Source organism: Cibotium barometz, chromosome 54, assembly GCF_041138505.1.
Source record: "Cibotium barometz isolate CiBa-2024 chromosome 54, ASM4113850v1, whole genome shotgun sequence".
NCBI classification, from domain to species: Eukaryota; Viridiplantae; Streptophyta; class Polypodiopsida; order Cyatheales; family Cibotiaceae; genus Cibotium; species Cibotium barometz.
The window spans coordinates 39,921,530-39,993,618 of NC_141099.1; the positions used below are offsets into that span (position 1 = coordinate 39,921,530).

A 72,089-nucleotide genomic window follows, 5' to 3' on the forward strand; every position below is an offset into this window, starting at 1 on the left:
TCAAGCTACCTTGTCGAGTACTCCATCTACTACACCCTCGACACCCTCTACTCAATAAGCTTTGTGTCAATGTATGCTTTCATAAGTTTTCATGTGGTTTTTGGGTGTCAACAAAGCGAGCGCTCAGAACACATATTCTCAGATCTAGGATAATATACTTAGGATTTAGGCACAAGATTAAGTACACGAGACCTAGAGGCTTATCAGAAGGATTCAAGTCCACTTGGAGGCATTTCCGGTCATGAGCGCTCGTCCACAAGCGAGTGGCCACACATTTTGTTTGTAGACGCCGTTCTGCCCATCTCATTGATTTGGTACTGTAGCCATAGAGTTCCCATTACTTAGGCTTGTGTTTGCTCTTGTTTGCTAGCTTAGAATCCACTCAATTTACACATGTGCTCATGGGTGCTCACAACCCTGCACAACTTATTTAGTGGACGTCCTCTTGTTAGTTAGCGTAGATCCCGTGAGACTCTTCTTACTCTGTGGTAGTCGATTGACACCCGCACTATTGCCTCCATGCACTAGCCGAGTCAGCTACATCCTCTGTAGACATTATGTTTAGGAGTTCTTGCTAGGCTACCATGTCCGTCTCGCGAGGCGACCCGCAAACACCAGGGTAAAGCACAAGGGTCAATATTTGACCAATTGAAGGATTCACAAGGACATCATGTTTCATCAACAAAGCAAACATCACTACAAGGGATCGGGCTCATACCCGCGCTCCTAGCCGCTAAAAATGACGTGGAAAAAAAGTAACGAGCCCGTGTATCAGCGCGTGTATCATCGCGGCCAGAGACATGCGTGTAAAAGCGTGTGTATAGAAGCAGTCAGACGCGCTGATACGAGGGTGTATACACGCATTTTGTCAGTTTAGCTGCGCTTAGATGCGCTAATACGAGGGTGTATACACGCGTTTTGTCAGTTTAGCTGCGCTTATACACGCGCATTTCATAGAGTATCCGCGTATATAAACACGACTTTTGCAGAGTTGAAGCGTCTATACACGCGAACAGAGAGCAAAAAAAAAATCCAGAGAGTGCTATTTGGTACCTGAATGCTGTTCCAGCATTCCAGCACCCAATAGCACTCTCTGGATTTTTTTTTTGGGTGCATTGCACCATCCACGAGGAAGATTTAAGACAAGAACGACATGAATGCATACATTGTCAATACACGATTCAAGACAGACATGAATGCAATACTATCAATTCACGATTCAATATTACTATCAAAATTTTATGTGTACACATATATACAAGGGAGTCCATATGTCGAAGTAGCCCATGGCTTCAGTTACAAAAATATATATACAACCACATCCTCAATATGGAATGTGATACTATAAGTCTGAGTACTACTCAGACCCACATGATGACTCGCTGCTCCCTCCATGATCAGATGAGCTCACATCGGTCGGAATGTCCGATGAGTAGTGCTCACGTCCACCCTCTGCAGTGGCGGCGGGTGGATCATCTCAGTGGTGGCAGGATCATCAGCAGGTGCAGCAGCAGCAGGATCATCAGCAGGTGCAGCAGCAGCTTGTGCCTGTTCAAGTAATATATAGTATATAAGTATATATATATGTAATTTAATAAACCAAAATCATTCATTTAGAGTTTTCAAGTACCTGTTGATCGTATGGTCTCATGGCCATCTCAAACTGCGCGTCCGTAATACGTCCCTCGGCTCTGAAGAGGGCCCACGTGTCACGTCTGCTATGCCGGTGAGCATACCCAGTATCGTGGGCTGTGGGCTTCCTCCCCATAACCCGTCGCTGTATCATAATCAACACAATTTGTAAGATTAAAACAATCATAGAATCATGGGCTGTGGGCTTCCACATGCTCTTCATGCCACCCTCTGCTCGTTTCTTTGCCTCCTTCCACTCGCGTTTGTGCACAGTGTAGGTTTCTCGGCAGGACAGCCACCCACAGCTACATTTAGCCCATCATCGTACGCGAGTTTCTTAAGGTGAGATCTTTTATTACTTAAGATATCCCTTATTCGCGTCCTTCCCCATACATCCGAGAATGTCGCATGTGGGGGATTCGGGTACCGACTATGTACAACATCTATCACCTCCCCAACTAATCGGCTATTTTGATCTTTGAATCTAATAAAACAATTTCTATACAAGTTTGAAACTACCCTACGCATGTACTCCATTACCTCTTTCCCCCTCGCATCCATCACTACCCCGCCCCTATCCGTCACATCATAGCAGATCACTCCGTCCACCTCTCTCACCTCCTCCTCATCCTTTGGAAGGATGGAGGAATGATCTTAAAACACTTCGCAACATTGTGCAGAAGCTGAAAAGCAGTGATGGATATCTTTCTAAAGAAAATGTGAAACTCAATCGTAGTGTGCGACTAGCAATTATCCGAGAGCTGTTGAAAATCTTAAGGCCCTTCGTTTCGCGCAAAGCGAGGATGGCAGAGCTTCATATAAGAACTTGCTTTCACTGGTTTCATCAACCTTCGTCCAACTGAGTGACGCAAGGATTATCTTGGAATGTGTAGGCCCATTGCTACATCTGTTTTTCAGTGAGGACCTTCAGCATGGCCAGTGCCTCGTGTGCGCTCGCAACAACGGGGTGAGAAGAAGAGTTCTCGTATGGCACATTCTCAAGCACCAAGTGAAGTTCTATTGACCGCTCACAAGTTGGTCAAGGCTGGTGACCCTGAGTTGGACTCGTATGAGCTTTTATTAGTGTGGCAGATAGTTTGTGAAGGTAGATACACGTAGTCATGGTTTCAAGATCTGATATAATTACAGCCCCAATTTTGAGTCGGAGTGGAAGCAGGTCTCAGCAATACAGATCTGGACTTCAACTAACAAGAATCTTTTGATTGGTGGCCATGGTCACTTGCATGGCAACGCCAGGTCTGGATCTCAGGTGGACTTTAGCTTACATGATCTTTCATTTTGTGACAGTGCTCACTTAGAAAAGAATCTTCTGATCTGTGATCGTGATCATTTATAGCCTACAAGGCGCAGCCAGGTAGGAGGTTTTGCACACACATTTACACACTCTCGCATGCACACATGCACACATACGCTCCTGCATACGCACCGACACCAACCCACACACAGAGACATGCATCGACACCCACACACACATGCACACATGCACACACAAACAGGCCGACAGGCAGCAAACACCAAGCAAGACGGGAAAGGCACACAGACAGGTCCGCAGGCAACAAACACAAGCATGAGATGGCAGGCTGCCTTGTGAAAAAACAAATCTCTCTAAAATTCACTTTGTCTGTGTATGTTGGCTATGTACTTTTTTTGTTGTTGTTTTGATGCCTTTCTTGTCAGGCCTTGCATTATCATATCATGCAACTGTCCTGTATTTTAGTTGGCACATTTTGTGGTTAGCACTGCACATTCACGTCTTGGAAATTACTCACAAAAGGTTGTACTGATTAGTGTCAGCAAAGTAAACAGCCATACGTTAGGGCTGAGACTTGGTTTACCAATGTGTCGTTGCAAGTGGTTTCAGAGGTGGATATATAGTTTGTGCATGCATGTAATGTACGTCTTGGTATCCTATCTACAGAATTCTCCAATCATGTGTTAAATGAGCAAACCAATGCTCGTGGTTTTAGAGGTGGATAAATTGTGTACAATTATTATGCCTATATTCCCTGTAGCTCAAGTACTCTAGTAAGGTTATGTCCTCCAAACACATGCTTTCCCTGGCCATGTTGGGGAGACTTTTGCACAATAGAATCAGCTTAATGGCTATACATGCATTCATCATGAGTCATAATGTCTCCATTATCACAAAATATCTCCATGTTTTTTAACATCTTATAAACACATTGACAATGTTAAGCTTTTACGGGTTATTAGCGTTACTGAGTAATCAATTGACTTTTATGGTCACAACTCACTTTACTAATGAGGGTGAGTGTATCTCAATTAGTGCTTATGTATCTCAACGAGGGTTTTTATATATAATATCAATCAAAGCACTTTTACTATTTCATACAAATAGGTTTAGTATGTAATGGCCTTTTCAGAAGTATACCATGTCCAACACTCCCTCTGAGTAGAACAAACAAAAAATGCCTTTTTATGCAAGTACGGACTAATATAGAACCTTACATGAATTGTGTTCTTCATTTTTTTTTCTTGTCTCGATTATACTTTTTACTAATCAAGTCATTGAACCATGCAATAGAGATGCCTATTGTATATTGGTCAATGATATGGATCTTACCACGTTCTGCACTTTTCTTTTGCCAAAGTAAAATATGAGTGCATCGAATGAACACATGACCTTCCTAACCAGGCTGAATTAGAGTTGAGTTTACTCATCAAAGGTGTACGCCTAAGTTTTCTCATCAAAGGGGTATGCCTATGTGGTGGGAATGGTCATTAGAAATGCATGTAAGATGGAAATTGAACATGGTTGTATGAGATACATCTACAAGCTTTACACCATCTAAATAGGGGAATCACTACATTTAAGTGTAGTGCGATCTCGCAGGTCTTGTGGTGTGCCACTCCTATGCAATAATGTAATTGCATTTCAGCACTTTCATAAAGCTTAGATTGATCTTAAAAGACTGTTTAGACTCTACATACAAGAAAAATAATGTTCTTGACGTGTATGGATAGAGGGTGTTTGAGTAACAAGTGGAGTTGGAGAAGGGCATAGAGGTGGCTTACCCTTGATTCTTCTTTTTCAACATGATGGTATCGAAAAGGTGGTCATTTTATGTTGTTAGGGGGTGTGTTTGCCACAAAATAGGCTTCCAGACACAATAACAAAGAAAGAGTTACAACCGCTCGGCATTAGTGAGCTTTGTATTCTTGAAGTTCAAGCATGCAATCAACATCTTGTGAATTGTGGCTGTCATCATGCATGTAACATCCGAGGAAAACTCCCTATCGAGATCATCAATCAGAGAGGAACAATTGTGTGTGGGATTCCCCTACTCTAGTTTGATAGATGTTACCTCGGATGGGTGCCATTTGACACATGTGCCATTGCCTCCACGCCTTAGTCGGGTTACTACGTTCTCCATAGACATTATGTCTTGGAGTTCTCGCTAGCTACACATGTCCATCATGGTGATCCGCAAAAATTGGCACCATTGCCGGGGAGTACAAGCCCGTCACTCGCACACGCGTCTGTAGTTTGTCCAGGACTTCCCGAGACGCTTGCACCTTGTGTTTTTAGAATCCGAGTTGTCGGTAGGTGTTGGGAGCCAACCGTGCATCCAATAGGATAAGTAGATTGTGTCTGATGTTTGTTATATGGTTTTTCTCATATGAGTGATGTCTGTGATATGCATTTTAGCTTAAATTGGACCTTTTTTCTATCTGTTTTTCCGCACTTTGTTTTTCTCTTTAGGAGTAGTTTTAGTTTAAGAATTTTTGCATCTTGAGTGCCACATCTCACTTGAATCTGGAATTTGCACTTGCATCTAGCATTCGAAGCTAAGTTGGAGTCCACATTTTGCCCACACACACACTATTCTCACTCACTTGCATCCCGTGCACACATACACACTCTTAGGTACATTTCGGACATTACATTACATACACATTTCATTTTCACTCACGTACATACATTTAGGATCACATTTTTGCATCCCATACTCTTACACGAGCACGTAGACACGTTCCGGGAAGTTACAGGCACACACATGCCTTCTAGATTTGCATTTGCACATTCTGTGCACACCCTGAAATATCCACACTTTGTATCCACTTTGCATTTGCACACACCTCTTCATTTGCATCAGATTTACACTAGTGTTAGTTGCATTTGCACGTAATTTCTACTTTGTTGCATTCGATATGCACGTTCGCATTTTTGTGCATCCTCTACATCGTATACCCTATCCTCCGTAGATACACCCACACACATACCTACATCTACGCACACACATATTAACACACACACACTCCACAATATCTTGCATACATACACTCATACTCACATGTCTAAATACATACATATGCATTTGCATAAGCGCGCACACATATTTACACACACTCACACACACACACACCCCTCTCACTTCTAGCACATACACCTTTACACACACACACACACACACACACACCCCCCCCCCCCCCCCTAATCTTGGCGGAGCAGATCGCTCCCTAGCCGGAGTGGAGCAAATTGCCAAACCAAGAAGGCACAGCACGTAGGCTTGAAGCCATCCGGAACGGCACATGAGGCTTGAGGCCATGTGGAACGGCACATGAGGTTTAAAGCATGGCACGGAATGCCGGTGCTAAAAGCAAGGCACGGTGGCTAAAAGGTAAATAGCATTGAACGTGGAGCAACTGGAACGTGGAGGCCTGAGCAGGAGCAGTTGGAGTGGAGCGACCGGGGTGTCCTCAAGAAGACACGTAAGAAGACACATTATACGAACTATGTGCCCAAAATATTGAGAGTTTTTTCTGCTATTGTAGGCCACTCCATCATGTAATCTATTGCACGTTGCTCTGCATAAGAAGGTGAGTTGCTTGATTGGATATTTTGAAGGTATTTAGGAGCTCTTTGTGTTCATGCTTTTTGACAGTTGCATTCCTCCTCGTGCATACTTCGCAATATGCTCATAGCTCGACCATAATTCAGTTTTGCGAATTGAGCCACAAGAACGAGATGGTTGTGTGGAGTTGGGAGCTGGAGATTAGGGGAGTGCCCAATATGGAGAGTACCTAACTTAGAGCCAGCATCCATGCTGGAGGGCCATCAGTTCCCTCTCTCTCAGCTCTTCTCTCCCTCTCTCATTCTCTTCTCTCTCGCCTTCCATAATGAGTGCATGGAACACCGGAAAGCACGGAACAGCCGGAGCGCATGGAACGCTACGGAACGGAAAAAAGTAGTAGGCCAAAATGGAACGGGGTGTCTAGGTTATGGAGCGGAACGGCAGGGAGACACAAAATGCAAGGCCTGACACGGGACACTAGGGTATTGAACAGAATGTGGTGGCCTAGAAGCACAGAGCACTGGCACGGAACGTCGACTATAGTCTGAGCATAATGTTGGTAAATTACTAAAGTCTTTAAGGCTTTTTTTTTTAAAAAAAAATTTGGGAGAAAGAGGAACTTTTAAATTATTGAAAGAAAAGATTACAGATGACTCTGAGGTAGATCCAGAGATAAACCCTTACAAAAATCCACCCAGAAGGTGGAGATGAGACATAGTCACCTATCTATGGCTGAGAAGACTAAAGGAGCTAGTGGCAAGCACAGAACAGAGTTGTTTACTGGCTCTGTGACCCCGAGGCAAGGTGCGGCTTCTTTGGGGATAAGAACAAGAGGAAAAGACCTCTTTTTAGCATAGCTTTCCCAACAACTTTGCCCTTTTAGGGACATAAGGTTGTTATCCCTTAGCTTGTAAATAATGAAAAAAAGACTTTTGTATGAGGGGGGGAGCCCTCAAGACCTCTGAGCATAGCGTCTCTTAGGGGGTTTTTGAACTGAAGTTAAATTCTTCTCCAAGTTTGCCATCTTAGATGTTTAACTTGTATTAGCTCTGCAGGTTCTATTGCTTCGCAGCTTTCCTTCTTTATCTCTTTGATTAGAGCATGCTGTACACAAAGGAGAAGATGTGATCGTTGTTGTTCCCCTAAAAAAGGACAGCTTTCTATGCTTACAGATGTGCCAGAGCATTAGACCTCTAACAGCATGCCAGACGGTAGGACCCAATCCCTTGCACTCTCCTAAAAGAATCTCCTTCCAAGAGAAAGGTTGGTTGTGTAAAGCTTTACACCCTTCTTGAAGCACTTGGATGAACGGTTTGTTAGAAGGGCATTCAAAGAAAAGATGTCCTAGGGATTCTTCTTTTGCTCTGTATCTTGGGCATAGACCGTCTCCAATCCTGAGCTTCAGAGCCCTTTCCCCTGTCCATACCGCCTTATGTAGGATCATCCATAGTAGGTATGTATGTTTGGCAGAGACTGTATAGGCCCAACAAGTTAAGAATCTGTATTTCCATTGCTTAAAGTTCTAGTTTAGAGATAATTTTTTGTTGAGAGAAGCAACCAACCAAGAATTACTACTGTTTAGGTTAGGGACTGGAAGTAGATTTATCCCATCTGTACGCCTTAGCCAGGCACAAAAGACCTTGAAAAGGGAGCTTTATAGGAGGGGAAGTAATGAAGCTTGCTCTGTGGCTCAGTAGTTCCGCGCAGGATAGTGAGCATCCGAATTTATCCTGTATCTGTGCGTTGGTCAGCCAACTCATATCTGCCTTGATGTCGCCCCAGACTCTAGCTCCCTTCTTAAAGAGCTTATGTGCTTTGAAGTCCTGCCTTCTATCTAGGGGAGGAGCTAGGTGGCCAAACCAAATGGAGTCTATAGAGGCGATTAAGCGGCCCCATTTGGTATGCTCTGAGTATAAGAATTTGCCTTTGTATTCCATCCAATTGGACCACATTCGGCAAACTAGGGGGGATCCCTTGGGCTTTACCTGTATTTTGGAGAAGATGATTTTTTGTAGATTAAAATCTGTCCAAGCCCTCAACCCCAAGAGGTTAAACTTGTTGGTATTTCTTCTTATGAGGCATGCCCAGTAATCATCAGAGGAGATACTTCTAGCTATCCATTTTGCAGCCAGAGGACCTCTAGATTTAGAAGGCCTAGTCCCCCTTGACCCTTGGGCAGCATGCATGTGCGAAGCGCTACTTTAGCGATTCTTTTGGCCTGCGTGTTTCCACCCCAAAGGAAGCAACTTGCCATAGACATTAGGGAATTGAGCTGGGTTTTGGAGCGCTTCCAACAGGCTAAGAAAAAAAACGGCTGAGGGCAAAAGATAGTGGTTAAGTATGAAGGCCCTGGCGGAGAGGGTGGGCTCTGAGCATCCATAGACATTAGGGAATTGAGCTGGGTTTTGGAGCGCTTCCAACTGGCTAAGAAAAAAAACGGCTGAGGGCAAAAGATAGTGGTTAAGTATGAAGGCCCTGGCGGAGAGGGTGGGCTCTGAGCATCCATAGATGGTGCCACAATTTTTGCCTGCATCTTGCTATCATGGCTTTGGCTTTGGTGATTTCTGGAGATCATTTGGGAGGAGTGGAGAAGATGTTGGAGAAGACTTTTTCCATTGGAGACTTTGCAAACTCCCCTTGTGTGTCCTTTAACATTGGGAGAAAATCTCTCTACTTCTTCTTCTTAAGAGCATTGAAGATTTCCTTGTTGGGCTTATCCACCTTTCCTGCCCAGAATTTTCTGGTCCATAAGAGAATCTCCTTAGCCTCTATGAGCTCTTCCCTTCTCAATCTATCAATAAGATCCACCAGAACATCAAGGGAGCTATTGGGATCCCTCCCAACCTCCAGAATCTTCTGCTTGAGTTGCATCCTTTTTTGAGCCTGATATGATTCACCTATTTTTTGTAGCCTCTAAGGAGATCCTGTGTCTCTTGTACCGCTTTTCCCCAAGCTTGGGCGGGGGATATGCTAGGGGAGAAGTTCTTCTTGAAGATAGCCCTGATCCTGCTTCTAGCACACTTGAGGGTAAATAAGAAGGGATCAAAATGTGGCCATTCAGATTTATAATCTGTTGTACCTTTTCCCAGAGATAACAATAAAGGCAGGTAGTTGGAGAGGAGCAAGGAAGGGTCCTTCTTGCAAACCAGATGGGTGAAGTCGTCCCTCGTGTCGGCAAACATATAGAATCTATCAGGATGGGCTGCTCTGTGAAAGGACCCCTTGTGTTTGTTGTTCCAAGTCAATCCTGTGGTACTTGAGATATCCACTACACCCTTCTCCTCATTGAGATATCCACTAGACACATCTCCTCATTGAGTGTTTCCCAAGCTACTTTCTCACTGCCTGAGATGACCCTGCCCATGAATTTATTTCTATCTTGTGCAATGGTCACCATGTTAAAGTTGTCAGAATATGCAGCGGAGATGATGACCAAATCTGGGAACACGAGCAAAAACGCAGGCAGAAAAAACAGCACAAAAAAAGAGAGATGTAGGCGTGTAACTCTGCTCTGATATACACAAGAAGATCCCGAATATGATACAAATGAGGTATGGGGGCTGAGGACCTATATATACTCCCCTAGAGGGCAGTCGGCCAGCATAAGAGAAGCCCACGACTGATAAAAGAAGTCCACGACTGCATAAATGCAGTCGGCCAGCTATCTGGTGCCAAAACCTGATCAAAACCAGTCGGCCAGCAGTAAGAGTGCCCACGACTGATAAACATCCAGTCGGCCAGCATTGTACTGCTCCTGGCACCCTCTGGCAGCCCTCCCAAGCCTCAGAAAAATGGGAAAAAAATAGGGGAAAAATACGGAGAGTGGGGAAAAATGGGAAAACACCTCATAAGGGCGGGCACACCCACAACAAAGGCCCTGGTGTATAAATCTAGACAGGAGATGACTTCTAACACCCCCTCTCAGCTCCTGGCTGTGTAACCAACCACTGGGCGCTGGGGTGCCGCGTGAGCAAATCCTGAGAGCGACTTCGTGAAGAGGTCCACCGTACTGTCCTCCGTCGAACAGAACTCCAGCAAGATGTCATCAGCAACAATCTGTTCACGAACAAAGTGCCTCTGGATGACCAAGGGTTCCTCCAGTGGAAGCCCAAACCTGCAATGTAACCTCCTCATGCTCCGTAAAACTGCTCCTCGGGCATAAGTAGATCTCCTCGTGTCCGGATCTCCTCCCCAAACCGAGTCACTCCAACCGTGGAGTCGGACTCCATCCAACAATCCCCCTCCTGTGTACAAGAGTCCATGATCCTTCGCATGCCGCAGAAACCACAGGAAACGCGATCCTGCCTCCCAAAGAGACATCTGCAACCAAGAGCTCAACTGCCTCATCAGGAAGCTCCCGTCCAATCCGGTGTCCATCAACCAGATCAATGAACCATACAGCTTCTGAGTCACAGAGACAGCACACTGCTCACAAGGATCAACACCTGTTTACGGTGCACAAGCAAGTCCTGGAAACCTTATGAAACCTGTCAACCACCCCCTCTGAATCCGGAACCACAAAGCCTGGAGAAACCACCTCCTTCTGCAAGTAAGCACCTGCTACCTGCCTGGCTTTCCGAAAGGTCCCCGTGGAAAGAACATCCTCAACTACTGGAAGTTCTATGTCCCGAACACTACGAGACATCAGAGCATAAGTGACCTGTTCAGCTTCCTCTGACTCACGAACACAAGAACTACCAACCTCAGTACTGGAAAGTTCCTGCCAACTGCTGCCATCTACTGGCAAGCTATCCACCATCTGGTCTCGGAAAGCCCGCACCTGCAGCGTATCCACACCTGAGTAGCTATTACCACACTGCCACTCATCACAATCTTGAGGACCTGGGAGAGAGAGTGCTGAAAGCCTGTAGACTCCATTCTCCACTCCACCTTCCCAAACCACTTGGCCTGTTGCTTTGTCCCGGAGAGCAACAAAATGCTCATCAAACTCCACCCGTACGCCAGTCTTGCAAACCTGATGCACTGACAACAGATGAAAACCAAGTGCCGGAACATACAACACCTGGGAGGAATGCTTCCCCCCTCTGCCATCGGGAACTATCTCCATCCTGCCCTCACTGTGAACTGGGATAGTGGACGTATCCCCAGTAAGAATATGTCCAGAAAACCTGCAGAGATCCTGTAGACCGGAACGGGAAGGAGTCATGTGCCTGGAAGCACCACTATCGAGAATCCACTCCCGAGTATCCGTTGCGGAGAATCCTCCAATCTCCTCCCTGCTTGAAGAAAATGAAGCATCGGTGTCCATCACCTCCAGGTGCACAAAAGCCGGAGTCTTCATGATTGCTGAGGAGTCTTCACCCTTCTCGGTCTTCCGCTTGGGACACTGCCTCCAGTAGTGGCCTTTCTCGCCACAATCATTACAGGTCCTCTCTGCCTTTAGCTTCTCGCGGTCAGCGTCGGACAGCTTCTCAGAAGACTTCTCCGATGAAGCCTTCCCCTTGCCCGAGTTACGGCCTTTCGACCGTTGGCCAGTAAAGGCCTCCGAACCTCCACCCTGAGGAGGGTTCGTGAATCGTTCCTCCTGGTCCAGGACCATGGGCACAAGCTCCTCCCACGTGATGGTGCTGAGCCTGCCACTGGTAATCAAAGAGGAGTAAAATGCCGAGTACGAAGAGGGCAAATGTGACAGCAACGTGATGGCCATGTCCTCTGACGATATCTCCTTCCCAGCCTGAAGAACTTCCTGCTGAAGAGCCTGCAGCTTGTTAATATGCTCCCGCATCGTCGACGACTTTGCAGGGCTCATAACCTGCATCTGTACTTCCAAGGAAATCCTCTTCATGGGCGATACCCTGTTATAAAGTGAGGCCAAATGCTGCCATATACCTCTGGCCAGCGTCATGTGCTTGACATGATTGATTACCTGCGGTGTGCAGTTGAGGAAAATAAACGAACGGACCCTGGCGTTGACGCGATCCCACATCTGCGTCTGGGCCTCCCGGTCCTTTCGGATTGACGGTAACTCCCCTTCCTCTACTTCCGGCCGTGGAACACCAACAACGACGAAATCGGCGAGATCGTAGGACTCCAGAACGGATTCCATCATCACCTTCCATATGCCGTAGTTGCTCCCGTCCAACTGACGGTCCACCGGAAACGTGGGGAGTGTCGGGATCTTCACATGTCTCTCGGCCATCTCAAACAGATCTGCCATAGCGGGGATGTACTCTGAAAAGGGTGGGTGGGTGGGTGGGAACAAAGAAGAACTGATACCTGCAAGTGGCTGTCCAGCGAATCAGCCCGCCTTCCTCTTGCTTCTCCTCTTCCCGAACAGTCCAGAACAGTCCACCAATCAGCCACAAAACAGCCCCCCTCTTGCTCACACAAATCCCAAGACCTATCTAGAGCCTAGGCTCTGATACCATGTCAGAATATGCAGCGGAGATGATGACCAAATCTGGGAACACAAGAGCAAAAACGCAGGCAGAAAAAACAGCACAAAAAAAGAGAGATGTAGGCGTGTAACTCTGCTCTGATATACACAAGAAGATCCCGAATATGATACAAATGAGGTATGGGGGCTGAGGACCTATATATACTCCCCTAGAGGGCAGTCGGCCAGCATAAGAGAAGCCCACGACTGATAAAAGAAGTCCACGACTGCATAAATGTAGTCGGCCAGCTATCTGGTGCCAAAACCTGATCAAAACCAGTCGGCCAGTAGTAAGAGTGCCCACGACTGATAAACATCCAGTCGGCCAGCACTGTACTGCTCCTGGCACCCTCTGGCAGCCCTCCCAAGCCTCAGAAAAATGGGAAAAAAATAGGGGAAAAATACGGAGAGTGGGGAAAAATGGGAAAACACCTCATAAGGGCGGGCACACCCACAACAAAGGCCCTGGTGTATAAATCTAGACAGGAGATGACTTCTAACAAAAGTCACCCATCATTAGGATGGGTCCCTCGAGTTTGGCAAGCGATTCCCAAGGCTTTATATTTTTAAGGGGGGGTCCTCTCCCCTCTCTCTCTCTCCAAAAGGTCAAGAACACCCATCTCTTTCTCGCTCTCTTCTCCCTCCTCCAGGCACAGAACGGGCCACTCATACGGCATTTCACAATCACGTTGGCACTACAAGTACAGCCAAGATGCACGGAACAAGTGCCCATTAACAGCATAGCACACTCCCAGTGGCACGGGTGAACATGACACGGACGTAGCCATAGGCACGACACGGGGTCATAGGTAGAGACGACATGGCACGGGTGCATTGAAGACTCTTTAAATTTAAGGGGAGGGGTGTGTGAGAGTGGCAGCGGAAGAGTTTGCGTTAGTGAGAGAAGGAGAGTGTGAAACTCAACAATGGAGAAACGCACTAGAGTTAGTGCTTTATATTACAGTACTTAATAATATGGATACACTCATCAAGTGATATGATTAACTGATGAGTACACAGTGAGGCAGAGGGGTCCTTTATATACTTTCCACATGCCAGGGTCGGCCTATGCATGAGGCATGGCGAACTGGTTATTAGACCATGGTGTGTGTGGGGTGCCCATACCATGGGCGCCCAAGGCTTGGGCGGCGCTCGGGCCATATAGGTGTCACGTAGGCTGTAACGCCTGTGATCGACGGGGCAGACCGGATGGCTAGACGGGGCTTTAGCGTGAACGCCTCGGCCGGAGCGCCAAGGACATGGCCATCCGGGGTTCAGTGGGAGAGGATGCCCATGCGGACTCATGGGCGGCCAAGATAGTGTGGACGGCAGGCCACACACTATATAGCCTGGGGGATGAGGGGCAATCCTCATTCTTCCTGTGTGGCTGGGTGGTGAGCCAGAGGCCGTCCCCTCGTACAAGGAAGGGTCCTTCTTGCAAACCAGATGGGTGAAGTCGTCCCTCGTGTCGGCAAACATATAGAATCTATCAGGATGGGCTGCTCTGTGAAAGGATCCCTTGTGTTTGTTGTTCCAAGTCAATCCCGTGGTACTTGAGATATCCACTACACCCGGGATCCAAGTGACCAATGTAAACATGCATATCTCGTCCTGGATCCATGTCAAATGCATCATCATGCTCTGATGTCCACTCTGACATCAGCATGTCAAGAAATGATTGCACTACCGATGCATCATCGGCATCCAAATTAGTCATCTCCGCCATCACAAATGATGACTCGCCCTATGCATCCATAGAGCTAACCTGCTCTACATGTCCATCAATAGACATATCATGCACTGGCTCCTCTGTCACGTCCTGTGACTGCCCCAGTGGTGCATCCATAGAGCAAGCACTGTTCTCAACATGTCCCACACTGGACAAACAATGCACCTCTGTCTGCACATGTAACAATGGTAGAACTGTAGAATGAATATCAAATGCCAACGCATCCTGGAAGGAGACTGTCCTCGTCTCAGCCTCTCTGCATGGTAATGGAGTCACACAGACTCTTACCATCTCGAGAATACGCAAAATACAAAGGGAACTCTGAGCCAGACCTGGCACCTCTCGCTATCACAAGCGAAGCCCTATGTATCTTCCAGGAATGCTCTGTATGCGTAATCACATAACCCTCATCTCGCAACTGTGTTGTAGACACCAAGCACTGCGTCATACTCAGCACATGTCTCACGTCACGAAGCACCAAAGATCCACCATGGGCAAATACTAGGTGTATATCACCAATACCTGCTACATCACCACCCAAACTGTCCACGTCGGCACAACCATGTCTCACAGCTGAATATGTGCTAAACCAATCCCTATGCGGGATAGCATGAAACAAGGCATCCATATCCAACCAGAATCTCTGAAACAATGTGCAAGGACTAGTAGTGACTGCATAAGAGGTATCACGCACAACCTGTGCTTTAGAAGCATCTGCCATGTGCGAATCTCAAAGCTGTCGCTTCTTCTGCTGTCTAATCTGACGGAAACAATGCTGTCTGATGTGGCCACGTCTGCCACAATGCCAACAGACAACACCTCTATGAGAATGAGTACGAGACCTACCTCTCACACGAGGCATCTCAACCACAGCCATATCTGTACATGTAAGCTCATCTGTACCATCAAGCCTGGCAACATCATGGTGGGCACACTCCAAAGCCATGACTGTGCACAAACAAATGGACAAGACTGAGCACTAGTGCGGAATCCTCAACGCACTCTAGTAAATAGCAACACTGCTCGAGTACAGTAAACTCTCCTCGAGAGTAGGGTGGCTGTCAAGTCTCCCACCTGAACAAAATACGTCCAAAGTGTAAGAGAATCGATGCGAAACATGCAATCCAACAATGCAAGATACTCAACAAATGATCCACACACGGATCATAAAACTAGTACCGTGCTAGCTCAACAAAGCATCCAACGCACACAAATTTTGGTAAAAATCCTGTAGAGTCTCCCCTGTATCTGAAAGAACCCCCACTTCGTCTACAATGACGAACAAGATGCAAACGTGCATCCAACTATGCTCAAGTGGCACCAAACAAAGATCACACACTTTGTTTACATGTGCAATAGGCGACCACGCATCCAACGATACTCACACAGTATACACAAGCCTATCCGGCTTTCAAAGTATACACGGCAACCTAGCTCAAGCACGAGCTATCCAAGGCACAAACGAGCATCAACAAGGCATCCAACAAGAGGCATAAACTGGGCATACAATCGGCTCAAATCAATCCAGAATTCAACAATGCATTCGGACAAAGCATACAAGGCATCCAGAAATAAGGCGCAAAAGAGGGCATCCAACCACTGTGCAAATAAGGATCAAACACCTCTCATGGTGGCATACAATGATGCAAGCTCACGATACGCATCAAGAAGCATGAATGCACATCGAGCTGGAGCACAAATCAGCCAGGACATACAAGTGCCCAATTTGGGCAATCACAAATGCCTCAACAGGCATCCAAGCACCACATTTGCAACGTCTGACTATCTTGCAGCCACGTCTGCCTTGCACCTGCCCTACTTCCGTTATGGCTACGCCCTTAAGACTTGCATCTGTGCTAGACGTAGCTAATCTTGCAAACGTAGCGCTGCTAGCACAATAGCAAAGGTATTATACCTCAGGGTTGACTCTCTGCCAAGCACACACACCTCACTTAGGTGTCAACAACAGCAGTTTGTTGACCTTAACTGTAGTGATATCAGCGTTTGTAGCCGCTTTGACCTTGAGCTATGCAACATTAGTTGCACTATACTACCCACGCTTGTGATGGACCTACACCTGCCTAGTCAAAGCTGCACTTGGGGCTGCCTCGCCACACACACAGCACATGGTTTCCGACCTGCTCCCAGCTTGATCAATGCTGCAACACCTGCAGCCTTGGCACGTCAACAGCTCACAGATGCCCCGCATCAAGAGCAACACAAAGCGGTGGACAGCAGCCTGAGCACTGGCGACCACTTGACGACCTGATGCCTGCACATATACTTACTGACCTTGTCCACTATAGCTGACACCTGCGTTACCTGGTAAGCTCTTGCTGCCACGGCTGCCCACCTGCCACGTGACCAACCCACACCTGCCTGGCGACCTTGGCACAAGCAGCACACTGCCGGCTTTATCCAACGAGATTTGCGCTTGGACCTGACTGTGCAGCACCTGCACTTAATGTGGTCGGCCCTGCAAACACACCCAATTGCACCTTATCCTGCGCTGCCAGCTTCACAGGCCACACAACCCAAGGGCTGACCTGCTGGGCAGCAGCGGCCCAATAGCCAAGAAGCCGTACGATTGACCTTCAGGCTTTGGCAACAGCTTTTGGGTTGGCAATGCGCAAACAAGACCTGTGACCTTGACCTACGGTTAAGACCTGCACCGCTGACCCTGAGCTCTGACACATCAGCACACCTCCTCGTTGGACTTGCTTGCTGGCCTTGACTGATCTTCCCAGACCTGCGCCAACCAGCAGTTTGAGAACCAAAGCTGTCGACTGCCTCTGTCTATCTGCAAGTACCCTACAGGCTGCACTCGACTAGCTACTGGTTGCGACCTTGCAACCAGCAATGCCTCTCACCTGTGCTAGCAAAAGGCACAAGAATAACTCACACCTACACCGCAAGCAGCCCACACACAGTAGCCAAAAGCTACTCACAAGCTGCACCAACACAAGCAGCCACACCTGTAGCTCTACAGGACAACAAAGCTCCTCAAATCTGTCGCCAGATCTCTCCTTGAACACCAAGCTCAACACCGAGCTTCCTCCATAGATTTTCTCCTCCTTGCCAAGCTCTTCCGTGCCGAGAAGACTGCTCCAAGCAAGCTCCTCAAGCTTCCATGGCCGGAAGCTTCTCTCACGACGATGGCGGCGATGACCGGCTCCGCACACCCGCAAGCGCGCGCGCGCTCACACGTAGCTCACCGGGCTCTGATACCAATTGAAGGGAGCGAGGCGGAGCACACACTTGAGAGAGAGAGAGAGAGAGAGAGAGAGAGAGAGAGAGAGAGAGAGAAATGAAATGTTATATTAACGTCTTCAAAAGGCCAAAGTGACCTATGAGACCAAAGTTACAACCATGTGACATCTGATACACTGTCTGGAAAAGAAAAGAAAGAAGTATCTAGCCCCACAATACATCAGTAGGGGGGGCATTTGGAAGCAGCAACTAGGGAGAGTGGGAAGCTAATGCTACTAGTCAAAATGGGTACACGAGTACATGGATAGAGAGAGAGCGAGAGAGAGAGACACGCGATGTGGTGGGGAGGATGGAGCTTCTGTTATGTGAGCACTCCCCTTATTCACTATAAGTAAAGAATAAGGTGTACACATTAACCAAAAATTCAAAATGCCCGAAACGGGTCCTAAATGCTGTCTTCGCAACATCTTCTGCTTTAATTCTAACCTGATGATACCCTGATCTCAGGTCTACCTTTGTAAGGTATCTCGATCCATAGAGTTGATCAAACAACTCATCCATGCGTGGCATCGGATACTTGTTCTTAATCGTTATCTGATTAAGAGCCCTATAGTCTATGCACATCCGCATAGATCCGTCTTTCTTCTTTACCAGAAGAATAGGCGATGCCCACGGACTTGAACCGAATAAAGCCTTTGTTCAAATATTTCGGCGATTGTTTTTCCACCTTTTTTTTTTCCGAGAAAAGATCCTTTCATTAGTTATAAAAAATGCCCGTTGGGCTACAAAAACCCTCTCCTGCTCATAAGAAGGCAGAGCAGAGATCCAATCAAGGCAGCTAGAGAGACTCTCCCTAGGTGCAAAAAAGTACAAATATCAGTACAAAGAAACGAGAGGCTATATCATACAATAGGAAGGGGGGAAAAGCCAAACAGGTGGCCTGTAATGCCAGCGGGGGGTACCCGCGTATAGGGTATAGAAGGGGCCGCTGCGCCAAGTGGTGTGAAAGGCCTGGCGCCGCATCCGAGTCGCCCTGGTGGATGCGGTCATACTGTCCTCGCAGGGTGTGGATCAACTCCTACCAAATCCCCCGAACAGTCTCTGCTGGTGGCTCCAGTCTCCCCTCAAAGGCCCTGAAACACCGGGCTCTCCAGGTGAACCAGATGGTGAGGCTACTGAGGAGCTCCCATCGTAGATCCCTCTCCTGTGTCCAGCCGGCGGACGAGAAATCCGGTGAAGGAGAGGCTGGCCCTTAATGAATCTGATGGCCTGGCTGTCCTGCTCCGTCTCGTATCCCAGAGCAGGCCCTGACGAAGTCGACCAAGCAGCGGCACCCCACGTATACATGTCCTCTGGAGAGAGGGGGGCCAAAATGCGCAGCATCCGCAGCCAAATCTACTGCGCCTGTGGTGGACAGTCCCATAGGCAGTGTCTCTGTGTCTCCAAAGGGTGGCCGCATCGGACGCAGGCCGCCGGAAGACCACTGTAGACAAGCCAGGTGCCAACTGCAGAGCCCCTGTGGGCAACCAGCCACTGGAAGGTCGAGATTCTGCGTGCCTGTCGACTAGCCTAGAGCCTGGTCCAAAAATCCTCCAAGAACTCCTGTGAGAGTCCCTGTAGCCGCCAATGCTCTGATGCAGCTGGAGAGACCATCCTCTTCGCAGTCAAAATGTCTCCCCAACCGAACAGTGTACTGGAAAAAGGTGATCTCTGTGGCCTCGGGGGATGCATAAGGATCATGCCACTCGTACTGGCCAGGGTCCCACTGGAGGCGGGCCAAGGGGCGCGCAGCATATGTCCATATGCACCAATCGGAGTCCACATCTGCAGGGTCTGGATCAATATGCCACTTCCGGGAAGCGGCGGCCACTACTTGGATCCTCTGAAAGATGCACTCTGCAACCAAAGGCGACTCCGCCTCCACTCTCTGAAGTTTGCCCTCATCCTGGATCTCATAGTAGAGGCATCTACCATCCTCAGTGCAAGCTCTGACAGCAATCAGGATCTCCAACTGTGTAAAGGCTCCCATCCACCGTGGGGCCGCTGGCTCGAGAGGCGTGAACCACTCCTCAGTGAGTGCCTCCTGAATGTCATCCCTCATAATCAACCCCCCTCTGAAATGACTCAGCCTCTCCACCTGGATCTCCTCTGGGAGACTGTAGAAGGCTGCCAGTCTCCAAAACTGCGTGCTGGGCCTGCCGCCAATGGTCCCCAGGCTAGACGAGACCGAGAACCCAGCATATGACCCTGCTCTGTGCGTACCGCTGGGCTCCAGATGAGCGGCTGTCTGGCCCACTCCTCATCACAAGTAGGAGGTCTCTGAGAAAGCCCCGGTCTCAGCAGCTCCCAAGCTCGCAGGATGCTCAAGGCAAATCTGTCCTCCCATCCTCTACTGAGGCCTGTCCTCCTCATCTCTATGAAGATCCATCGTATCTCTGGTGCCCAAGTGCCCCGTGCTGGGAGAGCCCTAGCTTGCAGCTGCTGAAAAAGAAGCTCCTTCCAAGGCTCAGCGCCGCCTGGAAGCAACCCCCGAACAATAAGCTTCCCCAATAAGGCTCTACTCTGATCAACTGGATCTATAATGCCCAAGCCCCCCTGGGCCAGCGGAAGAGTAATAACTGCCCAAGCAACCTTAGCCCAGGCTGGCTGACCATCCCGCCCAGACCAAAGAAAGTTCCTGATCAGCCTCTGTACCTGGCTGATGCAAGAGCTTGAGAAGATCCAGCAAGACGTGTGTACCACATGGTCGCTAAAAGCACCTGATTTGTCACTACCACCCTCCAAGCCAAGGATAGCCGAGCTGTACTCCAATACAAAAGCTTCTTCCGAATGCTCAGAAGAAGCGGGGCGATCTGCTGCTCAGGTGACAAATCTAGTCCAATCTGGCATCCCAAATACCGCACTGTTGTGCCAGGAGGAATCCATCTAAAACCCGGGTCTGGGCTCCATGCCGGAGTGGGAGCGCTATTGATCCAAAAGGCCACTGTCTTGCGCCAATTGATCAATGCTTCCGAAGCTGCACCAAAAACCTGTTGCGACTGCTCTGCCCTCTGAAGATTGGCCTCCTGGCCATGCAAAAACAATCCCGTGTCATCAGCAAACTCAGAATCGAGTAGGTCCTCACCCCGGACTGGGAGCTGGAGTCCTCTCAAACCAACCTCCTCTGCCGTCAGATACATGCTCATAGCCTCAGCAAAGAAGAGAAAAAGAAACGGGGCGAGAGGACACCCCTGACGGACTGATCTGGTCAACTCAAAACTCGGCCCCCGTCCTCCTGCCATCAGCACCTGGCTACGAGCTGTGGAGTATAGAGCCGCCACTCCTCGAATCCAAACTGGCTCAAAGCCCAGGCGAAGCATAGTGCCCTCTAAGAAACCCCAATCGACTCTATCGTATGCCTTCTCAAAATCGAGAAGCATCACGACCAGGTCCTCACCGAGAAATCTAGCTCGAGTCGTCGCCTCCCAGAAGGTGACAATGTTGTCAAGGATACTGCGCTCCTTGACGAATCCTGTTTGGGTAGCATGAATCAACTCCTCAAGGAAGGACTGGATCCTCAAACTCAAGGCCTTTGCTAAGACCTTGTAGACAGTATTGAGGATCGTAATAGGTCTCCAATGCCGAATATCATCTGACACTCCCTCCCCCTTGGGGATAAGAAAGATCAAGCCCTTTGAAAAGCTCTGTGGCATCGCCCCAGTGTCCAAAACATACTGAAAGCCCCTGCGGAGGCCTGGCCCCAAAAGATCCCAATAGCGCATAAAAAAGGCAGGCGTCAATCCGTCCTCCCCAGGGCAACTATGGAACGGAAGGACCCTCAAAGCCTCAACAAGCTCATCCTCTGAAAGAGGCCCACCCAGAACTGTGCGCATACGATCTGTGACCCTCCTCTGCACATGGGCCCACACAGTTTGTCTGCAAGCATCACGTGCCTCCGTGGCTGGCTCCGCTGAAAGCAGGTCTCTATAGAACTCAGTGGCAATGGCTCTGATCTCCCCGGGCTCAGTGGCTAACGATCCGTCCTGCCTCCTGAGCTGGCGTACTCCTGCTCGAGCATGGCGGGGTCCAGTAATCTCAAAGAACTCCCCACTCACTCTATCACCAAGCTGCGTCCACTGAGAGGCTTGGTGATGATAGTAGAACTCAAGTCTCTGCTCCTCTGCCTCTCTAACCTCCTGACGCCACCCACTCACATGTAGGCTGCTGCTCCTGAAGGCGCTGCAGCGAAGCAAGGCTACGTCTCAAACGACGCTCCTGCTCTCGTGTCTCTCCCAGCCGTGTCAAGGCTACAGCGTGCAAAAAAGAGCTGAGTTTGATGAGTCCCTGGGCACACTGGCCTGCTGCATCCACAGGTCAGAGCTCTGGCTATCATGCCATATCCTCTCAATGTCCTCAGAAAGACTGGGATGTGTAAGTATCCTCTCTGGGATCCTCAACTGCAAGCTGGTCTCCCGTGTCCTCTCCTCAAGTGTCAAAATAACTGGCGCATGGTCTAAAAAAGAGGTGCCAGCGAGAATGCCAATGGAGCCCCCACGCTCCCCGAACCTGTCGCCCACATAGAAGCGATCAATCCGTGATAGATTAGTCCCTCCCTGCCGGCGATCCGACCGAGAAAAACTAAGACTGTCCTGAGAGCGGGAGAAAGCCTCATGCTGCCATGCATTGGTGATCCGCAGTGTCATGCAAAAACGCTCCCAAGCTGCAAGCTCCGTGCCGTGCACTGTAACATGACTGCCTCCCACCCTATCGACCTTGGCCGACTGCTCTCATAGGGGCATATAAATAGGCCCCATGCCCCCACCACTTCCTCATTCAGTTTTCTGCGGCATCTTGTGTATAGAGAAGAGTTTACACACCTATCTCTCTGTGTTTCTTGTGCTGTCTATTTTCTGCAGTCTACTTGCTCTTGTCTACCCAAGTTTGGTTATCATTTCCGCTGCATATTCTGACATGGTATCAAAGCCCTAGGCTCGTGATAGATCTTGGGAGTTTTTTTGAGCAAGAGGGGGATTGTTAGGTTGCTGATTGGTGGACTGTTTTGGACTGTTCGGGAAGAGAAGGTGCAAGAGAAAGGCGGGCCTAAGGGGCTGGACAGCCACTTGCAGGTTTTACAGATTTTTTTTCCCACCCACCCACCCTTTCAGGTTACTCCCCGCGATGGCAGATTTACTAGAGATGGCTGAGAAGCACGTGAAGATTCCGACTCTCCCCACGTTCCCTGTGGATCGTCAGTTGGACAGGTCCAATTACGGCATCTGGAAGGTCATGATGGAGTCGGTGCTAGAGTCATATGACCTTGCTGATTTTATCATCATCGGGGTTCCACGGCCGGAAGCAGAGGAAGGGGAGTTATTGTCGACAAGGAAGGACCAAGAGGCACAGGCACACATGTGGGATCGTGTCAACGCCAGGGTCCGGTCATTTATTTTCCTCAACTACACACCACAAGTGATCAATCATGTGAAGCACATGACGCTGGCAAGAGGCATATGGGAGCACTTGGCTTCTTTGTATAACAGGGTATCACCCATGAAACGGATCAGGCCCTTTAGCAGGAAGTCCTACAAGCTAGGAAAGAGATATCATCTGAAGATATGGCCATCACTTTGCTGTCCCACTTGCCTGCTCAGTATTCTGCTTTCTATTCCTCGTTGATTACGAGTGGTAGGCTCAGCACCATTACCTGGGAGGAGCTTGTGCCAATGGTCTTGGACCAGGAGGAACGTTTCACGAACCCTCCTCACAGCGGAGGTTCGGAGGCCTTAACTGGCCGACGGTCGAAAGGCCGGAATAACAACAAGGGCAAAGGGAAGGCTTCACCGGAGAAGTCTTCTGAAAAGAAGCCTGATTCAGAACGAGAGAAGCTGAAGGCCGAAAGATCTTGTAATGATTGTGGCGAGAAAGGCCACTACTGGAGGAAGTGTCCTAAGCGGACAGGGAAGAGTGCTGATTCATCAGCCTCAGCTGCAAAGACTCCGTCATTTGTGCACTTAGAGATGGTGGACTCCGATGTTTCATCATCTTCAAGCGAGGAGGCAGTTGGCTTCACCGCGAAGAAGGATACCCGGGAATAGATTCTTGACAGTGGTGCTTCCAGGCACATGACTCCATCCCGTGACTTCTTTCTGGATCTAAAACGGCAGTCAGGTCGCATCTTTATTGGTGATAATTCCACTATTCCGGAGATTATTCCGGACGCCAAGGGGGGCAAGCATGCTTCCCGTGTTCTTTATGTCCCTGCTCTGGGTTTTCATCTTCTGTCAGTGCATGAAGTATGCAAGACTGGCTTTCGGGTGGAATTTGAGGAGCATTCAGTTGCTCTAAGGGACCGTGAGACTGGCCAGGTTGTTTGGGAAGGCGGTGTGGAGAATGGTATCTACAAGCTCTCTGCACTCTCCTCATTGACAGGTTCTCAGGTCGGAGATTTGTGGCACTTTCGTTTTGGCCACTTAAATGTGGATGCATTGAGGCGAGCTTTCCGAGACCAGATGGTGGTTGGCTTGCCAGATGTTGGTAGTAGGCAAGGGCGCTGCAGTTCTTGCATACGTGGTAAGCAGCACAGGGAATCCTTTCCGAAGCAGGCTTCCAGGCGGGCTTCGAAATCACTGGAGTTGATTCACACTGACTTGTGTGGACCTTAGCAGACACCATCTTTGGGAGGATCTCTTTACTTTATGCTGCTTGTTGATGATTGTACCAAATTCACGTGGGTCTACTTTCTTTCCCAGAAGGACCAGGCTTTTGCTCGGTTCAAGGATTGGCACGTGATGGTGGAGAAAGAGTTTGGATTTCAGGTCAAGACTCTCAGGGCTGATAAAGGAGGTGAATTCTCCTCGACTGTATTTCTCAGATTTTGTGCAGATCATGGCATCAAAAGGGAAATGGCCAATACTGGATCGCCTTCGGAGAATGGAATTGTCCAACGTAAGAACAGGACTGTGGTGGAGATGGCGAGGACCATGTTGGAGCATCGTGATCTTCCTCGTCCACTTTGGGGAGAGGCTGTGGCAACGGCTGTCCATACCCTCATCCGATCTCCGACGACTTCAGTACCCCATATGACTCCATTTGAGGCATACTTTGGCAGAAAACCTGATGTCTCGCACTTCCGTGTCTTTGGGAGTGACGCGTATGTACATATTCCGAAGAAGCAGAGGGGGAAGCTTGACTCCAAGTCCCGCAAGCTTGTATTTGTGGGGTATAACTCTCTTTCCAAGGGATACAGGTTGTATGATCCAGACAGGAACGAGATTGTTGTCAACCGGGATGTGGTCTTTGACGAGCATGTTCCAGTATCCATTGTCGAGGAGCTGTCACTTCTTGGAGATCCAGAGGAGTCTGATGATGATTCCCAGTCTATCATTCCAGTTGATCAGCCTCAGTCTTCACAAGAGGTTGAGCCCAATAGCTGGAGTAGAGCCCCCGCGAGCACAGGAGGCTCCACGATCTGTTCGAGTACTTAGGTGGTGGTTAGGCACCCTTCGGGAGTCGGGTGACACGGAGCTACCCTCCGAGTGGACCACAGAGGACGGCCCTCGAAGATCACATAGAGTCCGAGATAAAAGCAACACTGCGGAGCTTCTTCAAGTGAACTATGCTTTGATGTCTCGTATCATGCGGGACAAAGAGCCCACTTCCGTAAAGGAAGCCCTTTCACAAGATACTTGGAGGAAAGCCATGCAGGTGGAACTTGATGCCATCGAGAAGAACCACACTTGGGAGTTGGTACCGAGGTCGTCGAAGCGGTCAGTCATTGGTGTCAAATGGGTCTTTAAGACCAAAGATGCGTCTGATGGGTCGGTGGACAAACACAAAGCCAGACTTGTGGCTAAAGTTTATGCTCAGCGGCCAGGCATCGAGAAAGAGAAAGCCTGATGGGGGTATCCTTAGGGGCGGGCGAGGGGGTTGCAGAAGAGTCCCTCTGAGGTGGGGCGGGAGGAACCTCCATCAGTGTCTGAAGCTTAGTCGAAGGCGAAGCGAATGCGGAGAATCCTGCAAGAACCGAGCTGCTCAAAAGGCGGGGAGGGGCGGAGGGGGAAAGGCGGAAGACAGAGAAACAGAGGGGGGCGGAAAAAACCACAAAAAGGAGGGGGAGGGGCGTAAGGCGGCGAAAGGCCAGGGGGGGCGGAGGAAACGCGAAAAGGGCGTGGGGGGGAGAGGGCGGAGGCAGGCGGAGGGGGCGGGTCGCTGAGGAAGAGGAAAAGCAGGGGGCGCGAAGGAGACGGAGCAGGGGGCAGCGGGCGCGAAAGAGCAGGCAGCACAGGGAGCGCGAGAAGACCAGGCGGGGGGGGGGGGGGGGGGGGACGCGAGGGCGGAGAGGACGGGGCAGGCGATGGTAGCAGACGTGAGGGCGGGGAGGGGGGTGTGCGTGCAAGCAGCAGCGCGAGCAGGGGGGAGCGAAAGCTTTAGCGAGCGTGCACAATTGTTTTTCCACCTCCTGAGCCTGGGAGTGCCTTAATCTATAAGCAGGTTTGCTTATAGGTTTTGATCGTGGCATAACTTCGATGCCATGGTCTACATCCACGGGTTTGTACTTTGCCCTTGGCAAAGCATTCTTTTATTTTGTCATCACTGGCTCTTGTGAACGTGTCACTGCCAGTACAACCATTGGTGGACTGTCTTCCTTTAGAATAGGCTCAATATGGACCATGTTAATTGCCAGAGTGTGAGAAGTAGACCCCTCAGCCTGATTTTGTTGTAAGTCCCCTTGATGGTGCTTCCAAACTGGACATTCAGACTTAGGGTGACCTGGGGCTTTACAATAGTAATAGTGAAAATTGCCTTGGGTAATTCTCCGGATCTGTCGCGCTCATAGGGATGATACGATGGTGCATTAGCATTTTCCGTATCGACCGGCGCAACTTGGTGGACGAAAAAACTAGGTTGCTCTGGATCTGCATCTTGAGAGAGAGAAGTTGACGAACAAGGCTTGAAGTGCTTTAGCAATGAATAGATGAGAATTACAATGGGTGGGCATGGGTATTTATACCCTCACAATGGAAATGGCCGACTCATGTAGCATAAATTAAATAATAACTTATGCCCTTTGTTAAGACTCGTTCCCACATGAGATACTACTTTTAACACCCTCTCTGTAGCTCATAGAGGGCATAGATGAAGAAACCAAGTCGATGCAGATGCAACCATGGACACCTCAGTACTGGCCGGATACCGAATACACCTCGGAAAATGCACCAAACAACCTGTCTCCTCAAGGAATGCCATCTTGAGCTTCAGCTGCCACATAGAATAATGAATTGCAGACAACTCCACATCCATGATCCCCCATTCGTTGAACTGCGAACACATCACGTTCAAAAAATCCTCTGAACCTTGAACTGTCGACACACGACGCCCAAAATTCTGCTACACAATGAATTAGGAACTCATCCCGTCCATAGTCTGCTACCAATGAACTGTGAACACATCACGTCCATAGATTATCAAGCTTGTTCCTTGCCAGATGCCTGTGCTTTGAATGCCGACACACGATTCCAATGCACCTGATGGGAGCTTAGGTTAGTCCCCCTCTCTCGCTCATGTGCTTCTCTCTGGCTGAAGCATGAGGGGAAACCACGCTTTATGACTAGAAGGCCGGAGGCCGAGCCGTGGTGGCTTGTGCCGCCACCTTGGCTTGGTTAGTGAGTCACTGGCCGAGTCACTGGTACTGCTATTATCCTGCCCTTGGTCTTTCTTGGAAGTGTCCTTGCTCTTCTTAGAGTTCTTGTCAGTTGATTTGCAATCCCTTGACAAATGACCTCTCTTGCCACATTTGAAACAGCGACTCTTCCCTTTCTTCGTTACCTGTGAGGTAAGTGCTTGACTTGAATTTGAAACACACACTTTACCTTTGGTGTTTAAGATTGCTTCTTCCTCGATAAGAAATGAGCTGAGCTCATCAAATTCCAGCTTGTTCTTTGTGACCTGAAGCCGCAATGCTTGGGAGATAACATCATAATCTTCTGGTAACTTAACGAGGACCAATGCAGCTAATTGAGTACTCGTGAGTGAACTATTCACTTGCGATACGCCTCTGTTCGGCTTAGAAGCTTTCTGCTCTTTGACTAGCAAAACGTTTGATTTTTCTGGAAATACCATCCTCGCTTGCGCGTGTATGATGCGCTAGCCCGGATGAGGGATGGTAATGGCAGAAGGGGTTACAACGACGTGAATGTCCCTTATTGGACAGCCCCCCAAGCACAGGTTCAGTATCTGCACCGTGAATGAGGGTATGCCATCTGGCATTGGGCCAATCTCCCCTTGCACTATGGCTATGTCCTCCATGCTGCATCCTTCGTCCCCTATGCGCTCCACCTTGTCTCTTGCTGCTGCTACTGCTGCAGGAGGTAGCACTTCCCCTGCACCACTGTAATTCCAGGCGACCAATAGTTTCCTGCTAGAACTCCCAGGTCTTCTTCTCACTACAGTACGAACGATGTAGCGACCATGGCGATCAGGATAAACCAATGCAAATGATAGTCGTGCATTAGTCAACCTTGCTTCTGGTGCCACTTCCTTAGCCAGCCGCCTTGTTGCAGCCGCCAACACCTTCGCTATTGTGCTCTGCCACCTGGAAAAAAAAACGCTGAAACGTTGCCGCCCTTTGAGGCCTTGTGTCACCTTCGAAGCATGTAGCATAGACACGCGAGCTGCCCTCTGTCTCTCTTTGCCACCTGCAAGAAACGCGAGTTCTTTGCCGCCTGCAGGAAATGCAAGCTTGCTGCTTTGCTGCTTCTTCTTCTCCTTTGGTGTTCGTGTAGCCGAGGATCAAGAGCCTATGGCTCTGATACCATGTCAAAGTGTGTAGTATAGCGGAAGCTTGAACACACGTAGAGAGAGAGAGAAGTTGACGAACAAGGCTTGAAGTGTTTTAGCAATGAATAGATGAGAATTACAATGGGTGGGCATGGGTATTTATACCCCCACAATGGAAATGGCTGACTCATGTAGCATAAATTAAATAATAACTTATGCCCTTTGTTAAGACTCGTTCCCACATGAGATACTACTTTTAACAGTAACAAGCATATACCTCTGCTATCTGGCCTCTGCGGACCGCTGTGCACAGCTCCATGGAGGAAATAAGTGGTGTGAGCGGGGACAGTACGGTCGCCCTGCAGGGCAATGACTCTACCTCCATGCTCAAAACGTAGCGTATTATGTAGGTAACTCCGAGCTAGACTAGGGCCCAAGCCATACAGCCACTCCCTGCCTAGATATACGTCTGCTCTGGCTAAGTGCATGACCTGAAAGTCAAGCGGAGCCTCATAGTCCTGCATAGATAATGGGACCCCCAATACTACGGTATTCCATACCGTTTTGTCATACCCGTTGGCTAGGCCAACAGTGACACACTGTCACCTCTCTGAACTCTGCGGAGCTGAGAGGGAGTCTCTGCACTGTATGCAACTGCCTAGAGGATTTACCATCTCTTTTGGGCTCGTTGCCGCTCGTGCTGGCTTTAAGCTTTGGACACTCGGTCTTCATGTGTCCTACATCGTTGCAATTAAAGCAGCGATTTTGCTTTCGCGCTTTAATATACTCCTCTTTTTTTTGGACTTCGCTGTCTCTTTTCTTCCTGGATGATCGCGGTTTTTTAGACCAATGACCACCCTGTCCTCCCTGGTCCATCCTATCCCCCTGCTTATCATTGCGGAATCCTTTTCTTTTAAGGCCTGACCTCCTCTTCTCACTATCCTCGGCCCTGCTCGAACCACCACGCGCACTATGGCACTTGATGTCATCGAATATCTGCGCATACTTAATTGCCTCTGCTAAGTCTTTAGGCTGTAAGGGCTCTACGTACTCAAGGTAATCATCTTTGAGGCCTCTTTTAAAGCCTCGCAATGTCTGGAATGCATCGATTCCCTTTAGCTTGAGTACTATCTCCCTATAGTCTGAGATGTACTGAGTCAAGGATTTGTTCTCCATCGAGCACTTGTCCCATAACTCCCAGCTTCTCTCCGCTTCATTAACAGGTAAAAACTCTTTTCGAAACATCGTTTCAAACTCCGTCCAAGTGGCAGGACGAGTTGTCAAACTCATCCACCACTTATATGCTGTGCCGGTTAATGAGAGGCTAGCCTCTACGAGCTGCACCCGGCTAGGCTACTGTCGCAGCGCGTGCAAGTCTGACCACTTCGCTAGAAACATGTTGACCGAGTCCTTGTTTCTCTCCTTCTCCTCGCCACCAAAACTAGGCGGCTTCAAGTCTTTCAATAACGACGAAGCTGTCTCTTCGAACGGCCCCGCAGGTGCGTCGGCCTGTACTCCTGCAACCACTGGCAAGGCTACGCTCACCGGTGCCGCAAGAGCTCATCTATCACGAGGAGTCGGAGTACTAGCCGAGGCGGCTGTCAGTGTGTCTAACCGTGTGGAGATGCTCTGTAGCATCGTGACTAAGTCAGCCTAGACTTTACCCATATTGTTCAGTTTTGCATTAAGATATTTAAAAAGTCCACTAGAGAGCTCTGTCTCTGTCTGGACGTCGGCAGGGTCTAACAGGTCATAATCGTTGTCGTCATATTCCAAGAGGTCCTCTTCGATCCCCTCGGCGACGTCGGTGTTCATGTCATCTGGCTCATCAGCCAGAAAGGGGTCATCTACTGCTGTGGCCACTGCCGGCTCGCTGGGTCCTAAGGTGGGGTCAACAGACGAGGAGGGCACAAGCGGATCACGCGTGATCGACGAGCGCACTCCGGACTGGACAACGGTCGGGCGTATACGGCAAGACGTACATAAACTTGAATTGACCGATGACACGGGAGGTTATTACAAAGTCTAAGCTCATTGGTTGCCTCTACAAACAAGCTAGCTTACGAAAGAGTTTATTACAAACTTCTAGCTTAGCCACGATTTCCCATAAAAAATTTGAATTTTGACAGCCCGAGTGTTAGTGGGTTTGCTTGCTTGGCCGAGCCTCTGGGTCTAGCCTCCTTCAAATAGTAGGATACTCAATGATGGCGGCACCCGCAATCATTTGCGACTGCCCTTAAGCATAAACCACCGTGTCTTTGTGAACTTGCACACAGGCCGGTGTTCTGATGTTCGTGTGTGCGACAAAGGTGATGGTGATGCCCGCCTTCAGAGACAAACCCTTGTGCTCTCTAGGCGGAACAGCTCCCTTGCCCTCTGAGCTTTGTTCTTCACGCATCCATATGCCCACGCTATACACCGTGCCCGCATTATGTACACATTGCACTCTATGGGCCGCGGCTCCTCTTACATATCGACAATGCCCCAATGCAACCGGCACATTTGGGTTAACATTTTTTTTTTCAAATTTTCCAATGTTTAAGGATGTACCAAAAATGAGGGTTGGCTTGAGCATATGGTCACGCGATTGTGTAGTGGAAAGTGTGTAGCACATGTAGCCGCAAGTCCTAGGTTTACATACTTTTCTTGCCTCGTGCTCGTAATGGCTACATGACTGGTTGGTCTTGATATACGCCCGTGTGCGAGGTGATGTTAATACAAAGGACTTTCCAACCACAATGCCCCTTCAGCGAACTTGGGGGCTACAAGATCGTATTAGTGGTTTGCAAGGTTAGCAAAATAGATTATGACTAGCTTATGTGGGATTGGTTCAAGAGTCAAAGGGAATTTAGAATAATGTATCTTAGAAATCCTAGAAACCTTCAAATGCATCCAAGTCTTTGTCCCACTCCAAAGGCGCATAACATGGGAGAAGTTTGAGCTACTTAGAGTGCAACTTCCCACGTGGCTCCACAACCCTTCCTTCCCAAAGCCAAAGTACAAGAATCGATAACGGAATATATGCTTAGGACCCTTAATGGAACGCTCTTACATGCATGATGGAGAAGGTCCCTGATGTTACATGCATGATGACAGCCACAATTCGCAAGATGTTGATTGCATGCTTGAACTTCAAGAATACAAAGCTCACTAATGCCGAGCGGTTGTAACTCTTTCTTCGTTATTGTCTCTTGAAGCCTATTTTGTGGCAAACACACCCCCTAGCAACATAAAATGACCACCTTTTCGATACCACCAAGTTGAAAAAGAAGAATCAAGGGTAAGCCACCTCTATGCCCTTCTCCAACTCCACTTGCTACTTAGACACCCTCTATCCATACACGTCAAGAACATTATTTTTCTTGTATGTAGAGTCTAAACAATCGTCTAAGATCAATCTAGGCTTTATGAAAGTGCTGAAATGCAATTACAATATGCATGTGGATGATTACACATTAAATTGCATAGACGCGGCACACCCCAAGACCTGCGAGATCGCACTACACTTAAATGTAGTGATTCCCCTATTTAGATGGTGTAAAGCTTGTCGATGTATCTCATACAACCATGTTCAATTTCCATCTTACATGCATTTCTAATGACCATTCCCACCACATAGGCATACCCCTTTGATGAGAAAACTTAGGCGTACACCTTTGATGAGTAAACTCAACTCTAATTCAGCCTGGTTAGGAAGGTCATGTGTTCATTCGATGCACTCATATTTTACTTTGGCAAAAGAAAAGTGCAGAACGTGGTAAGATCCATATCATTGACCAAGATACAATAGGCATCTCTATTGCATGGTTCAATGACTTGATTAGTAAAAAGTATAATCGAGACAAGAAAAAAAAATGAAGAACACAATTCATGTAAGGTTCTATATTAGTCCGTACTTGCATAAAAAGGCATTTTTTGTTTGTTCTACTCAGAGGGAGTGTTGGACATGGTATACTTCTGAAAAGGCCATTACATATTAAACCTATTTGTATGAAACAGTAAAAGGGTTTTTATTGATATTATATATAAAAACCCTTGTTGAGATACATAAGCACTACTTGAGATACACTCACCCTCATTAGTAAAGTGAGTTGTGACCAGAAAGTCAATTGATTACTCAGTAACGCTAATAACCCGTAAAAGCTTAACATTGTCAATGTGTTTATAAGATGTTAAAAAACATGGAGATATTTTGTGATAATGGAGGCATTATGACTCATGATGAATGCCTGTATAGCCATTAAGCTGATTCTATTGTGCAAAAGATCTCCCCAACATGGCCAGGGAAAGCATGTGTTTGGAGGACATAACCTTACTAGAGTACTTGAGCTACAGGGAATATAGGCATAATAATTGTACACAATTTATCCACCTCTAAAACCACGAGCATTGGTTTGCTCATTTAACACATGATTGGAGAATCCTGTAGATAGGATACCAAGACGTACATTACATGCATGCACAAACTGTATATCCACCTCTGAAACCACTTGCAATGACACATTAATTTCCAAGACGTGAATGTGCAGTGCTAACCACAAAATGTGCCAAGTAAAATACAGGACAGTTGCATGCCGGCCTGTTTGTGTGTGCATGTGTGCATAGGTGTGTGCAGGTGTGTGTGGGTGTCGATGCATGTCTCTGTGTGTGGGTTGGTGTCGGTGCGTATGTAGGAGCGTATGTGTGCATGTGTGCATGCGAGTGTGTGTAAATGTGTGTGCAAAACCTCCCACCTGGCTGTGCCTTGTAGGCTATAAATGATCACGATCACAGATCAGAAGATTCTTTTCTAAGTGAGCACTGTCACAAAATGAAAGATCATGTAAGCTGAAGTCCACCTGAGATCCAGACCTGGCTTTGCCATGCAAGTGACCATGGCCACCAATCAAAAGATTCTTGTTAGTTGAAGTCCAAATCTGTATTGCTGAGACCTGCTTCCACTCCGACTCAAAATTGGGGCTGTAATTATATCAGATCTTGAAACCATGACTACGTGTATCTACCTTCACAAACTATCTGCCACACTAATAAAAGCTCATGTGAGTCCAACTCAGGGTCACCAACCTTGACCAACTTATGAGCGGTCAATAGAACTTCACCTGGTGCTTGAGAATGTGCCATACAAGAACTCTTCTTCTCACCCCGTTGCGAGCGCACACGAGGCACTGGCCATGCTGAAGGTCCTCACTGAAAAACAGATGTAGCGATAGGCCTACACATTCCAAGATAATCCTTGCGTCACTCGGTTGGACGAAGGTTGATGAAACCAGTGAAAGCAAGTTCTTATATGAAGCTCTGCCATCCTCGCTTTGCGCGAAGTCGAAGGGCCTTAAGATTTTCAACAGCTCTCGGATAATTGCTAGTCGCACACTACGATTGAGTTTCACATTTTCTTTAGAAAGATATCCATCACTGCTTTTCAGCTTCTGCACAATGTTGCGAAGCGTGCCAAGATCATTCCTCCATCCTTCCAAAAATTTAGACTGAAGTGCACGCTCCCCAAACTGAGCTACCTTCTTCAAAAAGGGAGCCACCTCTACCTTCTTCAAAAAGGGAGCCACCCACCTTGGCTTGATAGGAGGACTCCTTGGCATAACTCCTGGCACGGGTTTGGACTCCATAAGCAAAACGTCCATGAGCTCCACGTACACGGACTGGGAGATTACGAATAGAATAGGCTAGACAAGTAACTTTTCCACAAAGAGTCCCTTCTCCTTGAATTGCAGTATCTTCCTTTGCGTTAGATATATCAAATACTGATGTGTCTATACCCACTGCAGATTTTAGAGGGACAACCTGTCGGGGCTCCCAAAAGAATATGGACAACATTGGCACACGCTGATATTGGGACCCTACCAAGAGCATGGCTTGCTCTAAAGAAGAAACTAAATGAGAAGATACCTAATCGATATCCTAAGACGACAACTACGATAGTTGAATCAACAACCTATTGAAAAGTGATTCACTAGTGATTTGTAATAAGGAAACTGAAGTTCATATATGTACATGTTTACCGAAGGATAAAAGAACGCGATCTAAATAACATTACATATGCGCAGCTTATCTATGCGATAATAGCATAACCACCTATTTCCTACTTTTTGAACATCGATTCAAGAACACAAAAATAGGTGGTGATAATAACAGTAGAAGCAGCTAGCTGGCTAGTAACGACGAATCAGACATCGGCTTAGTGGTTCCTTGCTCGAGACTTGTCAGCTGCGTCAAAAGACTCCTGAACCGTAGGTAAGTCTAAATCCTCGAAATCCCCACTGCTACATGCACTTGCATTGTAAGCCGAAGTCCTTTTCTTCCACGGTGTTACGAGATCCACATTGCCGACCAATCCCGACAATCGCTCTGAGCAAGCAGCAACATACTTTCCTCTCCTTTTGCAGAATTTTTTAAACTCCTCCACATCCATGCTGTTCTTACAAAATGAACAATAATGGATGATAGTCAACATAATCATAACCAGCATGCACAAGAAAACCAAACAATTCACAGGTAAAACTGTAGTGAGATAGAACTCAACATTATGTGTATCTTGAGCAATCTGGTCCAAAATCAGCGCTGATAGCTTCAATGGACTCCTCAAACTCCTCGTCATTGAGACTGCATGTCACATAAAGATGTTTATGAACCACAGAGAAAATCACTTATACACAACCAAGAAGCAAATTGAGCTTACGAGAGCCAATCCACTTGTGCTGGGAAAAGAGGGTTGTCTTTTTGATTCTTTGTGAGAGATCTGCAAACATTTGGAAAGCAACAACCAACATAAGCAAATATCATCATCATCTCTCTCTCTCTCTCTCTCTCTCTCTCTCTCTCTCTCTCTCTCATAGGTCATTTTGGCCTCTTGAAGACATGTCATTTCATTTTTGTACATGCTTGCTAGATTGTATTCCCCTTTATAGGAATAGCTTTTCCTACCATGATGTTGTTATACACAGGTTTTGTCTTATAGATTGGTTCGGCCTTTCAAAGATTAGTACTATCTTCTCCTTCTCCTCCTCCTCCTCCTTGTGCGCACACACAATCATAAGTTCGTACAATATACCAGACCGCTCATGGTCTCATAGGTTCATTTCATTCCATTCCAGGCTCGCGCTATTTTACAAGACAGATCAAGAAAGAGAAAAGACTTAATGCGGCAGGAGACTACTAAAGAACCATGATGGGAAATCGCATGAGACTAATAAAGAATGAAGGGAAATTGCAGCAAGAAAGATGCAATGCACAAACAAGAGAGGAGAGAGACAAGTGCAATCACACAGAATAGATCAAGAAACAAGCAACAATGAGGCAACGGGAGATGATAGGGGATTGCGACAAGAAAAGAGGCATGCACACAGCATAAAGATGATTACGCTGAGGCAAGGAGGAAGGCGAACTCTCAGCAGCGCCCTTCTGAGATGCACAAATCAGGGTCCTTCCTTGCAAATATGGAGAAGAGGATACCATGGGACCTGTCACACTTCTCTGCTTCAGCATGGGGAGGATGATGCGATGGCTTCGCGCGATGAGACCTAACTCAGAAGAGGCCAGCGGGAAGACTGCCTCCGGCATCATCTTCTTTCCAGCTCTGCCTTCTACAAGGACTGCCGCCTGCATCACTTTGCCTGCGTCACAGATCTTCTTGAGGTCGCCCGACCTTTCAGGTGTACTGTGGTTGAGTGTTTTTGTCAACTCTCCGGTTCTGAGGCTAGATATGTATGCATATATATATGCTGTATGTATTTTATATATATATATATATATATATATATATATATATATATATATATATATATATATATATATATATATATTTGTGTGTGCGTGTGTGTGTTTCTCAGAGAGAAGAGGGAGAGAGGGAGAGAGAAAGGGAGAGAGCCCATGTACACATTAGTACCACAAATATATCGTTTCCAAAAAAATTATGCGTCTCGCTCATGGCCGTAAGGATTGTTTCCAAAAAAAATATGCGTCTCGCTCATGGCCGTAAGGAGTCATATAGGCAATGCGTTCACCAATGCCAAAAAGGGCCATGGATCTGTCGGAGGACCCAAATTAGACGACGTGACATGGGCTTGATCTTGACTGTCGGATCCCAAAGTAAACTAAGGTGTAAACTAGGGATTGATAACTTAGGTATAATGGAACTTCTTGTTTTAATGACGTTTCAAGGCATGGTCTGGGATTGCTTCTTGTGAAGACCAGCTCATCCCGGCTTCATATGTTCCCAGACCCATCTTCCTGTAAAGTGGAAAGATCATGTGTTATAACAATTTACGTGTATTCGGCTTACGCGGTACCCTCCTCTTGACTTCTCACAAATCTAGGACTTGTCTCGCTATTGTACATTATCTAACTAGTTCGGATTAGAATTCCGACGAGAAGTTCTGCCAATACTTTGCGAGAACTTATCAGAAAATCCGAGTTCACAACGTATGGACTAATAAGGGAGATTGTGAGCAATATGATAATAAACTTGTTGAATGAAGTAGTCAACCCCTATCACCCAAGCTAATGGACAATTTGAAAGTACAAACAAGTGTTCATTATGCACGATGGACTTTTGTGGTGTAGCAAGAACAAACTCCTCAACATAAATGTCTACTAAGGACATAGCTGATGCAACTAGTGCATGGAAGTAGCTATGCAGATGTCAATTGATAACCGAGGATGCAAAACATATGATTCTAAGCATCTACCACGCATGTACCTCCAGTCTATTAGCTCACTTACTCTACAAAATGTTTGATGGGCCCAAACGAACATCGCTCAAAAATATGTCAAATCCTGAAGGTCACAAGCACTATACACAACATGAACTAAGCTTAAGGGTCATGGAGGAACCAATTTACATCCTCAAATCATGTCCAAACGAGCAAATCTAACAGAACGGTTGTAAGACACACCGTAGGACAAGTGCCCGAAAATGAGAAACGTGAGTACGTAGCGCCCTATAGGTCACTCTTGTATAGGCATCACGTGATTTTTGTGATTCGTTCACGGTGATACTTATGACTAAATACATGGTTATGCTATTATCGCATAGATAAGGAGTATGATGCATGTATTTAGTCATAAGTATCATCGTGAACGAATCACAAAAATCACGTGATGCCTATACAAGAGTGACCTATAGGGCGCTACGTACTCACGTTTCTCATTTTCGGGCACTTGTCCTACGGTGTGTCTTACAACCGTTTTGTTAGATTTGCTCGTTTGGACATGATTTGAGGATGTAAATTGGTTCCCCCATGACCCTTAAGCTTAGTTCATGTTGTGTATAGTGCTTGTGACCTTCAGGATTTGACATATTTTTGAGCGATGTTCGTTTGGGCCCATCAAACATTTTGTAGAGTTAGTGAGCTAATAGACTGGAGGTACATGCGTCGTAGATGCTTAGAATCATATGTTTTGCATCCTCGGTTATCAATTGACACCTGCATAGCTACTTCCATGCACTAGTCGCATCAGCTATGTCCTTAGTAGACATTTATGTTGAGGAGTTTGTTCTTGCTACACCACAAAAGTCCATCGTGCATAATGAACACTTGTTTGTGCTTTCAAATTGTCCATTAGCTTGGGTGATAGGGGTTGACTACTTCATTCAACAAGTTTATTATCATATTGCTCACAATCTCCCTTATTAGTCCATACGTTGTGAACTCGGATTTTCTAATAAGTTCTCGCAAAGTATTGGCAGAACTTCTCGTCGGAATTCTAATCCGAACTAGTTAAATAATGTACAGTAGCGAGACAAGTCCTAGATTTGTGAGAAGTCAAGAGGAGGGTACCGCGTAAGCCGAATACACGTAAATTGTTATAACACATGATCTTTCCACTTTACAGGAAGATGGGTCTGGGAACATATGAAGCCGGGATGAGCTGGTCTTCACAAGAAGCAATCCCAGACCATGCCTTGAAACGTCATTAAAACAAGAAGTTCCATTATACCTAAGTTATCGATCCCTAGTTTACACCTTAGTTTACTTTGGGATCCGACAGTCAAGATCAAGCCCATGTCACGTCGTCTAATTTGGATCCTCCGACAGATCCATGGCCCTTTTTGGCATTGGTGAACGCATTGCCTATATGACTCCTTACGGCCATGAGCGAGACGCATAATTTTTTTGGAAACAATATATTTGTGGTACTAACGTGTACATGGGCTCTCTCCCTCTTCTCTCTGAGAAACACACACACAAATATATATATATATATATATATATATAATACATACAGCATATACATATGTATACATATCTAGCCTCAGAACCAGAGAGTTGACGAAAACACTCAACCTAAATACACCTGAAAGGTCGGGCGACCTCAAGAAGATCTGTGACGCAGGCAAAGTGATGCAGGCGGCAGTCCTTGTAGAAGGCGGAGCTGGAAAAGATGATGCCGGAGGCAGTCTTCCCGCTGGCCTCTTCTGAGTTAGGTCTCATCGGGCGAAGCCATCGCATCATCCTCCCCATGCTGAAGCAGAGAAGTCTGACAGGTCCCATGGTATCCTCTTCTCCATATTTGCAAGGAAGGACCCTGATTTGTGCATCTCAGAAGGACGCTGCTGAGAGTTCGCCTTCCTCCATTGGCTCAGCGTAATCATCTTTATGCTGTGTGCATGCCTCTTTTCTTGTCGCAATCCCCTATATCTCCCGTTGCCTCATTGTTGCTTGTTTCTTGATCTATTCTATGTGATTGTACTTGTCTCTCTCCTCTCTTGTTTGTGCATTGCATCTTTCTTGCTGCAATTTCCCTTCGTTCTTTATTAGTCTCATGCGATTTCCCATCATGGTTCTTTAGTAGTCTCCTGCCGCATTAAGTCTTTCCTCTTTCTTGATCTGTCTTGTAAAATAGCGCGAGCCTGGAACGGAATGAAATGAACCTATGAGACCATGAGTGGTCTGGTATATTGTACGAACTTATGATTGTGTGTGCGCACAAGGAGGAGGAGGAGGAGAAGGAGAAGATAGTACTAATCTTTGAAAGGCCGAACCAATCTATAAGACAAAACCTGTGTATAACAACATCCTGGCATATACATCATGGTAGGAAAAGCTATTCCTATAAAGGGGAATATAATCTAGCGAGCATGTACAGAAATGAAATGACAGGTCTTCAAGAGGCCAAAATGACCTATGAGAGAGAGAGAGAAAGAGAGAGAGAGAGAGATGATGATGATATTTGCTTATGTTGGTTGTTGCTTTCCAAATGTTTGCAGATCTCTCACAAAGAATCAAAAAGACAACCCTCTTTCCCTAGCACAAGTGGATTGGTTCTCGTAAGCTCAATTTGCTTCTTGGTTGTGTATAAGTGATTTTCTCTGTGGTTCATAAACATCTTTGTGTGACACGCAGTCTCAATGACGAGGAGTTTGAGGAGTCCATTGAAGCTATCAGCGCTGATTTTGGACCAGATTGCTCAAGGTACACATAATGTTGAGTTCTATCTCACTACATTTTTACCTGTGAATTGTTTGGTTTTCTTGTGTATGCTGGTTATGATTATGTTGACTATCATCCATTATTGTTCATTTTGTAAGAACAGCATGGATGTGGAGGAGTTTAAAAAATTCTGCAAAAGGAGAGGAAAGTATGTTGCTGCTTGCTCAGAGCAACTGTCGGGATTGGTCGGCAATGTGGATCTCGTAACACCGTGGAAGAAAAGGACTTCGGCTTACAATGCAAGTGCATGCAGCAGTGGGGATTTCGAGGATTTAGACTTACCTACGGTTCAGGAGTCTTTTGACGCAGCTGACAAGTCTCGAGCAAGGAACCACTAAGCCGATGTCTGATTTGTCGTTACTAGCCAGCTAGCTGCTTCTGCTGTTATTATCACCACCTATTTTTGCGTTCTTGAATCGATGTTCAAAGTAGGAAATAGGTGGTTATGCTATTATCGCATAGATAAGCTGCGCATATGTAATGTTATTTAGATCGTGTTCTTTTATCCTTCGGTAAACATGTACATATATGAACTTCAGTTTCCTTATTACAAATCACTAGTGAATCACTTTTCAATAAGTTGTTGATTCAACTATCGTAGTTGTCGTCTTAGGATATCGATTAGGTATCTTCTCATTTAGCTTCTTCTTTAGAGCAAGCCATGCTCTTGGTAGGGTCCCAATATCAGCGTGTGCCAATGTTGCCCATATTCTTTTGGGAGCCCCGACAGGTGTTTGTCCCTCTAAAATCTGCAGTGGGTATAGACACATCAGTATTTGATATATCTAGCGCAAAGGAAGGTGCTGCAATTCGAGGAGAAGGGACTCTTTGTGGAAAAGTTACTTGTCCAGCCTATTCTATTCGTAATCTCCCAGTCCGTGTATGTAGAGCTCATGGACGTTTTGCTTATGGAGTCCAAACCCGTGCCAGGAGTTATGCCAAGGAGTCCTCCTATCAAGCCAAGGTGGGTGGCTCTCTTTTTGAAGAAGGTAGCTCAGTTTGGGGAGCGTGGACTTCAGTCTAAATTTTTGGAAGGATGGAGGAATGATCTTGGCACGCTTCGCAACATTGTGCAGAAGCTGAAAAGCAGTGATGGATATCTTTCTAAAGAAAATGTGAAACTCAATCGTAGTGTGCGACTAGCAATTATCCGAGAGCTGTTGAAAATCTTAAGGCCCTTCGACTTCGCGCAAAGCGAGGATGGCAGAGCTTCATATAAGAACTTGCTTTCACTGGTTTCATCAACCTTCGTCCAACCGAGTGACGCAAGGATTATCTTGGAATGTGTAGGCCCATCGCTACATGTGTTTTTCAGTGAGGACCTTCAGCATGGCCAGTGCCTCGTGTGCGCTTGCAACGGGGTGAGAAGAAGAGTTCTCGTATGGCACATTCTCAAGCACCAGGTGAAGTTCTATTGACCGCTCACAAGTTGGTCAAGGCTGGTGACCTTGAGTTGGACTCGCATGAGCTTTTATTAGTGTGGCAGATAGTTTGTGAAGGTAGATACACGTAGTCATGGTTTCAAGATCTGATATAATTACAGCCCCAATTTTGAGTCGGAGTGGAAGCTCTCAGCAATACAGATCTGGACTTCAACTAACAAGAATCTTTTGATTGGTGGCCATGGTCACTTGCATGGCAAAGCCAGGTCTGGATCTCAGGTGGACTTCAGCTTACATGATCTTTCATTTTGTGACAGTGCTCACTTAGAAAAGAATCTTCTGATCTGTGATCGTGATCATTTATAGCCTACAAGGCACAGCCAGGTAGGAGGTTTTGCACACACATTTACACACACTCGCATGCACACATGCACACATACGCTCCTGCATACGCACCGACACCAACCCACACACAGAGACATGCATCGACACCCACACACACCTGCACACACACATGCACACACAAATAGGCCGGCAGGCAGCAAACACCAAGCAAGACGGGAAAGGCACACAGACAGGTCCGCAGGCAACAAACACAAGCATGAGATGACAGGCTGCCTTGTGAAAAAACAAATCTCTCTAAAATTCACTTTGTCTGTGTATGTTGGCTATGTACTTTTTTTTTTTTTGATGCCTTTCTTGTCAGGCCTTGCATTATCATATCATGCAACTGTCCTGTATTTTACTTGGCACATTTTGTGGTTAGCACTACACATTCACGTCTTGGAAATTAATGTGTCATTGCAAGTGGTTTCAGAGGTGGATATACAGTTTGTGCATGCATGTAATGTACGTCTTGGTATCCTATCTACAGAATTCTCCAATCATGTGTTAAATGAGCAAACCAATGCTCGTGGTTTTAGAGGTGGATAAATTGTGTACAATTATTATGCCTATATTCCCTGTAGCTCAAGTACTCTAGTAAGGTTATGTCCTCCAAACACATGCTTTCCCTGGCCATGTTGGGGAGATCTTTTGCACAATAGAATCAGCTTAATGGCTATACAGGCATTCATCATGAGTCATAATGCCTCCATTATCACAAAATATCTCCATGTTTTTTAACATCTTATAAACACATTGACAATGTTCAGCTTTTACGGGTTATTAGCGTTACTGAGTAATCAATTGACTTTCTGGTCACAACTCACTTTACTAATGAGGGTGAGTGTATCTCAAGTAGTGCTTATGTATCTGAACAAGGGTTTTTATATATAATATCAATAAAAACCCTTTTACTGTTTCATACAAATAGGTTTAATATGTAATGGCCTTTTCAGAAGTATACCATGTCCAACACTCCCTCTGAGTAGAACAAACAAAAAATGCCTTTTTATGCAAGTACGGACTAATATAGAACCTTACATGAATTGTGTTCTTCATTTTTTTTTCTTGTCTCGATTATACTTTTTACTAATCAAGTCATTGAACCATGCAATAGACATGCCTATTGTATATTGGTCAATGATATGGATCTTACCACGTTCTGCACTTTTCTTTTGCCAAAGTAAAATATGAGTGCATCGAATGAACACATGACCTTCCTAACCAGGCTGAATTAGAGTTGAGTTTACTCATCAAAGGTGTACGCCTAAGTTTTCTCATCAAAGGGGTATGCCTATGTGGTGGGAATGGTCATTAGAAATGCATGTAAGATGGAAATTGAACATGGTTGTATGAGATACATCTACAAGCTTTACACCATCTAAATAGGGGAATCACTACATTTAAGTGTAGTGCGATCTCGCAGGTCTTGGGGTGTGCCGCGTCTATGCAATTTAATGTGTAATCATCCACATGCATATTGTAATTGCATTTCAGCACTTTCATAAAGCTTAGATTGATCTTAAAAGACTGTTTAGACTCTACATACAAGAAAAATAATGTTCTTGACGTGTATGGATAGAGGGTGTCTGAGTAGCAAGTGGAGTTGGAGAAGGGCATAGAGGTGGCTTACCCTTGATTCTTCTTTTTCAACTTGGTGGTATCGAAAAGGTGGTCATTTTATGTTGCTAGGAGGTGTGTTTGCCACAAAATAGGCTTCAAGAGACAATAACAAAGAAAGAGTTACAACCGCTCAGCATTAGTGAGCTTTGTATTCTTGAAGTTCAAGCATGCAATCAACATCTTGCGAATTGTGGCTGTCATCATGCATGTAACATCAGGGACCTTCTCCATCATGCATGTAAGAGCGTTCCATTAAGGGTCCTAAGCATATATTCCGTTATCGATTCTTGTACTTTGGCTTTGGGAAGGAAGGGTTGTGGAGCCACGTGGGAAGTTGCACTCTAAGTAGCTCAAACTTCTCCCATGTTATGCGCCTTTGGAGTGGGACAAAGACTTGGATGCATTTGAAGGTTTCTAGGATTTCTAAGATACATTATTCTAAATTCCCTTTGACTCTTGAACCAATCCCACATAAGCTAGTCATAATCTATTTTGCTAACCTTGCAAACCACTAATACGATCTTGTAGCCCCCAAGTTCGCTGAAGGGGCATTGTGGTTGGAAAGTCCTTTGTATTAACATCACCTCGCACACGGGCGTATATCAAGACCAACCAGTCATGTAGCCATTACGAGCACGAGGCAAGAAAAGTATGTAAACCTAGGACTTGCGGCTACATGTGCTACACACTTTCCACTACACAATCGCGTGACCATATGCTCAAGCCAACCCTCATTTTTGGTACATCCTTAAACATTGGAAAATTTGAAAAAAAAAATGTTAACCCAAATGTGCCGGTTGCATTGGGGCATTGTCGATATGTAAGAGGAGCCGCGGCCCATAGAGTGCAATGTGTACATAATGCGGGCACGGTGTATAGCGTGGGCATATGGATGCGTGAAGAACAAAGCTCAGAGGGCAAGGGAGCTGTTCCGCCTAGAGAGCACAAGGGTTTGTCTCTGAAGGCGGGCATCACCATCACCTTTGTCGCACACACGAACATCAGAACACCGGCCTGTGTGCAAGTTCACAAATAGGCACGGTGGTTTATGCTTGAAGGCGGTCGCAAATGATTGCGGGTGCCGCCATCATTGAGTATCCTACTATTTGAAGGAGGCTAGACCCAGAGGCTCGGCCAAGCAAGCAGACCCACTAGGACTTAGGCTGTCAAAATTCAACCGACTTTGTAATAACCTCCCGTGTCATCGGCCAATTAAAGTTTATGTACGTCTTGTTGAATAAGTGCACTTAAGTCAAAATCCACTCATTTTTTATGGGGGGTTGTGTCGAAGTTTGAGTCTTAGGAGATTGGGCTCATACGAGAGTTTAGTTTTGTGCCACAATTATGTTTAATTATTAGTTTGAGGAGTTGGGGTGTGAGGATTGGAGCATGGCATAGGCCGAGACCTTGTTCTAAAGTGAGTCCAGACTTGCTTTATTATGGGGAAAGTCTCTTTTCTCTAAATTCACAGCGTAACTTTCATCGATGTAGGCACACACAAAACAAAAACATGGGATGCATGAGTATTCTTGTACATTAAAACATGTTGTCTGAGTAGAACACAGTGGGTGAAGAGTGACTCATCAGGACAAAGAGGGTTGCCAAAAGGAGAGTGGTACCCTAAGCGAGTTCTTCATAGCAAAAGTGGGCCTACACGGGGATCTTCTCCTACCATGTAAGCCCTTTTTGATATTTTCATATGGGAATACTTCCACGAAGGAGAACGCTAGAGCCGGGGGATCACCTAACCGGGATTGCTCCAGGCTCCTCGGATCAGCCACAGGTATTTCCTATAGGGAACGCTTGACCACGGTGTAGAAAGCTATAACCGAGAGATTGTTGTTTGCATTACAAGGGGATCGCTCCACGTAGCTGGGAGCGGGTCCTTTATGGGGAACACTTACAGGCATGATCGTCAGCCGCCGAGGAAAACTCCTTATCAAGATCATCAATCAGAGAGGAACAATTGTGTGTGGGATTCCCCTGCTCTAGTTTGATAGATGTTACCTCAGATGGGTGCCATTTGACACATGTGCCATTGCCTCCACGCCTTAGTTGGGTTACTACGTTCTCCGTAGACATTATGTCTAGGAGTTCTCGCTAGCTACACGTGTCCATCATGGTGATCCGCAAAAATTGGCGCCATTGCCGGGGACAAGTACCAAGATTAGTACAAGGCCGTCACTCGCACACCCGTCTGTAGTTTGTCCAGGACTTCCCGAGACGCTTGCACCTTGTGTTTTTAGAATCCGAGTTGTCGGTAGGTGTTGGGAGCCAACCGTGCATCCAATAGGATAAGTAGATTGTGTCTGATGTTTGTTATATGGTTTTTCTCATATGAGTGATGTCTGTGATATGCATTTTAGCTTAAATTGGACCTTTTTTCTATCTGTTTTTCCACACTTTGTTTTTCTCTTTAGGAGTAGTTTTAGTTTAAGAATTTTTGCATCTTGAGTGCCACATCTCACTTGAATCTGGAATTTGCACTTGCATCTAGCATTCGAAGCTAAGTTGGAGTCCACATTTTGCCCACACACACACTATTCTCACTCACTTGCATCCCGTGCACACATACACACTCTTAGGTACATTTCGGACATTACATTACATACACATTTCATTTTCACTCACGTACATACATTTAGGATCACATTTTTGCATCCCATACTCTTACACGAGCACGTAGACACGTTCCGGGAAGTTACAGGCACACACATGCCTTCTAGATTTGCATTTGCACATTCTGTGCACACCCTGAAATATCCACACTTTGTATCCACTTTGCATTTGCACACACCTCTTCATTTGCATCAGATTTACACTAGTGTTAGTTGCATTTGCACGTAATTTCTACTTTGTTGCATTCGATATGCACGTTCGCATTTTTGTACATCCTCTACATCGTATACCCTATCCTCCGTAGATACACCCACACACATACCTACATCTACGCACACACATATTAACACACACACACTCCACAATATCTTGCATACATACACTCATACTCACATGTCTAAATACATACATATGCATTTGCATAAGCGCGCACACATATTTACACACTCTCTCACACACACACACCTCTCACTTCTAGCACATACACCTTTACAGACACACACACACACACACACCCCCCCTCCAAAGGGGGGCTGATAACTCGGCACGGATCGTGTAAATCTTGGCGGAGCAGATCGCTCCCTAGCCGGAGTGGAGCAAATTGCCAAACCAAGAAGGCACAGCACGTAGGCTTGAAGCCATCCGGAACGGCACATGAGGCTTGAGGCCATGTGGAACGGCACATGAGGTTTAAAGCATGGCACGGAATGCCGGTGCTAAAAGCAAGGCACGGTGGCTAAAAGGTAGATAGCATTGAACGTGGAGCAACTGGAACGTGGAGGCCTGAGCAGCAGCAGTTGGAGTGGCCGACCAGGGCTGGAGCGACCGGGATGTCCTCAAGAAGACACGTAAGAAGACACATTATACGAACTATGTGCCCAAAATATTGAGAGTTTTTTCTGCTATTGTAGGCCACTCCATCATGTAATCTATTGCACGTTGCTCTGCATAAGAAGGTGAGTTGCTGGATTGGATATTTTGAAGGTATTTAGGAGCTCTTTGTGTTCATGCTTTTTGACAGTTGCATTCCTCCTCATGCATACTTCGCAATATGCTCATAGCTTGACCATAATTCAGTTTTGCGAATTGAGCCACAAGAACGAGATGGTTGTGTGGAGTTGGGAGCTGGAGATTAGGGGAGTGCCCAATATGGAGAGTATCTAACTTAGAGCCAGCATCCATGCTGGAGGGCCATCAGTTCCCTCTCTCTCAGCTCTTCTCTCCCTCTCTCATTCTCTTCTCTCTCGCCTTCCATAATGAGTGCATGGAACACCGGAAAGCACGGAACAGCCGGAGCGCATGGAACGCTACGGAACGGAACAAAGTAGTAGGCCAAAATGGAACGGGGTGTCTAGGTTATGGAGCGGAACGGCAGGGAGACACAAAATGCAAGGCCTGACACGGGACACTAGGGTATTGAACAGAATGTGGTGGCCTAGAAGCACGGAGCACTGGCACGGAACGTCGACTATAGTCTGAGCATAATGTTGGTAAATTACTAAAGTCTTTAAGGCTTTTTTTTTTTTTTTTTTAATTTGGAGAAAGAGGAACTTTTAAATTATTGAAAGAAAAGATTACAGATGACTCTGAGGTAGATCCAAAGATAAACCCTTACAAAAATCCACCCAGAAGGTGGAGATGAGACATAGTCACCTATCTATGGCTGAGAAGACTAAAGGAGCTAGTGGCAAGCACAGAACAGAGTTGTTTACTGGCTCTGTGACCCCGAGGCAAGGTGCGGCTTCTTTGGGGATAAGAACAAGAGGAAAAGACCTCTTTTTAGCATAGCTTTCCCAACAACTTTGCCCTTTTAGGGACATAAGGTTGTTATCCCTTAGCTTGTAAATAATGAAAAAAAGACTTTTGTATGAGGGGGGGAGCCCTCAAGACCTCTGAGCATAGCGTCTCTTAGGGGGTTTTTGAACTGAAGTTGAATTCTTCTCCAAGTTTGCCATCTTAGGTGTTTAACTTGTCTTAGCTCTGCAGGTTCTATTGCTTCGCAGCTTTCCTTCTTTATCTCTTTGATTAGAGCATGCTGTACGCAAAGGAGAAGATGTGATCGTTGTTGTTCCCCTAAAAAAGGACAGCTTTCTATGCTTACAGATGTGCCAGAGCATTAAACCTCTAACAGCATGCCAGACGGTAGGACCCAATCCCTTGCACTCTCCTAAAAGAATCTCCTTCCAAGAGAAAGGTTGGTTGTGTAAAGCTTTACACCCTTCTTGAAGCACTTGGATGAACGGTTTGTTAGAAGGGCATTCAAAGAAAAGATGTCCTAGGAATTCTTCTTTTGCTCTGTATCTTGGGCATAGACCGTCTCCAATCCTGAGCTTCAGAGCCCTTTCCCCTGTCCATACCGCCTTATGTAGGATCATCCATAGTAGGTATGTATGTTTGGCAGAGACTGTATAGGCCCAACAAGTTAAGAATCTGTATTTCCATTGCTTAAAGTTCTAGTTTAGAGATAATTTTTTGTTGAGAGAAGCAACCAACCAAGAATTACTACTGTTTAGGTTAGGGACTGGAAGTAGATATCCTTGATTATCCCATCTGTACGCCTTAGCCAGGCACAAAAGACCCTGAAAAGGGAGCTTTATAGGAGAGGAAGTAATGAAGCTTGCTCTGTGGCTCAGTAGTTCCGCGCAGGATAGTGAGCATCCGAATTTATCCTGTATCTGTGCGTTGGTCAGCCAACTCGTATCTGCCTTGATGTCGCCCCCGACTCTAGCTCCCTTCTTAAAGAGCTTATGTGCTTTGAAGTCCTGCCTTCTATCTAGGGGAGGAGCTAGGTGGCCAAACCAAATGGAGTCTATAGAGGCAATTAAGCGGCCCCATTTGGTATGCTCTGAGTATAAGAATTTGCCTTTGTATTCCATCCAATTGGACTACATTCGGCAAACTAGGGGGGATCCCTTGGGCTTTACCTGTATTTTGGAGAAGATGATTTTTTGTAGATTAAAATCTGTCCAAGCCCTCAACCCCAAGAGGTTAAACTTGTTGGTATTTCTTCTTATGAGGCATGCCCAGTAATCATCAGAGGAGATACTTCTAGCTATCCATTTTGCAGCCAGAGGACCTCTAGATTTAGAAGGCCTAGTCCCCCTTGACCCTTGGGCAGCATGCATGTGCGAAGCGCTACTTTAGCGATTCTTTTGGCCTGCGTGTTTCCACCCCAAAGGAAGCAACTTGCCATAGACATTAGGGAATTGAGCTGGGTTTTGGAGCGCTTCCAACAGGCTAAGAAAAAAAACGGCTGAGGGCAAAAGATAGTGGTTAAGTATGAAGGCCCTGGCGGAGAGGGTGGGCTGCATATTCAGCCAGGTGTTGAACTTTCCTCTTAGCTTTGTTAGCACCCAGTCCCACTTTTGTTGCATAGTAACTTGGAAGCCCATTGGAATACCTAGGAGGAGAAACATCTCGCCATTCTGTATGACTTTGCAGCCTTGAATTTACGTTTTTTGTTGATTAATAATAGATCCACTGGCTAGGCAAAAGACCTCTAGGCGGTTCCAGAACGTAGATACTGACTCCTCCTCATTAATCATTAGGGCATTGGTGTCATCCGCAAACTGTTGCAGACAAAGCTCCCTATGTGCTTCAGGGATTTGGATGCCCTTAATGCAGTTCTGGTCCATAGCCTCTTTCACTAGCCATCCCAGAGCATCTGATGCTATTGTATACATCAGCGCTGCCACAAGGCATCCTTGCCTTGTAGATTTTTTTGAGGAAAATAGCCTCAGAAAGTAGACCATTAATCAAGACTTTTGCCACCGAATTTACCAACAACAAGACTTGGACATATTACCGAAGCCCATGTCATGGAGAGACTGGAAGATGAAATCCCATTCCATTCTATCATATACTTTATCAAAGTCAATCTTAAAGACGATGAAGTCCTATTTGGTTTCTTTAGCACGCTCAATTCCCTCCCAAAGGGTTACTATAGCATCTAGGATGTGTCACTCCTTGATGCTTAACCTTCTGGCCAATGAGAGGGAGAAAATTTTTTACAGGGAGTTTGAGACAAGTGATGGGTCTCCAGTTAGAAAGATTGTCTTTCTCTCCCTTTTTATGTATCAATTTAATGACACCCATGTTAATGCCTATGGAGAGGCATCCCTTCCTGACCGCCTCCTCCCAGATGTTAAGTATGTGGGGGACAAGGAAGTCACTGCACTCTTTAAAGAATTCATAAGGTAGACCATCATAGCCTGGAGACTTACCTCTTTTTAGCTTCTTGATAGTCTCCTGAATTTCACTGGTAGAGAAAGGAGCAGCCAACTGAGCATCCATAGATGGTGCCACAATTTTTTGCCTGCATCTTGCTATCATGGCTTTGGCTTTGGTGATTTCTGGAGATCATTTGGGAGGATTGGAGAAGATGTTGGAGAAGACTTTTTCCATTGGAGACTTTGCAAACTCCCCTTGTGTGTCCTTTAACATTGGGAGAAAATCTCTCTACTTCTTCTTCTTAAGAGCATTGAAGATTTCCTTGTTGGGCTTATCCACCTTTCCTGCCCAGAATTTTCTGGTCCATAAGAGAATCTCCTTAGCCTCTATGAGCTCTTCCCTTCTCAATCTATCAATAAGATCCACCAGAACATCAAGGGAGCTATTGGGATCCCTCCCAACCTCCAGAATCTTCTGCTTGAGTTGCATCCTTTTTTGAGCCTGATATGATTCACCTATTTTTTGTAGCCTCTGAGGAGATCCTGTGTCTCTTGTACCGCTTTTCCCCAAGCTTGGGCGGGGGATATGCTAGGGGAGAAGTTCTTCTTGAAGATAGCCCTGATCCTGCTTCTAGCACACTTGAGGGTAAATAAGAAGGGATCAAAATGTGGCCATCCAGATTTATAATCTGCTGTACCTTTTCCCAGAGATAACAATAAAGGCAGGTGGTTGGAGAGGAGCAAGGAAGGGTCCTTCTTGCAAACCAGATGGGTGAAGTCGTCCCTCGTGTCGGCAAACATATAGAATCTATCAGGATGGGCTGCTCTGTGAAAGGACCCCATGGTGTTTTATATTATATGTAAAAATGTACATCAGCCACATGGCTCACACAGAACCTATGGCCCCAAAAAAACCCCCAAAAAAAAATCCTCTAAAGGATCATGACCATGTGTACACTAATAAGAAAGCCTCCTAGCCAAATAAGCATCCCAGATAAAAGCATCAAAGATGAGCCAGCCGAGCCGCCGTAGACCATAACGAAATAACATCTGCATTCAGTAGCTGAGCTGAGAGAAGAGAAGAAAACTGCCAAAGCAGCAAACCGTGGATACGTAGAATGTGCCCATGTATTCCAGACAAGGAATCAAAGATGAACCCATTCCGTGTAGTCCAAATATGCCAAAGTCCTGTCCATCTAAGGAAATGGAATATCACAAGGTGACTGTCTGAAGTAATGACTTGAGGACAAATCCCAAATATCCACTGATGAGCCAAAACAGTAGACCTCTCTACTGCCTCCCAGACGCGAGAGACAAAAGACCAAATCTGACGGGCCACTGGACAACTCATGAACAGATGCATAACTGTTTCAGTGCATGTCGTGCAGAAGAAGCAAGAGGCCAATGTAATTTTACGACGGCTGAGCTGATCCCGTGTAGGTAACCCTCCCACCAACATCCTCCAAATGAAAACCTTACCTTGGTAAGGAAGTTTAGACTGCCAACCACGCATAAGAGTTTTCTGCCACCATGATTTAGACTTTTTTTTTTCGTACACACCCGGGGCCCACTCAAGTGGGTGGAGCCGATTTCCCCTTCCAACAATTAGCCAATTATCATGGTTGGGCAACCACGTACCATCGGGCAAGAGCCACGAATTAGGCATCCCCCATGACCACCGCGATGAGTCGAGCGCTGGAACAACGGAGGGGTCTCATATGGATCCTCCTATCTCAGGTGATCCACCACCCGAGGAGGAGGAGTCACTCGAGTGTTCAAGGGGCAAGAGCCCGAGCAACCAAACACATCAAGCGAGCATAGGTGTCCCTTTATAACATGAGAGAGCTTAGTGGGACTTGAACTCATAACCTAGAGGTTACAAGTCACAAGCTTGACCACTACACTAACTCAGTTGGGACCACCATGATTTAGACTTGTGTAATCCCCACACCTTATTGGCCTTGGCTGAAACCCAATCTTTCTCTGATACGAGCTTATGATAGACCTGGTTAGCTGAAAGTGATATCAAGTCACCAGATTTACATAGTGCCCAATCAAGCCAAGGCTGATCTGCAGATGGCCGAGGCAATGGAGTAAAAGGCTCAACTGCATGCATGATGTCAACCCATAGTGGCTGAAATGTCCGAGGAACCCTAAAGTGATGTCGAATACAACAAAACGAATATGGCCTGTCACTCACGACCAGGTATCACAGCATCTCGGATTCTAACCAAGCCTAACCTGACCATGCGGTTGAGTCGTATGCGTGAAGTATCTCTGTCTGGCCAAACAATGACATGCGACTCCACAAATGTTTCGAACTGCAAAGAGTTCAAAAGTAGTCTTTCATGACCAGGATCCCACCGAGCCAATAGTAGAACTTCATGCCAAGAAAGGAGAATATGCGATAAAATGTGAGATGAGCGAATAACGGACAGGATGAGCCGCATTCACAATGTCCCATCATGAAGCCTGCACACGTGTCCGTCCATGTGACAATCCCTCCAACTCAATCAAGTCACGAGCCATGAATACCCAAGTTGCTCCTGCAAACACATATCCTGAAGAAGCGCCCACCTACGCGCCACCATATGCAAGCGGACATCCAGTAAAGCAGCCCCACCCATTCTTTTGGGCGTCGTAATGTGATTCCATGCTATCCATGTTTGACCCATAATATTTCCTTGCCTCTTCCACAGCATAAACCGAATGGGAGCAACCAAACGGAGAAGAGATTTGTGCGTCCAAGGTAGCAAAGGCAAAAAATAGGAAATCATGCTAAGCATAATAACCTGAGCTACCTTAACCCTCACGTGCATAGGCCACCCTTGAGCTTTCCAATACACAAATTTATCTGAGATCCGAGCAGAAATCCAAGCAAGAAGCGCTTGGGGGTCCACATCCACACCCACCGGATACCCAAGATGACGAACAATGTCTCCTGTATGCACCACACGGCCTTGCCACCCTAATGCCTCAAGATCAAATTCCGTATACAATGAGGGCTGATTTTGTTGAATTTATTTTCAGCCCAGAAGCCAATGCAAAATTATTCCAAGCTTCCAGTGCTCGATCTATATTGGCTTTTTCGGCCCTGAGAAACATAAAAGTGTCATCCGCACGGGCTTGAGCAACCAATTGCTTGGCATGAGGGAGATGCAAACCAACCACTTCACCATGCGATGCAGGCGAGATAACATAGGATGAGTGGCAATGGCAAAGAAAAGAGGGCTAAGATGACAGCCCTGCCGGAGAGAACGGGTGAGAGAAATACCATCCGAAAGTCCTCCATTGAGCATAATCCGCGTGATAGAGCCAGAGCCAAGTAAATGCACCAAATTAGCCATTTTGGGACCAAAGCCCATGGCTGTCATTAACTGAGAAAGGAAAGACCAGCTGACATGATCAAAAGCTTTTTCAAGATCCAACTGCACCATCATAATCTCTTGCTTCTTTGCGTTGGCATAATCCACTCCAATTTGAACATTAAGAATATTATGCAATATATTCTTGCCATGCACAAATCCATATTGACATGGATGAATAAGAGTAGGAAGCACCTTCTGCAAGCGATTGGCAAAAATCTTTGTAAAGATTTTATACATAATACCCATAAGTGAGATTGGGCGCCATTGAGCCAAAGAAGTAGGCGAAGGGACTTTGGGCAACAAACGAAGTATGCCCAACTTCCAATCGGCAGGCATATATCCCTCATCCCAAACCCTTTGACAAATAAGCGTCAAAGGCTCTGTAAGCTGATCAGCATATTTTCGGAAGAACTCATTTGTCAAACCATCCCAACCAGGGCTCTTTCCCATGGGAAGTTTGGAGAGAACAGCTTCCACTTCCCCTTGAGTAACAGGAGCATCAAGCTGAACCGCCACATCAGGGTCAACTTGATATCGTACTTCAGCAAACAATGACTCCCTTGCAGCCAGGACAGCCAGCAAGATATCCTCTCGAGAGGCAAGCAAATCTTCATAAAACCTGATGCAATGCTGAATAACCTCAGAAGGTTGAGTAACCAGGTTGCCTTGGGCATCCATCAGCCTAACAATATTCTCACGCATATGTTTTTGATGCAACTTATCATAGAAGCGATGAGATTGACAGTTAGCATGGCATCCACAACTTCAGCATCCATAGAGTCGGTAAACATGAACGCCTGCAAGCCCTTTAAAAGTGACTCAAGAAGAGCCACATGCTGTTTTTGTATAGAGGCATTAGCAAGACCATAATGTCGCGCCAATTTCCGAGTGTTGGTAAGGAACACTGGCCAAGCACGATAATCAGCCACCATGGACACTCTTGTGGAGAAATGTCGTATCAACTGACGCATATACACATCAAAAACTTCATGCTCCAAAAAAGTGTGATTTAAGCGCAAAGGCAAGCATCCCAACAAGCCTTTATACGCATCCACAGGATTATAGACCATTTCAAACACAAGCGGCCAATGATCCGACAAAACCTGTTGCTGATCAACCATCATAGTAAGAACCTCTGGCAAAAAGAGATCTTGATGTAAAATATACATCCTATCCAATCTAGCATAAGTGCCCCGAAACTGTTGTGAGGCATAAGTGTAACCCCTTTTATCTGGATGCAACCAAGACCACATGTCTTGTTTTAGTGACCTTGCTGCAAATGCTTCCCATGCCATTCTCTCCGGGCCATCTATTACAGAATGAGGCGACGTGGCTTGCTCCCTGGAGACACACATATTAAAGTATCCCATTACAAAGCCAGGATGAGAGATTGAAAGAGCACACAAGTCATTCCACAGCAAACGGCGTGCACGAGCATTATTTGGAGCATACACCCCTAACAACCATAAAGGCGTATCATCCCAAACTTAGGCGACTTCTAATAGGATAGCGTTCTACTCTATCCACCCCAAGAGCCCCTGTACCCTGAGAAAGTTGGCCTCGCGGCCTCTCAATCCTGGTCTGTTGCTGGGCACCTGAACCCAAAGGGCGACGAGCATATGTATGTAAGGGCCCCTGATGAGTACGCAAAGGCCCCCGCCAAACAGCATCTGAGAAATCCCCCCGCGGGGCAACAAATCGTGTCTTTTTACCACGTACTTCCACCCATGGCTGCTCAACCTCATTCTGAACATCCACATGTACATCCATGTGCTGGGCATCATGTAAAGGAGCATCATGCTCATCTTCCACGGGCAACTGTCCATCAACGATATCCTTGGTAGCAGCAACTTGTTCTTTCTTAGGACATTCGGAGACAAAGTGGCCCATCTTACCACATTTGAAACAGTGGCCAGCAAATGTATCCCACCTCAATTCATACATTAAAGGTTGCAGCCCAGCCATATTGACACGCAAATGTGTCGGCCTAGGTCTCCCAGTATCCCATAACATGCATAGACGATTTCGGTTTCTAGATGTCATTCGAAGCACCACCAAGACATCACCGATACCTCGCATGAGATCTGGTAAAACACGCCAAAACATTGGTGGGAATTGTTTCACTTCAATCCAAACTGGGCAAGCCTGGCGCAACATATCTTGGTACTCTGCCATAGGTTTCCACGGGACCACATGAACCAACTGCCCATCCAAAAAGAGTGGCACCTGCTCCAAGACTGCCCTACGGGCTTCCGAAGTGCGAAAAAGTATTTCATAAAAGCCTCTCGGACCATCATAAATCTCCTCAAGTGCCTCAGGCGACACCAAGCGGCCCAACCATGCTCTAAGATGAGGCAACAACGGAATACGCCCAGTAAAGAAGAAGATAGCAGCACGATCATGAAAATCTGCTAGCTGTTGTAGCAACAAAGGAGTCTCCATGCATACATCAGCCACACCACCATTATCTACTGCAGCCATTTGCACGTTATTTGCCTTCACATATTCTTGCAGAAGCTCACTTGTGATCTGCAGCAAACGTGCAAATTCCAGAGAAGGTACCTGAGAACTTTCCTCTGCATTCTCTCCAATATTCACCAGAGTGTAGCTTGCATCAACATCAAGCCTTTGACGTTTTTGTTGCTCCGAGGCATCTGAAGCATAACCCACATCCTTCTCGATCATCTCCTCAATAAGATCCATGTTAAGGCTATTGGCAGCCATGCCACCAACAGCAGCAGCCGGGTCATCCAAATCCATGTACAAAAGCAAAGAAAACCCTTTCTCTCAAACCCTAATTCAGCACCTGAAAACCCTAATTCAGCACTTGCAAACCCTTAAATAGTTGCTTGAACCATTGCTGCACCCTTGAGAAAACCTGCAAACCTGATTTTTTTTTAATTTTTTAATTTTTTTATTTTTTAATCTTCTTCCACTGCTGCCTGAAACCCTAGAGCCGGAAACCCTGATTATATAGAACTCTGATTTTGCAGGTGTTGGTGTCCTTTGAGGCAGAGCCTGCGAGGGATGCACGGGCACCAGTGAGCGAACCTTGAGCTGCGCACGCGGGAGCTGGTGACGAATAGGCGTCGTCATGGGAGAGTCGGTAGCGTGCAGGCGGGTAGGGAGAGTGCAGCTTGGAGCCGGCGGCGTTGATTGTGCAGGACCCAGCAGGTGTAGGCAACAGGACTGCACCTGTAGCAGACGGCGGGAGCGGGGCTTTGACAGCGTGAGTACAGAAGGCAGCGATGGCAACACACCAGGCGTAGGCGGGCATTGATACCCTCTCTCTCTCTCTCTCTCTCTCTCTCTCTCTCTCTCTCTCTCTCTCTCTCTCTCTCTCTCTCTCAGAGATCCATCCCCCTCCTAGCCCCTACACGGCAGGAAATTACTCTCCAGAGAGCAGAGACACTTAGAGCCCGCAGGAGACAGAGGACACCTGGCGTTCGGACACCACGCCTATACCAGAGAGAGACGACAGAGATCAGAGCTCAGTTTCACAGAGAGGGTGCGGAGCGATTGGCTCGCTTCAAAGCACACCCAGGCATGTTCTTCAGGGAGCTGTGGACACCCCCTTCACTGATGTATACCATTTTATACCCCCAGTATGGTACAGGATGGAGCTAGCTAGGTTACATATCATGATTGTATACTCCATGCATATAGCTTTGCATTCTCCTAGTAGTAGAGCTCCATCCCCTGCACACCCAGATTCAGCTTTTTTTTGTTCAGTACTTTTTCATTTTGTTGGGATGACAGAGGATACCCCATACAGGTACTCCGATTTGTCTCATAGGCCGAGTTCGGTCTTTTGGAAGACGTTAATAAAATCTTTCTTTCTTTCTCTCTCTCCCTTGCACACACGTAAGCTCTCCATTGCAGGTAAGCAATTTCTGTGTTTTTTTTTGCTTTGGAGCTTGTCAATTTGTGTTTAATTCTCTGTAAGAAAAGAAGCCGACTGTGTAAGGGCGGCTGTCTGGTGCTGTCGACTCTCTGTGGGAATCTGGTGGACTGTGTAATAGCCCACTGTGTGTGGGGGGGAAGACGGCCAGCCAGAGGGATTTGGGCTGGGAATCTGGACGCTTGGCGCCGCTGTGCACACACTGTGGTGCGCCCGTCTCCAAGCCCGGAGTGGAGGTCACGGCACCTTATCGGAGGGAGTGAGGTGTCTGCCTTGTCGTCTCCAAGCTTGGAGTGAGACGACCGGCGCAACCCAGGCGGCCAGCCAAGCCAGCGCCGGCGGCGAGCCCACAGGCGGCCAGCCAAGCCAGCGCCGGCGGCCAGCCCACAGGCGACCAGCCAGGCCAGCGCCGGCGGCCAGCCCACAGGCAGCCAGCCAGGCCAGAAAATAAATTTTTATTTTTTTTGTTTTTTTAAAATAATCCAGGGTGGTTCAAGCACAGGTTCTCGCAGGGAATAATTTTTTTTATGAGTTGCAGGCACCTTTCTCTCGGATCGGAGCATCCCGGAGTAGCGACACTTGTAGAGGCTCACAGCGCAACACAAATCGGCAGTCGACGACAGTCGCAGGCGAGGGGGGTGACTATTCTCTCTCCACTACTCATTTTATTAGCGTTTTTTTTTGTAATTTTCAAGTTCTCGCATTTTTATTTGTGCAAGAATTAAAATATGTCTGCAAGGCGTAGTGTGTCCGCACCACTTCTCTAGGATTTTCAGGTCTCTTGTCCTCGGTCACGGGTTTGACCCCGATCGAATTGTCAGCAGGCCGTATACGCCCGACCGTTGTCCGGTCCGGAGTGCGCTCGTCGATCACGCGTGATCCGCCCAGTGCTCTCCTCGTTTGTTGACCCTGCCTTAGGACCCAGCGAGCCCACAGTGGCCACAGCAGGCAGATGACCCCTTTCTGGCCGATGAGCCAGATGACATGAACACCGACGTCGCCGAGGGGATCGAGGAGGACCTCTTGGAATATGACGACGACGATTATGACCTGTTGGACCCTGCCGACGTCCTGACAGAGACAAAGCTCTCTAGTGGACTTTTTAAATATCTTAATGCAAAACTGAACAGTATGGATAAAGTCTAGGCTGACTTAGTCACAATGCTACAGAGCATCTCCACACGATTAGACGCACTAACAGCCGCCTCGGCTAGTACTCCGACTCCTCGTGATAGACAAGCTCTTGCGGCACGGGTGAGCGTAGCCTCGCCAGTGGTTGCAGGAGTACAGGCCGACGCGCCTGCGGGGCCGTCCGTAGAGACAGCTTCGTCGTTATTGAAAGACTTGAAGCCGCCTAGTTTTGGTGGCGAGGAGAAAGAGAGAAACAAGGACTCGGTCAACATGTTTCTAGCAAAGTGGTCAGACTTGCACGCGTTGCGATAGCAGCCTAGCCGGGTGCAGCCCGTAGAGGCTAGCCTCTCATTAACCGGCAAAGTATACAAGTGGTGGATGAGTTTGACAACTCGTCCTGCCACTTGGACGGAGTTTGAAACGATGTTTCGAAAAGAGTTTTTACCTGTTAATGAAGCGGAGAGAAGCTGGGAGTTATGGGAAAAGTGCTCGATGGAGAACAAATCCTTGACTCGGTACATCTCAGACTATAGGGAGATAGTACTCAAGCTAAAGGGGATCGATGCATTCCAGACATTGCGAGGCTTTAAAAGAGGCCTCAAAGATGATTACCTTGAGTACATAGAGCCCTTACAGCCTAAAGACTTAGCAGAGGCAATTAAGTATGCGCAGATATTCGATGACATCAAGCGCCATAGTGCGCGTGGTGGTTCGAGCAGGACCGAGGGTAGTGAGAAGAGGAGGTCAGGCCTTAAAAGAAAAGGGTTCCGCAGTGATAAGCAGGGGGATAGGATGGACCAGGGAGGACAGGGTGGTCATTGGTCTAAAAAACCGCGATCATCCAAGAAGAAAAGAGACAGCGAAGTCCAAAAAAAAGAGGAGTATATTAAAGCGCGAAAGAAAAATCGCTGCTTTAATTGCAACGATGTAGGACACACGAAGGCTGAGTGTCCAAAGCTTAAAGCGAGCACGAGCGGCAACGAGCCCAAAAGAGATGGTAAATCCTCTAGGTAGTTGCATACAGTGCAGAGACTCCCTCTCAGCTCCGCGCAGAGTTCAGAGAGGTGACAGTGTGTCATTGTGATGAGCATCACGTTTGTTCGGTGACACTAGCGATGTGGCAGCCTATTGTAGGTCCGCATGACATGGTGCGCATGTATGGCACTATAGGTGGCCGTAGAGTCATAGTTTTTATCGATGATGGAGCTAGCCACTTCTTGAACTACTCGTTAGTGAAGATGTTTGGATTGACTGAGACCCAGAGCGATCATGAGTATACTGTTGGCCTAGCCAACAGGTATGACAAAACGGTATGGAATACCGTAGTATTGGGGGTCCCATTATCTATGCAGGACTATGAGGCTCCGCTTGACTTTTAGGTCATGCACTTAGCCAGAGCAGACGTATATCTAGGCAGGGAGTGACTGTATGGCTTGGGCCCTAGTCTAGCTCGGAGTTACCTACATAATACGCTACGTTTTGAGCATGGAGGTAGAGTCATTGCCTTGCAGGGCGACCGTACTGTCCCCGCCACACCACTTATTTCCTCCATGGAGCTTGTGCACAGCGGTCCGCAGAGGCCAGATTGCAGAGGTATATGCTTGTTACTGTTAAAAGTAGTATCTCATGTGGGAACGAGTCTTAACAAAGGACCTAAGTTATTATTTAATTTATGCTACATGAGTCGGCCATTTCCATTGTGAGGGTATAAATACCCTTGCCCACCCATTGTAATTCTCATCTACTCATTGCTAAAGCACTTCAAGCCTTGTTCGTCAACTTCTCTCTCTCTCTGCGTGTGTTCAAGCTTCCGCTATACTACATACTTTGACATGGTATCAGAGCCATAGGCTCTTGATCCTCGGCTACACGAACACCAAAGGAGAAGAAGACGCAGCAAAGGCAGCACGCTTGCATTTCCTGCAGGCGGCAAAGAACTTGCGTTTCTTACAGGTGGCAAAGAGAGACAAAGGGCAGCTCGCGTGTCTATGCTACATGCTTCGAAGGTGACAAGGCCTCAAAGGGCGGCAACGTTTCAACGTTTTTTTTCCAAGGTGGCAGAGCACAATAGCGAAGGTGTTGGTGGCTGCAACAAGGCGGCTGGCTAAGGAAGTGGCACCAGAAGCAAGGTTGACTAATGCACGATTATCATTTGCATTGGTTTATCCTGATCGCCATGGTCGCTACATCGTTCGTACTGTAGTGAGAAGAAGACCTGGGAGTTCTAGCAGGCAACTATTGGTCGCCTGGAATTACAGTGGTGCAGGGGAAGTGCTACCTCCTACAGCAGTAGCAGCAGCAAGAGACAAGGTGGAGCTCATAGGGGATGAAGGATGCAGCATGGAGGACATAGCCATAGTGCAAGGGGAGATTGGCCCAATGCCAGATGGCATACCCTCATTCACGGTGCAGATACTAAACCTGTGCTTGGGGGGCTGTCCAATAAGGGACATTCACGTCGTTGTAACCCCTTCTGCCATTACCATCCCTCATCCGGGCTAGCGCATCATACACGCGCAAGCGAGGATGGTATTTCCAGAAAAATCAAACGTTTTGCTAGTCAAAGAGCAGAAAGCTTCTAAGCCGAACAGAGGCGTATCGCAAGTGAATAGTTCACTCACGAGTACTCAATTAGCTGCATTGGTCCTCGTTAAGTTACCAGAAGATTATGATGTTATCTCCCAAGCATTGCGGCTTCAGGTCACAAAGAACAAGCTGGAATTTGATGAGCTCAGCTCATTTCTTATCGAGGAAGAAGCAATCTTAATCACCAAAGGTAAAGTGCGTGTTTCAAATTCAAGTCAAGCACTTACCTCACAGGTAACGAAGAAAGGGAAGAGTCGTTGTTTCAAATGTGGCAAGAGAGGTCATTTGTCAAGGGATTGCAAATCAACTGGCAAGAACTCTAAGAACAGCAAGGACACTTCCAAGAAAGACCAAGGGCAGGATAATAGTAGTACCAGTGACTCGGCCAGTGACTCGGAAGGCACTAACCAAGCCAAGGTGGCGGCACAAGCCACCACGGCTCGGCCTCCAGCGTGGTTTCCCCTCATGCTTCAGCCAGAGAGAAGCACATGAGCGAGAGAGGGGGACTAACCTAAGCTCCCATCAGGTGCATTGGAATCGTGTGTCGGCATTCAAAGCACAGGCATCTGGCAAGGAACAAGCTTGATAATCTATGGACGTGATGTGTTCACAGTTCATTGGTAGCAGACTATGGACGGGATGAGTTTCTAATTCATTGTGTAGCAGAATTTTGGGCGTCGTGTGTCGACAGTTCAAGGTTCAGAGGATTTTTTGAACGTGATGTGTTCACAGTTCAACGAATGGGGGATCATGGATGTGGGTTGTCTGCAATTCATTATTCTATGTGGCACCTGAAGCTCAAGATGGCATTCCTTGAGGAGACAGGTTGTTTGGTGCATTTTTCGAGGTGTTTTCGGTATCCGGCCAGTACTAAGGTGTCCATGGTTCCATCTGCATCGACTTGGTCTCTTCATCTATGCCCACTATGAGCTACAGAGAGGGTGTTAAAAGTAGTATCTCATGTGGGAACGAGTCTTAACAAAGGGCATAAGTTATTATTTAATTTATGCTACATGAGTCGGCCATTTCCATTGTGAGGGTATAAATACCCATGCCCACCCATTGTAATTCTCATCTATTCATTGCTAAAGCACTTCAAGCCGTGTTCGTCAACTTCTCATAGGCCAAGTTCGGTCTTTTGGAAGACGTTAATAAAATCTTTCTTTCTTTCTCTCTCTCCGTGTGTTCAAGCTTCCGCTATACTACATACTTTGACAGTTACCCTCTTTTAAATTCTGTTTCTGTAGATAAAACTGTAGATGATGTTTGCGTAGACAAACAAGGAAAACAAAATAGCCTTGGACGAGACCCACTGTTTGAAAATCCTGTTTGGCATGCATGCGATTCAAACAAGGCGAAAGAGACATTAAAGAAAAAGTACATAGATACTTTAATGAATTTATTAGAGGAATTTCAGGATGTTTTTCTTGATGATTTGCCAGATGGCTTACCACCATCTAGAGAAGTATCTAGAGAAGTAGACCATGGCATCGAAGTTATGCCAGGATCAAAACCTATAAGCAAACCTGCTTATAGATTTAGGCACTCCGAGGCTCAGGAGGTGGAAAAACAATTGTGCACGGTCGCTGAAGCTTTCGCTCCCCCCTGCTCACGCTGCTGCCTGCACGCACACCCCCCTCCCCGCCCTCACGTCTGCTACCCTCGCCTGCCCCGTCCTCTCTGCCCTCGCGTCTGCTCCCCCCCCCCCCGCCTGGTCTTCTCACGCTCCTCGCGCCTGCTCTTTTGCGCCCGCCACCCTCTCCTTCACGCCCCCCTGCTTTTCCCCTTCATCAGCGACCCGCCCCCTCTGCCTACCTCCGCCCTCTCCCCCCCACGCCCTTTTCACGTTTCCTCCGCCCCCCCTGCCCTTTTGCCGCCTTACGTCCCTCCCGCTCCTTTTTGTGGTTTTTTCCGTCCCCCTCTGTTTCTCTATCTTCCGCCTTTCCCCCTCCGCCCCTCCCTGCCTTTTTTTGCAGCTCGGTTCTTACAGGACTCTCCGCATTCGCTTCGCCTTCGACTAAGCTTCAGACACATTTGGAGTGCCCGGACAAATGAGAATGATGTGTGGACACTTCAGATGTGAAGAGGGACAAAAACATTAATGTTTTTTAATGTTTTATTGAAGGTTGCCCCTAGGCCTTAGTGGCCCCTAGGGAACTTTAATGTTGATTAAAGTTGGGGCCCTAGGATAAGTTTGGAGAGAGGCCACTCCACTTTTGGAGTTGCATGCCTCTCTCACCTCACTCTCTTGCTTTTGGGAGTCGTGGAAGCTCAAGCGTGGAGAAGGAGGAGTGAAGCAAGTCGGCTGCTGCAAAGAAGTCTGATTGTTGCTGTGTGTGAGAAGAAAACAGGCAGTACAAGGCTGTACGACTGCAGGTACAAGTGTACAACTACAGGTACAGTTGGCGTTGACAGGAAACCGTACTGTTGCAGAGAGGTACTGGCGACGGCTGCAGCTGCAGTTTTCAGGCAGTGCAGGCTGGTACGACTGCAAGTACAGTCCTGTACGACTGCTGGTACAGTGTACGGACAGGGCAGGAGCAGGCGGCGTTGGATTGGACAGGTACAGAATTGTACCAGCTGGTACAGTCGGGTACAGGGGTTGGTTTTAGACAATGCAGGCAAGTACAGTCGCCACGTGGGCTGCTGGTACAACTTGTACGGACAGGAACAGTACTGAATTGCTGGTTTGTACAGGCAGGTACAGCACCTACAGTAGCAAACAGAGCTTTCCAGAGCTTGGTTGGTGCAATAGTCAAGTGGTTGCAGGGGAAACAGTACAGACAGTCGTTGTCAAGTGCAGACTGGTACGAATTGTTTCACGTGTGGAGAACCACGTGCTGACTTGGTAAGCTCTGAACTTGTTCATTTGTCTTTCTTTCCATTGGCTTATGTCTGCTGCAGATTTGTGCTATTTGGCCCCTTGTGAGAGGAGGGGTATGGCAGATTGAAAAGGGTGGAAACAAAGATTGGGACAGTGAATGTATGTTTGTGCTGAGTTGTTGAATCATGTGCATGAGATATGCCAGATGTATGCTCAAGGCTGTCCTGCTGAATGGTCTTGGCTGATCAGAGGGAAGCACAGAGTGTTGCTTTGAGACACAGAACTGTGTGTGAATCCTCTGTGCTAAGAGGTATTGTGGGCTGCCAGATTGGACATACAGGTGTATTCTCTTGGCTGGTTTTATTGTACTCAGCCTTACATATTTTTGAAATTGAATAAAGAAATACCGCAAGGGACGCCAAGCTTTGGGGCCAACAGGTGTCGTTCTATTTTCAGATTTGGGACACTCTAGCTCCAATCAAATTTTGTTTTATATCTGGACTACAGGTGGAAGGGTGACTGCTAGTCTATCGCACTTTGGTTTCTACCAGGGGCCGGTTTCTTCCATTGCTGGGACCTATCATCAACTTTCTTAAGGGGGTGAGCTCGTGGTTGCCTTGAGGAAAGTCATCGCTGAAAAATTCAGCAACATGTCTGATACAGAAGATGAGTACTTTTATCATGAAGAGGAAGAGCAAGAGACCTCTCCTGAGAGAAATGCATCTGCTGAGGATATTTTTGCAGGAGAACAGGCTGCAAATGATGAGCATTATGAGGATGTAACACAGCCAGAAGATGTACTTGGTAAAGAGGATGATGATGCTCGGTTTAAAGATCGTTTGGCTAGTGTTATGGATGTGTTTATGCAGCTCACACAAAGTGAGAAGTTTGCTGAATTTATGAGATCCCGTACAGAGCCCGAAAAGAAGAAGAAGAAGGTGCGTTCTAAGAACCTTCCTCAAGGTCATAGTGGTGCCATCCCACATGATCCATCTTTTGGACAGTTTCCGAACATGCAGCATGCTTATGGTGCTAACTCTCAGAGTTCCTTCTTTGGACAGCCATCTATTCCTCAGCAGACTATGCATCCAGGTTATTTTGGTGGTGGCTCGGTGTTCCAATCTATGACTGGGGGTTATCCTCAGGGAGGCATGGGTATGCCAGGGCCTTTTGGAGCTAATTTTCAACCTGGTATGCAGGGGAGTATGTATAGTGGTATGCAGTCCGGTATGCAAGGAAATATGTTTGGTGGCATGCAACCTGGAATGCAAGCAAATATGTATGGTGGCATGCAGCCAGGTATGCATAATGGTATGTTTGGAAACACGGCTGGAATGTATGGCATGCCAGGTGTGGGAATGGGAAATGTTGACCCTATGATGGGCATTATTGTTGGGGGCAGCAATCTTGCGAAGCCACTTCCATATGATAATCTAACGCCTATGGGAAAGGCGAAGGATTATAAGGAAGGGGGAGCTGCTGTGAAGTTTGATACATTCAGTGGAGCCAAAGATAAATTAAAAGCACTTACCTTTTTACAGCAGTTTGATGCTGCTTTTTCTGGTGGGAATTACACCGAGTCCTCTAAGGTGAGGAAAGCTGCCACTTTTCTCAAAGGCAATGCTTTGCAGTTTGATGCTGCTTTTTCTGGTGGGAATTACACCGAGTCCTCTAAGGTGAGGAAAGCTGCCACTTTTCTCAAAGGCAATGCTTTGCAGTGGTGGTCTACTCCTCTTTTGCAGGGCATAGCACCCGCTACTTGGGTACAATTTAAACAGGTCTTCTCTTCCGTATGGCTCACATCTACATTTGAGGTGGATGTTATGACTGCATGGCACAAGTTGGATGCTTCAAAGTGTGAAAATTTGGAAGGTTATAACAAGAAGTTTTGGGAAGCTTTACTCCCAGTGACTTCTTACCATGCAGTGCCTTTGTCTGAGCAGGTAGAGAGCAGGTAGAGAAGTATTGTTGTGGGCTGCCCAAGGAGGTGCGAGATTATTGTATCAAGACTCGAGTAACGAACATGTCACAGATGATAGAAAATGCTATGACAGCTAATGCGTTACTCATTGGAGGTTCATCTGGGTTTAAAGGAAGTAAGAACTCGAGCAAGAAAGCTGAAAAATCTGGGCATGCTTCACGTGATGCTAAAGGGTCTTCAGAGACGCGGTATAAGAAGTTGCCAATGCCCAAGAGAACTCCTGAGGAAAGACAGGCTTTGATAGATGCTTGGAAATGTTTTTACTGTACTGAAGAGGGACATATGTCATTCAATTGTCCCAAGAGAAAGTCCCAAAAGGACTCTGACAATAAAGGAGAGCCCAAGTCAAAGAAACCAAAACCTTCTGCTGCAGGGTTAGTTCCTGATCTTGTGGGGGAACAGCCAGGTGGTGAAGAGACAGAGTTGTGCAGGGCATGGGGCAAAGTAAGAGATCAGAATGCCTTGATATTCTTTGACACAGGTGCTAGAGCCAACTTCATTTCACCAGATTTGGCTGGCCGATTGGGGATTCGTGCAGAGGAGATGGGGCCATTATATGAGGCTAATATGGCTTGTCCAGGGTATGCAGAACCCGTTACTCCTATCATTGGGAAGCTCCGGCTTCATTTGCAGGGTTATGTGGACAGCGAAGAATTTTTCATCATGCCTCTGGATGGCTGTGATGTTTTGTTGGGTATGCCATGGTGCCACAGAGTACATGCGGTGGTGGATACATACAATAGGAAAATCACTCTAACTCATAGAGGGAAAGAACATGTTTTGGATGTAAAACTTAAAGGGAAATCTGTTCCTATTGTATCAGCTTCGGTAATTTCATCAGTAATGAAAAAGCATCTTTTCGCGTACTTGATTTATGTAAAGGATGCACATGATGATGAGTCTAAGTCTAATTGGTCTATGTTAGATAAGGACAGGATTGATTTCTTATGCGGGTTCCAAGATTGTTTTTCCGAGTCATTGCCAGGAGAACTTCCTCCTGAGAGGCCAGAAGATCATGCCATTGATCTAATTCCTGGTAGTTCTCCACCAAATAGACCGCCGTACCGTGTTAGTGCAGCCCAACAGGAAGAAATTATGAGTCAGGTGCAGGAGCTTTTGAATAAAGGGTTGATACAGCCTAGCTCATCACCCTTTTGCTCACCTGTACTCCTAGTATAAAAGAAGGATGGTTCTTGGCGCATGTGTATTGACTACAGGGCGCTGAACAAGAATACCATCAAGAATCGATTCCCCATACCGAGAATCGATGACATTTTGGACCGCTTACAAGGCTCCACAGTCTTTAGTCACATTGACTTGAAAAGCGGGTATCATCAGATACGAATTAGACCCGAGGATGTGCATAAGACAGCATTTCGAACCACGTTTGGGTTGTATGAGTTTTTGGTTATGCCCTTTGGGTTGACAAATGCACCTGCCACATTTAACAGAATGATGGACAGGATTTTCAGGCCTCATAGAGCCTTTGTGGGCACATTCTTTGATGATATGATTGTGCATTCACAAACTGAGGAAGAGCATAGAAGGCATTTGGCCATTGTGTTTGCAGAACTCAAGAACCATAGGCTGGTTGTTAATGGCAAGAAGAGTGAGTTTTTTTTGCAAGAGATACATTTCTTGGGGCATATTGTATCTAAGCATGGAGTCTGTATGGATCCAGCAAAGGTGGAAGCAATTCTTAATTCGCCAGATTTGAGGACCGTGCATGATGTACGCAGCTTTCTAGGATTGTGTTCCTATTACAGGCGGTACATACGGTATTTTGCTGAAATTGCTTCACCTCTTCATGCCTTAACAAAGAAGACAACTCCGTTTAGATGGGCTGATCGGGAAATTACAGCATTCAAAAAGCTCAAAGAAAAGCTTACTTCGGATCCAATATTGGTGTTACCGGACCTCCGAAAGGCTTTTGTTGTCCAGTGTGATGCATGCGGAAGTAGCGTTGGGACAGTTCTCATGCAAGAGGGACATGTGATCGCCTATGAGAGTAGAATATTGCAAGATGCCGAGAAGCATTTACAGGTTTATGAGAAAGAGATGTTGGCTGTAATTCACGCTCTTTCTACATGGAAACACTACTTGCTTGGGGTTGATTTCACTGTGCAGACAGATCATCACACCTTGCGTTATTTCCTCATGCAAACTAAGCTTTCAGAGAAGCATATGCGTTGGGCAAACTTTTTGTCTATGTTTCACTTCCAGATTGTGCATGTGAAAGGCAAAAAGAATGTAGTGGCAGATGCTTTGTCACGCAAGCCACAGGTCTCCGCAGTTTCACTTGCTTATCATCATGAGCTTGATGAAATGAAAGAGCAGTATGCCCATGATGAGGACTTTGAAAGGTTGTATGATCAGATGTCTTAGGGTCAGCGGCATGAGCATTATACTCTCAGAGATGGGTTTCTATTGATGCATAGCAGACTGTGTGTAACAAGGCCATTGCGACTCAAGGTTATGATTGAAAGTCATGCTCCACCGTATGCAGGTCATAGAGGTATTGACGCCACGGTAAAAGCAGTGGAGACTTTCTTTTATTGGCCAACCTTGAGAAGAGATGTTGATGCCTTTGTGAGGCAATGCATCATATGTCAGAAGGTAAAGTTTGACCGTCAAAAGACACCAGGGTTATTACAGCCTTTACCTATTCCAGACAGACCTTGGGAGAGCATTGCCATGGATTTTATATTTGATCTTCCACGGACACAAACGGGCAATGATGGCGTTTGGACTATCATATATAGGTTCAGTAAGCAGGCTCATTTCATTCCCGTGCGTAAGACGATCAAAGTGGATCATATGGTGAAGTTGTTCATGGCGAACATCTTCAAGTATCATGGCTTGCCTACGTCTATCATTAGTGACCGTGATCCACGGATGATGAGTTTATTCTGGAGAGGGTTGTTTGACAACATGGGTACAACTCTCAAGTTTTCATCGTCATTTCATCCACAAACAGATGGTCAGTCAGAAGAGGCTAACTCTACAGTGTTGGATCTTCTTAAATGTTATGTGTCAGAGCACAAGCAACAATGGGAAAAGTATCTTCCTTTGGTGGAGTTTGCATATAACAACACTGTCCATTCCTCGAGGCGGGCAAGGCGCCTTTTGAGATTGTGGAAGGAGGAAAGAAGGTACCATCCATTTTGCATACAAAGGATAAGATCTTTGAGGCTGATCAGTATGTGGAAAACATGGATGAAGCTTATCGGAGAGTTAAGTTGGCACTCCAGAAAACTCAGCAAAAGCAAAAGAAAGCCGCAGACCGTCACAGACGTGATTTAGAGTTTGCATTGGGTGATTGGGTTCTTTTGCGCTTTGAAAAAGCTAGACTCAAGAAGATGAAGGGTAAAGAGCGCTTATTCCCGAAGTTGAGCATGCGTTATTATGGGCCTTTTCAGGTATTGGAAAAGATTGGTGAGGTAGCCTATCGTTTGAAGCTACCAGATCACTGGAGGATTCACAATGCTTTTCACGTGAGTCTCCTTAGACCTTTCCATGGGGATGTGCCTGAGGATATATCAGATGAGGCTCAGCCGAAAGTTGAAGTCATCATAGATATACCGGAGGCACGTGGAAATTTGCAAAAGATGCAAGCATGGAAGTCGTGGAAGCTCAAGCGTGGAGAAGGAGGAGTGAAGCAAGTCAGCTGCTGCAGAGAAGTCTGATTGCTGCTGTGTGTGAGAAGAAAACAGGCCGTACAAGGCTGTACGACTGCAGGTACAAGTGTACAACTGCAGGTACAGTTGGCATTGACAGGAAACCGTACTATTGCAGAGAGGTACTGGCGACGGCTGCAGCTGCAGTTTTCAGGCAGTGCAGGCTGGTACGACTGCAAGTACAGTCCTGTACGACTGCTGGTACAGTGTACGGATAGGACAGGAGCAGGCGGTGTTGGACAGGACAGGTACAGAACTGTACCAGCTGGTACAGTCGGGTACAGGGACTGGTTTCAGACAACGCTGGCAGGTACAGTCGCCACGTGGACTGCTGGTACAACCTGTACGGACAGGAATGGTACTGAATTGCTGGTTTGTACAAGCAGGTATAGCACCTACAGTAGCAAATAGAGCTTTCTAGAGCTTGGTTGGTGCGATAGTCAAGTGGTTGCAGGGGAAACAGTACAGACAATCGTTGTCAAGTGCAGACTGGTACGAACTGTTTCACGTGTGCAAAACCACGTGCTGACTTGGTAAGCTTTGAACTTGTTCATTTGTCTTTCTTTCCACTGGCTTATGTCTGCTGCAGAATTGTGCTATTTGGCCCCTTGTGAGAGGAGGGGTATGGCAGATTGAAAAGGGTGGAAACAAAGATTGGGACAGTGAATGTATGTTTGTGCTGAGTTGTTAAATCATGTGCATGAGATATGCCAGATGTATGCTCAAGGCTGTCCTGCTGAATGGTCTTGGCTGATCAGAGGGAAGCACAGAGTGTTGCTTTGAGACATAGAACTGTGTGTGTGAATCCTCTGTGCTAAGAGGTATTGTGGGCTGCCAGATTGGACATACAGGTGTATTCTCTTGGCTAGTTTTATTGTACTCAGCCTTACATATTTTTGAAATTGAATAAAGAAATACCGCAAGGGGCGCCAAGCTTTGGGGCCAACAGGTGTCATTCTATTTTCAGATTTGGGGCACTCTAGCTCCAATCAAATTTTGTTTTATATCTGGACTACAAGTGGAAGGGTGACTGCTAGTCTACCGCACTTTCGTTTCTACCAGAGGCCGGTTTCACGGGGCTCCCAAAAGAATATGGGAAACATTGGCACACGCTGATATTGGGACCCTACCAAGAGCATGGCTTGCTCTAAAGAAAAGCTAAATGAGAAGATACCTAATCGATATCCTAAGACGACAACTACGATAGTTGAATCAACAACCTATTGAAAAGTGATTCACTAGTGATTTGTAACACAAGGAAACTGAAGTTCATATATGTACATGTTTACCGAAGGATAAAAGAACGGGATCTAAATAACATTACATATGCGCAGCTTATCTATGCGATAATAGCATAACCACCTATGCGATAATAGCATAACCACCTATTTCCTACTTTGAACATCAATTCAAGAACGCAAAAATAGGTGGTGATAATAACAGCAGAAGCAGCTAGCTGGCTAGTAACGACGAATCAGACATCGGCTTAGTGGTTCCTTGCTCGAGACTTGTCAGCTGCATCAAAAGACTCCTGAACCGTAGGTAAGTCTAAATCCTCGAAATCCCCACTGCTGCATGCACTTGCATTGTAAGCCGAAGTCCTTTTCTTCCAGGGTGTTACGAGATCCACATTGCCGACCAATCCCGACAGTCGCTCTGAGCAAGCAGCAACATACTTTCCTCTCCTTTTGCAGAATTTTTTAAACTCCTCCACATCCATGCTGTTCTTACAAAATGAACAATAATGGATGATAGTCAACATAATCATAACCAGCATACACAAGAAAACCAAACAATTCACAGGTAAAAATGTAGTGAGATAGAACTCAACATTATGTGTACCTTGAGCAATCTGGTCCAAAATCAGCGCTGATAGCTTCAATGGACTCCTCAAACTCCTCGTCTCATTGAGACTGCGTGTCACACAAAGATGTTTATGAACCACAGAGAAAATCACTTATACACAACCAAGAAGCAAATTGAGCTTACGAGAACCAATCCACTTGTGCTAGGGAAAGAGGGTTGTCTTTTTGATTCTTTGTGAGAGATCTGCAAACATTTGGAAAGCAACAACCAACATAAGCAAATATCATCATCATCTCTCTCTCTCTCTCTCTCTCTCTCTCTCTTTCTCTCTCTCTCTCATAGGTCATTTTGGCCTCTTGAAGACAGGTCATTTCATTTCTGTACATGCTCGCTAGATTATATTCCCCTTTATAGGAATAGCTTTTCCTACCATGATGTATATGCCAGGATGTTGTTATACACAGGTTTTGTCTTATAGATTGGTTCGGCCTTTCAAAGATTAGTACTATCTTCTCCTTCTCCTCCTCCTCCTCCTTGTGCGCACGCACAATCATAAGTTCGTACAATATACCAGACCACTCATGGTCTCATAGGTTTATTTCATTTCGTTCCAGGCTCGCGCTACTTTACAAG

At 46.6% G+C, this 72,089-nt stretch overlaps 1 protein-coding gene, 1 long non-coding RNA gene and 2 pseudogenes across 3 annotated transcripts; 1 reads left to right on the forward strand and 3 right to left on the reverse strand.

Moving 5' to 3' along the window:
- The first annotated feature begins 6,117 nt into the window (after window positions 1-6,117).
- On the forward strand, window positions 6,118-41,462 carry LOC147608150 (uncharacterized; annotated as a pseudogene). Its single transcript, XR_015264596.1, has 3 exons — window positions 6,118-6,387; window positions 39,783-39,987; window positions 40,109-41,462. The product of XR_015264596.1 is annotated as an uncharacterized LOC147608150 (transcript).
- On the reverse strand, window positions 26,935-28,633 carry LOC147608151 (uncharacterized). Its single transcript, XM_086790040.1, has one exon. It carries the CDS (start codon window positions 28,442-28,444, stop codon window positions 27,929-27,931), a length of 516 nt encoding a protein of 171 aa, XP_086646166.1. The 5' UTR covers window positions 28,445-28,633; the 3' UTR covers window positions 26,935-27,928.
- LOC147608152 (uncharacterized) lies at window positions 33,194-34,426 on the reverse strand (annotated as a pseudogene).
- A 29,611-nt stretch (window positions 41,463-71,073) lies between the features above and the next one.
- On the reverse strand, window positions 71,074-71,546 carry LOC147608153 (uncharacterized). Its single transcript, XR_015264571.1, has 2 exons — window positions 71,493-71,546; window positions 71,074-71,371 (listed from the first exon to the last, which is right to left on the reverse strand). It is a non-coding gene; the product is annotated as an uncharacterized LOC147608153 (long non-coding RNA).
- Between the last annotated feature and the right edge of the window lie 543 nt (window positions 71,547-72,089).

Bases quoted from the DNA above. Each gene is read 5' to 3' on its own strand.
- LOC147608151 (XM_086790040.1), bottom strand. From the start codon at position 28,444: ATGCTACATGCTTCGAAGGTGACACAAGGCCTCAAAGGGCGGCAACGT.